At 41.4% G+C, this 70,767-nt stretch overlaps 5 protein-coding genes, 1 long non-coding RNA gene and 1 other non-coding gene across 11 annotated transcripts; 4 read left to right on the top strand and 3 right to left on the bottom strand.

Annotated features, from left to right (window-relative positions):
• Positions 1-8,381: 8,381 nt before the first annotated feature.
• LOC102704014 (disease resistance protein RGA5-like) lies at positions 8,382-20,074 on the bottom strand. Its single transcript, XM_015842190.2, has 8 exons — positions 19,203-20,074; positions 13,688-15,755; positions 13,408-13,608; positions 13,041-13,307; positions 12,763-12,960; positions 9,251-9,523; positions 8,937-9,134; positions 8,382-8,627 (listed from the first exon to the last, which is right to left on the bottom strand). The coding sequence occupies exons 1-8, from the start codon at positions 20,072-20,074 to the stop codon at positions 8,382-8,384; spliced, it is 4,323 nt and encodes a 1,440-aa protein (XP_015697676.2).
• Positions 20,075-28,182: 8,108 nt separating this feature from the next.
• LOC102716753 (obtusifoliol 14-alpha demethylase) lies at positions 28,183-32,151 on the top strand. Of its 2 annotated transcripts, none has more exons than XM_006664963.3 (3): positions 28,183-28,338; positions 28,785-29,261; positions 30,780-32,151. In XM_006664963.3, the coding sequence occupies exons 2-3, from the start codon at positions 28,791-28,793 to the stop codon at positions 31,779-31,781; spliced, it is 1,473 nt and encodes a 490-aa protein (XP_006665026.2). In that variant the 5' UTR covers positions 28,183-28,338; positions 28,785-28,790; the 3' UTR covers positions 31,782-32,151. The 2 variants fall into 2 exon arrangements, with proteins under 2 accessions (XP_006665026.2, XP_015699017.2); XM_015843531.2 differs by lacking the exon at positions 28,183-28,338 and adding an exon at positions 28,680-28,700.
• Positions 32,152-32,411: 260 nt separating this feature from the next.
• On the top strand, positions 32,412-32,483 carry TRNAP-AGG. Its single transcript has one exon. It is a non-coding gene; the product is annotated as a tRNA-Pro (tRNA).
• Positions 32,484-38,669: 6,186 nt separating this feature from the next.
• On the top strand, positions 38,670-48,658 carry LOC102717035 (probable alpha-mannosidase At5g13980). Its single transcript, XM_006664964.2, has 29 exons — positions 38,670-39,005; positions 39,196-39,279; positions 39,611-39,699; positions 39,798-39,972; positions 40,319-40,438; positions 40,536-40,622; positions 40,696-40,767; positions 41,292-41,405; positions 41,517-41,617; positions 41,705-41,798; positions 41,920-42,087; positions 42,172-42,261; positions 42,442-42,507; positions 42,637-42,693; positions 42,875-43,094; positions 43,197-43,333; positions 43,569-43,637; positions 43,718-43,777; positions 43,915-43,986; positions 44,215-44,262; positions 44,427-44,546; positions 44,795-44,860; positions 45,366-45,478; positions 46,537-46,621; positions 46,948-47,058; positions 47,139-47,234; positions 47,919-47,966; positions 48,048-48,116; positions 48,214-48,658. Exons 1-29 carry the CDS (start codon positions 38,793-38,795, stop codon positions 48,430-48,432), a joined length of 3,063 nt encoding a protein of 1,020 aa, XP_006665027.2. The 5' UTR covers positions 38,670-38,792; the 3' UTR covers positions 48,433-48,658.
• Positions 48,659-50,910: 2,252 nt separating this feature from the next.
• Positions 50,911-53,812, top strand: LOC102717312 (B2 protein-like). 3 transcript variants are annotated; one of them, XM_040528844.1, is made up of 2 exons: positions 50,911-51,297; positions 53,779-53,812. In XM_040528844.1, exons 1-2 carry the CDS (start codon positions 50,959-50,961, stop codon positions 53,797-53,799), a joined length of 360 nt encoding a protein of 119 aa, XP_040384778.1. In that variant the 5' UTR covers positions 50,911-50,958; the 3' UTR covers positions 53,800-53,812. The 3 variants fall into 3 exon arrangements, with proteins under 3 accessions (XP_040384778.1, XP_040384777.1, XP_040384776.1); XM_040528843.1 differs by lacking the exon at positions 53,779-53,812 and adding an exon at positions 52,448-52,550; XM_040528842.1 differs by lacking the exon at positions 53,779-53,812 and adding an exon at positions 52,017-52,436.
• Positions 53,813-55,047: 1,235 nt separating this feature from the next.
• Positions 55,048-57,811, bottom strand: LOC102717584 (N-alpha-acetyltransferase MAK3). The gene is made up of 4 exons (XM_015843530.2): positions 57,513-57,811; positions 57,257-57,383; positions 55,657-55,712; positions 55,048-55,431 (listed from the first exon to the last, which is right to left on the bottom strand). The coding sequence occupies exons 1-4, from the start codon at positions 57,711-57,713 to the stop codon at positions 55,219-55,221; spliced, it is 597 nt and encodes a 198-aa protein (XP_015699016.2). The 5' UTR covers positions 57,714-57,811; the 3' UTR covers positions 55,048-55,218.
• An 869-nt stretch (positions 57,812-58,680) lies between these two features.
• Positions 58,681-60,108, bottom strand: LOC121055811. 2 transcript variants are annotated; one of them, XR_005812802.1, is made up of 3 exons: positions 59,833-60,108; positions 59,309-59,396; positions 58,681-59,186 (listed from the first exon to the last, which is right to left on the bottom strand). It is a non-coding gene; the product is annotated as an uncharacterized LOC121055811 (long non-coding RNA). The 2 variants fall into 2 exon arrangements; XR_005812801.1 differs by lacking the exon at positions 59,833-60,108 and adding an exon at positions 59,480-59,687.
• Positions 60,109-70,767: the final 10,659 nt, after the last annotated feature.

The following is a 70,767-nucleotide window of genomic DNA, read 5'->3' on the forward strand; positions in this document are numbered from 1 at the left end:
ACAGATTGGCTGTAGTTTACTTTAGTGTTCTACTAATAGGCTGTAGTTTAAGTGCACTACTAATTTACTTGGATTTTTAGTAAAATATTAATTGGCTATACTTTTTATTTTAGTGCACTACCAATCAGAAGTCATCTAAAGTAGTTCAAATATTCTATCATAGCTAGTCTGATACCACTGATAATTTCACCATTCATTTTTTAATCTTGAATATCATGATCTACAAATATAATAGTCACTTGTCACTAATGTTAATGCTCTGGACATTAATTTTCTAATCTTCTCGCACACAGGCTTATTAAACATGTCTACACATAATTCAGAAAGTTCAAATAACAATAGTTCTTTTCATGAATTGACTTCACAAACACGTAGAAGAGCAAAGGTGTCCCAAAAGCACAGTGCAAATATTGTCGATTACTATTGTCAGCAAGCAGAAAATCTGGAACCAGTCATCTTATAAACTATTGTCAATTGCATAATTACTGTTGCTTAATTACTATTTCCACAAATGCTGTGTGTAGCTCCTTGTCTTGTTTGTTGCTTAATTATTGTTGCTGTTCTTAGATCTTGATAGCCATAGAGATGAATGGTATCTTCTCTAATTTCTATTGATGTAGATCATTCTCCTGTTGCAGTGATAATGCATACATTGTTCCTGTATGATTCATCTTAAATTTCATACTTGATATCCATTAATCAAAATCACCTAATGATTTTTCATGAGCCATGTGCTGATCTATGTCTGCTACACATAATCATAGGCGGGTTGATGGCACTGATGCTTAGGTGGATTGATCACACGAGATGACTAGGCCTCCCCTACTCATGAAGGTCTTGGCTGCTGGCTCTTATATGTATTAATAATGTTATAACATATGTGAGGCCGTGAGCGGTTTTAATTTACCCGTGGTAGGTTTTGTAACTTCTCACATGGTGATGCTGTTGCTAGTAGTAGTAATACCTATAATATTCTTGGCGTGCAATGTAATGGGCATTGAAAAAGCCTTCTTCAACTTGTGCAATGTATTTCCCTGTCAGATTAAGATGCATTTCTGTTATCATTTGGTTTTGTTCGTGCATGTATTTCCCTTGCTGACTGCAGGCGCGCATGCACTAGAGATTGCTTCACTAATGGAACAGAAACTTGTGAAGGGTAGATGTTGGTTTGCTGTGGGTAGGATCCATGGGTTGGCATGTGGGTTTAACTTATGGGTTGGATTGGTATGGGTGGAAGGAGCATGCGGTTTGGGCTGGATTGGGTTTAGAAAATAATTTTATGATTGGTTTGGGTTGGTAAAATAATATGATATGCTTTGGGTTGGAGTGGATGAGGAGTGGACTTCAATCCACTGGCAGGACTAAGTGCCACCTTCTATCGCAAATCACTCCTTCAGCTCTGGAACAACAGACTCGACCTTTTCCACCCCTCAGCCAAACTTGAAGCTTGTTGGAATGCCACCGTCCATGTGGACCCAAAGGCCTCATCACGCTCGAGCTCACCCACAATTTGACCCCATCATTTCTGGGTGCTCACTAGAGACTACTACTCTGTCATGCACCAGTGACCTTTTGAGTATTGACTCCTATGCCATTAGAGCTGGCAATTATCTGTGCTGATATGATCTCCCGTGTGGTGCCTATGTGGCTATGTCAGCACCATGTCGTTTGGTCTAGCCTGTGTGGCAACTACATTTTGTGCACGTGTTTGCTTGTCTAGAGTTTGGTGAGACTCTACTATTAGTGGCTTGCCTCATGTACACCATCTCATCTGGTTGACGTCATAACCTATCCCCTTGTATGCGACGATCGCAGACTTAAGTCTAGCTGGTTACTTATCAACAAGCCAAACGGGCTGATCAGTATGGCTTTTTTTCACCCATTATAATTGGTCAAATATTGTGGATGTGGTCAAAAAATGACACCGTCACAGGAAGCATCTATCCCGGATAAAAGTGGTCCACGGGAACTAATGCTAGCAGCACTCACATCCCCCCACTTATGTAGGGACAAGGGTTGGCCATGTGTGGAGTCCATGTCCTAGCCATTGGAGAGCTGAACCACGTTGCCCGCGCTCTCCCCGCGTGATTCCGCTTTCGTGACCCATGGCCAATGGCGCAACGCGACTGGCTCGGTGATCTCGAGATGTAGCCTTAGTTTTACGGCCCCCTCGTAGAAGCCCAAGTCAGCACAGGCCGAAATTAGATGGGCCATGAATCAAGCCCATCTCAACACAGCAATTTCTCCTTTCTTGCTTCACGCTTATTCTTCCACGTCAAAATCTCCTCTACTATGTCTCTATCTCTATCTTCATCTCTATTATTTTATATCTATAATCCTATAAAAACGAATAATGATTCGTCATCTGGATCTATGATGGTCAAAAGGAGTATCAATATGTATATATGTCAACATAAACTATATATATCAACCCATAAACTAGAGATACGTAGATTGTACAAACAGATCGGAAAAAAAAAACTTTAATTTTGCAGATTGCTGCAGCCAGCTTTGCAACTTTCGTAGGTAAGTTACCCGCGCAGAAAATGTAGTAATAGATTAATACATGATTAATTAATTATTAATTATAAAAATATAAAATAGATTATTATGATTTTTAAAACAACTTTTCTATAGAAAATTTTCGCAAAAAATATGCCGTTTAGTAATTTGGGAAGCGTGTATGTGGAAAACAAGAGAATCTGGACAAGTTAACTGGTTAGCGAACCAGGCCTAGACGAGCTAACAAAGCCCCAAAAGGGTGTTTTTCATGTGCTATTACCCACCGCCGAAAATCTCTGCTTCTTCCGATTGATCGAAAGGAGGCTTTTTCTGTGTCAAGATCAGTGGCATCCAACCCAATCCAAACACCACAATGACCCGTCCATGTCCACGTCCTAATCCGAACACATCAAGTACCCAAACATCAAACCACATCTGATTTGCGCACATGCATAAATCTAATCTCTACTACTTAAAAAGTTTGAAATACTTTCATAGGGAAACACACGTATATACACTTGATGCACATAACTAAGCGTACATGAATATTAGGCCCAAACTACAACCTCCGTCCCAAAATAAACGAATTTCTAAGATTTTGATAGAATTTTTGACTCTTCGTATTATTTGGAATTGTTTTAAGATTAATATTTTTATTGTTATTACATGATAAAACATGAATAATACCTTACGAGTGACTAATTTTTTTAGCTTTTTAATAAAATTTTCAAATAAGACGGATGGTCAAATGCTCAACCTAGGAATCTCAGAAATCTTCTTTTTTTGGACTTTTTTGGGACGGTGTAGTATAAGATCCAACCTAGGATACAAAGTATATGGACAATCCAATTTCTATATGTGCCTTACTCGGCCCGAATCGTTGGAATTGTTCTTAGAAATATATATGTGAGGACGTCCCAAAGCCTAGGTGGTGCAATGCTCTGAGACATGTCAGCGCGAAATATCTGGATGGATGGGGTCTCAGATAAAACCCAAATTGTTACAGTAACCATCCAACCTCATCGCAGACCCCGACATGTCTTGAAGAGGGCACTACAAAGGCTCTAAGCCATTGGATATGAAATAGAAGACATAACCATTGGAATAGACACGCCAGTCATCTACGTCATACGCCGGTCAACCACTCGATGGTGGCAACCGGAAGCGTACCCCAGAGACTCGATCTCAACAAAGGCATATTGCTCGGTTATCTCAACCATTTCAAACCCATCCTCATGTGGGAGGAGTCGCTCAGGAATGCAACATAGTCTCACATAAATCATCTCAAGCATGATATCCGAATCATAAGTGGTTCTAAGCATAAAGCATAAATAGTCTTAATAAGTTCTAAGTAGTACTTGGCGACAAGCCATATATATTGGTTCATGCGGTAAGCGTGCTACCCAAAAGCCCATAGGCAAACCGGCTAGGGTAAATCTCTAGTTAGAAACATCCTGGAAATCACAAGTTGCATCAAACTCCTCATCCAAACTGTCATTACCTACAGCAGGGTCTGAGCCAAAAACAAGTAAAAGAAAGCAAGAAATCAGGACATTAATCAAATTAATGTACTGGCAAGTCGGTGACAACCCTAGCATGCTACATGTTGTCCATATTCAAGGATAAGCTGTGTATAGGTAAATTTTTGCATAAATGCCAATTTTTGTTCACAACATGTTTCGCAACGGAAATTTTATAACAATAGTATAGAGTAAGTAAAGCTTGTTATGTAAATAAATAAATAACACACATCTACCCCTCAAGGTAGATCATTACCACTTACCATCATATCATCACCATTTACCGAACTTTACCCAAGTTCACCAACAAAACATTCCAACCATTTTCCAAGTTCACAAGTGTTTATCAAAATTACAAACTATACTCATGACACTTCACCATGCCGCTCATGACCGTGAGCACGGCTAATCGATTAGTTTTAGACTCTGCAAAGTTTGTACAACTTTTAAGCCCACATGATATGGATCGCTCTAGTTTATCCGATACCCGTCGGTATCACCACACTCTATACATTGAGTGTGACCTAGAGGTCATAACGAAACCGTTACATTGTTTATTGTCTACCCTTGCACCAGCACGATGTGTGTTTTACCCATGCTACTAGCAAAGTAGCGCCACTAGGCAGCGGGCCCACGCTTTAACCTAGCGCCGTAAGGAACCCTACCCGGAATCCCTCACGAGGCACGGCACCGTTGTATTTGACAGACTGCCCGCTCAAATCATCACGTACTACATGTCATTAATCAATTTCAACAAATCACAAACCATAGGAAGTTCCGATAAGTTACCAAAACCCGGTAACCCATACTCTTCGGCCTATCAAGATGCAAGGCTAAACTCTAAACAACTTAATAGGTTAAGGCCAGCCCATACTTAGCACATGTGGTTTGTACTGTTTTCATTAGTTGGTGACATAGAGTGAGGTCCTTAATCGACCCGGGCGAACGCTCCTCCTATCGGTGCACATCTACCACCATATGTACATCACTCGTCGCCCAAGTCTAAAAACAAGTTTTCTCTATTTTCTGTTCACAATACTCACACATTTAAAATTTTGTCCAGCAACATCAAAATAACCATTTTCACATATAACATTTATCAAAATGAGTAATTTGTAAGGCGGTAACCGAATATATAAGCATATAGCGGCAATATAAGCATAGCATAATCCCAAATAACACAATAATTGTATCCAAGAGCACCCTATGGTTACAACCAGCAAGGATTCAATATTTCAAGGTGGGTTATGCAGCAATTAGGTAATATCTACTATTCCCACATTTATATAATTTCTTTTACTAAAATTAATACTAGCTAACGTATGCATGTTTGCAATAGAATCATTTAGCCCAATAAAACATAGAATCAAAGTGGTCAAAGGAGAGGCCGACTTGCCTTCGTCCGCAAACACCTGAGCCTGGTCTTCAACAAACTCACCCTCTTCTTCGACGTATTCTTCCTCTATTCAAAATACGCGTATACGATAAATACAAAAATGCATAAAAACCAAAAATGCATGAAAATGCATGAGACTTATGCAGTGAGTGTGTGCTGGTCTCAGGTGGCCTCTAGTGAAGGAATTTTTATTTTATCATTTTGTTTTACAGAGATATGCATTTAATAATTAAAAAGGTTTAAAAGGGCTAAGTTTTATTAAGCAACATTTTTGTACAGAAGTGAAGAAAATTACTTTTACAAAGTTACAGAGCATGATTTTATAAAATTAACAAAAGTGGTTTCACAATTTTTAGAGCTATTTTCAATTTGTTATGGATTTAACAAGCTCTAGGAGACATTTAGGGTAAAACAAAAATAAAGGAAAAGTTTGTACAAAAATACCAGTTTTATATTTTTCTAAAATAGTTCATAGTTCCACGGATCTAAAAAAACTGGTTTCACAATTTTCGGAGTTAAAATGAATTTTCTACAAAATTTTGAAGTTCTGCTCATTCTCGGCTAAAAAAATAGAAATCAGTTTTCAAAATTTAATTTCAGCCGGGCCCACATGTGAGTGAATGGCGTTTTCGGAAGTGAGGGGCGTTTTGCAGAAAGGCCCTCGGAAGATAGGAAATCAACCCGCACTCCCTTGCTACAGTAATATGTGTCTAGTCAGTTTTCGGATAGGACCCTAGCTTTAGTCCAATTCTTTGAAGGAGGTCCCTGGTCGGGCTCACAGGAGGGGCAGCCATGCCTGGCTCGATCTAGGGGTCACCGGCAGCGAACCGAAGCTCGGATGGAGTCGTGATCAACAAAGAAAATGGAGAGGAGGTCAAGGCGAATCTAATGGTGGTCGTGGCGACGACGACGGTGGCCTGTGCAGCACCGACGACGACGGCGAGCAGTGGTCTTCGGTTGGGCGACGGTGCATGTTGCTATTCTTGATTGATCCGGCTAGAATGAGGCATGAAATGAGTACCTAGAGGTTTCAGGGAACTTACAACACGGCCGGCCGGGAGGAAAAGCATCAACAATGGTGAGGGCAACGACGACGGTGTTGTGCTCGACGCGAAGGACGTCGGAGAGGCGGCGTTGCTCGGTGGTGTTTCGTCTGAGCACAAGGGTAAAATGGGTTCACTGAGGGATGCTAAGAAGGATGACGCGGACGGTTTCTCGTGAGACTCACCAGGGAGAGATTAATGGCGACGTGGGCTCGCCGGCGCCGACATGGGCGCTCGCGTTCCGGCCATCCCAAGGGGTTTCCTTCCCGGAGTTCGCTTGGAACGTGAAGAGGCGAGGTAGGAGAGCCTGCTGGCGCGAGGGCTGGTTTAAAGGTGGAGTTTGGACGAGGTGCCCGTGAGCTCGGTCCATGGCCTAAGCTCTGTCCCTGCGTTCTCGAGCCGTGCGACGATGGAACAGGGCAGCTGGGTGCGTCAGGACGTGTGCAGCGTGCCGTGGAAGAGTAGTGGAGGAGGAGATTTGGTCTGGGTGCGGAGATTTGGTCGGAACGGCCTCGTCTACCTTCAATGGAGTGGTACCCGGGTGGTGATTGGGGAGAATGGCGCGAGGTGGACGATGGGTATGGAGACACGGTGTCTAGACCCACTAGCAGCGTCGGCTAACATCTTAACTTCGTGGAGAAGACCCGGCATGGCATGGTGGGAAGCTAGGGGTGTTGTTTTGTCCACTCCAAGGAAGATGCCCGCCAGGTGTTCGACGAAATGCTTACAAAGACTTAGAGAGGGAGAGAAGGTGGCTGGTGCTATGATGGGGTTTTTTGGGCTTCCATTGGCCATGGGGGGCGGTGGAGGCTGTGAGGAGAGAGTGGGATGCTGCCATGTGGGTCCTAGGGGTGTGGAGCCCACTTGTCATTGAAAGAAATTTGAAATCTGGCTTGGAGGCTAAGTCAAGTAGAGTTGGCTGTAAAGGATATTTGGAGGGTGAGAAGAAATGGTTAAATAGCGATCCAGCGTGTGCCACTCCTCTTGGTGTTAGAAGAAAGTTAGTAGAAGACTTTGGCTGAAACAAAACTTTTAAAAAAGGTTTTTAAATAAATTTTTCAAAGAGAGTAAGTTTGAATCTACTTACAGTTTTTCAGGTTTTTGGAGAGATTAAAATAAATCAAAGAGTTATCAAACCTTAATTAAAAATTATGAAAAGTTGTGGGTTGGTTTCTGACATATCAAGGTATTTTTCAGAATTTTTGCAGAATTTTTTGGAGGCACATAAATACCAAATTAGTTGTTTTTGTGACTCTAGGTCTATTATTGCATGCGATGATGAGATGATTAAGATCCAAAAACAATAAAAATCACTCCCAACCACATGATGCATTTAAGTTAAATTTAGTTCTCGGGTTTACGGGCTTGGGTATGTTACAAAATATATATATATATATATATATATATATTTTAGTAATCTACATAATTTTTTTTTTGTTTCAAGTGTTTTGTCCTTCTAACACCATTGCTTATTTGTTACCCGTTGTAACAGACGGGTATTTTTTTCTAGTTAAATCATAAATGAACAAATCATGGTTGTACGTAGAGTATTTATAACCTAAATGAATTTTCCAATAGTGAAATAACTCATGTTTGTCTACAAGAGACCATTTCAGTAAATTCGAAACATTGTTTTATTGCTCTAATATTTTTTATATTGGATATAAATATTTTTTATGCAATTGATAATTTTTCAAAGTCATTCACTAATGTAAAAACATATGACTTATTTCAGCCTGGGGTCATATTCCCACATCAATGCTGTGTCAGCCAAAACCAATCTTTATCTAGATGGAGGTTGCAGCTGCCAGTGAGGACCAATGTGAATATTCACAGCATAGCAAAAGGCAAAAAGAAACAAAAAAAAACAAAATATACATATATGTTCAAACCTTGATGCATAATATGGAACAAACTGAGTCATGATGTGCGTAAGTAGAAACCAATTGCTTCAATACATGGCCCTTTGCGGCCGAAAAAGCCAACAATGCTGCCATGGCCCGACATTGGACCGTAGAAAGGAGTACCTCCTCCTTGTCCAAAAGGTCCATAGTGATGATCAGTATTGGTGACAAAGGTAAGAGAGGTTATGACATTGGGGAATTCACCAAATGGACCAAATGTTCCCAAAACTTTCACAAGAAATTCTAATGGACCAAGCTGGATCTACAACAAAAAGGAAGGATAAAAAAATATTATCAAGCTAACTGTATGCACAAGGAGATTATTAATCGTCAACAGATATTATTAATGAAAGAAGAAGAAAATGCATGCACCCTAAACATGCTTGATTATCTTTGAGAAGCTTGCTCCCACAACTGAAGGTTGTGTGTGTATAGAACATTTTAATACCTACCACTTTTATGAGTTGAATATAAATATTTTTGAGACACCAATAACTAATTGTTTGACTTATGGATCCTAGCTAGTCAGTAGTCACTCATTTACAACCAGGACGAGTAGTTTTTGACTCACTGTATACTTGTTCCCACCACCACTGCCCCATGGACCTACAATGTGCTGTTGTCTGTCTTGGCTTTTGTATGAAAATTCAAGTGAATTGACTACAAATTCACTGCAAATGGTTATGCTTTCCAACTGGTGTGGTGTGACCTTGATGTCAAAAGGGTTCCCTCCGCGTCGGCCAAATGGTCCAATCTTGGTAATCCCATCCTAAGCACAGATAAACAAAGGAAAGTGAACAAAAAGAAAAAACAATATAATGTAATAAACTTCAACAAAATATAGGAACATAAACAAATTGCTAGTAGCTAGATCAGTAGTGCTACGTTTTCTTCTTCTTCTTCTTTGATTGTTCCCACACAAGGGTTCACATAGACACCTATTGCATCGACATAAAGATCTGCATGTCCAAAGAAGCCAACAATTCTTCCATTGCCCTGGACTGGAAAGTTGAAAGGGATCCCATTTTCTTGACCAAAAGGTCCATAGCAGCCAACATTAGTAACCAACGTAATAGATGTTACAACATCAGATGGTGTATTATATGATCCAATTGTTCCAGAAACTCTAGTAATGAACTCTGAAGAGCCAAACTGAATCTACAAGAAAATGAAAATTACTATAATAAGAGGTTCGGTAAAAAGTGGTGTGTTTTACTTCATAACATGGATTCATGACAAAAAATACTATCACCGTGTGCTTAGATTGAATATTCATATAATCTGAATAAGTTTTGGATACATGGATGAGATATGATCAATGAATTATTGCTATTTTATATGAAAAATAGTTACAACTACATATAATATTATGTTAACATGATGTGTTGAATATTATTATCAATAAACTGATATGAGTTTCATGCATATGCCAAATACTTCATCCATTCTGAAATATAAATACTTTTAGATTTTTTAGCACAGGTTAAGGTTAAAGAATAAAAAGAAAAGACTTTGGTGGAGTGAATGAACGTGAGAGGGTAGATAGGGCTCGGATGATAAGAAATTTCAATTATAAGTGATTGGGGGGCAAGTACTAAAAAATAGTATTAGAAATGCTTATATTATGTAGTAGGAATTAAATACTAGAAATGCTTATAGTTTAGAACAAAGAAAGTAGAATAAATAAGAGTTCTTGTGTAGGTAGTTTAGAGCATGAAAGAGGTTGAAGAATCCATTTTATCTAGTCTATAATGCGTAGACTAATTTTACTCATCATGCGTACTCCATTTATCATTCATCAAACCCGACGGCTAAAATCATCTTCGTAAGATTGGACGGCTCGGACGGACTCCACCTCTCTTTTACATAGACTTTTCGTAGAGTCTCCATGTTAGAAAATATCTTTCCAATCAGAAATACTTTCTATATATTAGACTTTGTATAAACATATATATACAAATTTTTAATGATAAATATATGCAAATACACAATTAATCATACAGTTAGAACACCGATAATGATACCAATACAATGAAGTTTGTGGTCAACGCCATATGACAATTGAGCTAAATATAAGATTGATCAAGGCTCTATACCATTATTACTGGACGCCCAAATAGTCAAATCACAAACAATAATATCAGATATAATCTCTGATAAAATAGAGATGAGTATTTGATGATCTAGAAATATTTTTAGCACAATATTTTTATGTGAAATAAGTAAATTTATTGATATGTCAAATGACGCTTCACTGTAGAATATTTTCTAAATCATGGAAAGATATGTGCACCCAATGATAATAATAAACTGGAAACACAACTAATGAAAAATATCAATAGTAATTTTACTTTCTTAAAAACTATCATATATTTTTTTAAACTACATAGAACTCGTGCGATAAATATTTTCTATGAATTATATGATCACTTAATATTTGATTTAAATATCTTTTCATGTAATATAAGAGGACATGAAGAAATTTGTTTTAAACTCATAATAAATTTAAATATGAGAGTTGCATAGTTATTTTGTACTTTTGATATATACAACATCAACAAATATTATAGTAGGACGGTAAGTTGTATGTGATGCAACTCATGCTTGCATAAAGTGATTTCCATTAAATTTAGCTTTTATAAAGTTTAAATTCTACGTTAATACCAGATAATGTGAATAAATTATTTACCTTGCAATATGTGAATTTGATATTATAGTGATTCTAAAATTAATGTATTAATTTGTTGTTGAAATGTTTCTGAAATTAGCATATAAACATGGCCTTACAAGTTATGCAATTACTGTTCAAACTTCGAAACTCTTATTTTTTTCACAATGTGGTCCAATCTATAGTTAATTATGCAAAACTATAATAGTCACCTTTAAGTGGTAGTTTGTTACTATTTTGTCATAGTTTGTTTAAATAATCAAATTAATAAATGTTTGATAGACAAACAAATTCAAATGTTGAGCTTATATATGATTGCATTAAAAGAATTTATAATATCTTATTTATATTATTAATTAGGTCATAGCGTTAGCACAAGTATATTGCTAGTTTCTACGAGGGCTCAAAACAAATCACTTAAGCTTTTTTTTTGTCTTTTTTACCCCCATATTATAGGGGTAGCTAAATCTATAATTCAAGTAACACACTCTCATAATCCACTTATGTAAATTAACACCAACTATTTGTATTGCACTTGTTTGGATTTAAACAGAAGTATCTAAATGCCATGTCTTATTTTACAATACCTATGCTTATAGCAGCAAAATATCACAACATACCAGATACGATGTATAAGAATTAGAATTTTTCATGATATCCCTTCCCTATAAAGGGTCTGACTACAAAATCTGCGTAAGTCCACTATACAGATTGAGTGGGCTAACATTTATATAGTACCTTATTTTTATTTGACAAAATTTGCTGCAGGGCATCGAAAAAACGTGTAATTAGCCGGTGAACATCGTAAGATCACAAATTTGCTACAAGGCACCAGAAAAATATGGTAATTAGTTGGTAGACACTCCGACCATTATTTTATTAATTTCAGAGTCAAAAATTCTAAAAATAACGAGATTACCCTCGGTGGCCAACCCGTTATGCCGATTGGGTCCGGTCAAACCAGATCTCGTCGGTCTCCGCGCCGCACCACACCCAAACCTAGCCTACAGGGCGACTGAGCAGGCAGCGGCGATGGCGACCCAGCTACGGCGAGGGCGGCGGCAACCCGGCCACCGAGGGCAATCTCGTCATTTTTAAATTTTTTGACTCCGAAATTAATAAAATAATGGCCGGAGTGTCTACCAGCTAATTACCACATTTTTATGGTGGCCTGCAGCAAATTCATGATTTTACGGTGTTCAATGGTTACATTTTTTTTATGCCCTGTAGCAAATTTTGCCTTTTTATTTTAACAACACTTTTTTAAAAAGAGGTAACATAGTATACTATACTATGGTTGAAGCACTAAGACTTGTAAGTTAACCGTCACCCACTCTAGGTGTTAGTGGTATAAAACTACCCCAGTATATACTATATTAGTTTGGGGGTCACTTGGGTTACATGCTGGGGTATTACATAACCATCTCAAAATTTTGTTTAATACAATAGAAATGGTCTATATCAGTAACCTCTGCTGTACAACACATAAACTGTGTCCCAATCTAGCTGCCCCTTTATTATTAAGCTTCCTGCTACGATAAATTATCTATAATTCTCGTTTGGACAACCGCACCATATAATTTTTTTTTCTTCATTCCTATTTCTCACAACAATTCATCATCTAGATATTTTCAAAACAGTGAATACATGAGTTGGATTAACAGAGCAACACATATAAGATCTAGATATATTTTTGAGAACTACCTTTTTTTCTGTAATACAAACATACCTTCTGACAAGTCCCAACAAGGCTGCCCTTCAGACATACCGTGTGATGTTCTCCGTCATGGTCATTGTAAGAAAATGTGAGAGAGTGTATCACAATGTCACTGCAAATTGTCAAATTTTCCAAATGATAGGGTGGCACCTTGATGTCATGAGCATTCCCTGTATTCCCACCACATGGCCCAATCTTGGCAAGCACAACCTATGTGCAAACAACAATTAAATAAAAACATAGTTAGGAGATAATTTATAAAAATTAAATAACCTAGCTTAAATCCGTACTTTTCCCTCGTCTTTATATGTTTGGAGATCAGGGTTCACATAGATACCAATTGCATCAACACACCACCCTGCACGTCCAAAGAATCCAACAATGCAACCACTGCCCTGCACTGGTATGTCAAATGGAGTTCCTTTTCTTTGTCCATAAGGTCCATAGCTACGAGTATTAGTCACAAATGTAAGAGATGTTATGATATTTTGGAATCCAATAAATCGGCCAAATGTTCCAGAAACCTCCACAAGAATTTCTGAAGGTTCAAGTTGAATCTGCATTAACAAGATTAGTCACTTTTTCAAGTACATATGAATAGGAAACATGTAGTGGTAATTAGTAAAAGAAAATATTCTTGATTAGATTCGTGCTCACCGCATTAACGCTACTACCACCATATCCACCCCATGGACCTGCTACGTGTTTCTTTCCATTACGGTCATTATATGAAAATTCAAATGAATGTATTGCCATGTCACTATAAATTCTAATGCTTTCTAGATGGTGAGGTGCCACCTCAATGTCATAACACCTCCCTCTATTTCCACCCCAAGGTCCAATCTTGACAATCCCAACCTAACCACAAATCAATCAACTTTTAACTCTATAGTAAACAAGAAGGAAATATGTTTAAGGGATTTTTTGAACATCTTACATTTTCTTCTTTGAATAGTTTTAGATCTGGGATCTCTTCCATTCCATCCCAATACATCAATCTTTCAAAATGTTTGCTCAAGTCAAATGTTGGGCAGTTGAGATTCAAGTTGATTTCATTCCTTAGTGCAACCTCTGTAGCCTGCACCTCCCAAAGCCTAGCATAACGACAATCAATCATAAAGTTTACAGCCTTAAGGGAGGTGAGATTCTTCAAGCCCATATCAAAATCACCATGAAAAGCTTTTGTAGCCTTCAGTTGAAATAGAAAGGAAAGCAACTGAAGCCTCTGCATGGCTCCATGTTTGAAAACTAGAACCATAGCAGGACTTGTAAACTTGAATTTTGCTAGATATTTGAATGCAATTGCCTGATCATTAGCTCCACTATGACCAATTATCACCAATCTTTCCTCTAGAGAATCTATCACATGCAAATCTAGAGAATAAAGGGAAGGCAAGTCCCCAAGAACTTTAAGATCTTCTTGCCGCAGTGTCTTGACAATGATCGATAGGTATGAGAGTTTCTTGAGTGATAAATTGATCCACCTCGGTAGGTGAGAGAGTGGGCTAAACTTTTCCCACACTGAAGAAGGGCCAAGGTTAAATATATCTTTGCTTTTTCGGTGAACGGAAACTGTAAATTTTTGGAGTTCATGAAGAGCCCAATCTACATTGAACATGAAATCCAGGGATACACCTGGAGCAAAAATACTGAGAGTCTCAAGTTTCTTCATATACCCTAAACAATCAAGAAATGTTGTCTCTTTGCTCTTCTCCCATGTACTTGGTGAAAGTTCTAGAACCCTTAGTTTGTGTAGATTGCTCAGTTCTTTCATAAGACTTGGATACATGCTGATATCAATCTCTGACAGATGATCTAGACATTGCATATTCCCAATCCCATTTGGTAGCCTTGTCTTTGTGTCAATAAGAAGACACATAAGCTCTGTAAGATGGACAACTGTTTCTGGTAGTTCTTTTATTCTGGTTTGCTTTATATCCAATGTTTGCAAAAATCTTAGGTTCCCAATTTCTTTTGGAAGCTTATTACAATGTACACCACACAGTCTTAGATACCTTAGATGAATCAAATTAACTATATCATCGGCAACATTATGGCTATTGCAATCTCCTAAATCCAAGACACGTAAAACTTGAAAACTGGAAATTGGCATCTTCAAATCAATACTTTGCCAAGATATTGCAGTAAGTGACCTCACATTGTAAAAACCATCGATTGCACGAGGTATTGTAATATCATCCTTGCTATTTTGTAGGGATAACCGATAGATCTTTTTTGGTAGATAAGACAACGGATATTGACCATTTAAAATTGTAACAAAATTTTCTTCTTTTGATAAGGAGATGATAAATTCCAGTATGATATCATGCACACGACAAGCTTGTGCCTTACCATGCTCATCAATAAATATTGGTTGGATCAAATTTCTATTAATGAGTTCATCAAAGTACCTCTCTCCTTGTTCATATGGCCTTCTATATTGTTTAGGTTGGATGAAACCTTCAGCTATCCATCTCCATATCACGTCATCTCTCTCAATGCTATAATCCTCAGGAAATATACTTAGATACAAAAAACAAGTCTTCAGAGTAGAAGGCAGATTATAATAACTAAGAGATATTACCCAACGCATGTCCTTCACATCAGTACTACTTTCAAGTCCTGTATGAAAAGAATTGCATATGGTATTCCAGTGGTCCTCTCTTTGTGTCTGCCTATTTGCAAATAAACTAGCTATAGTAACTATAGCTAATGGTACGCCACCACATCGATTCAGAATTTTCTTTGATATGTCCTTAAGCTGAGGAGGGCATTCTTCATCATGAAATACTTTTCGATATAATAATTTTTGCGAGTCAACAATAGAAAGAGGTTGTAGTTCATATGTGTTACAATCAATATAGTCAGAATTGCAACACAATTCAGCAACATCAATGCTACGAGTAGTTGTGATTATTTTACTTCCATGGTTATTGTCAATGAGAACACATCTTATATATTTCCATGATGGTTTATCCCATATATCATCAACAACAATCAAGTACCTACAATTTCAAAATATGTTGGTTGGAGAAGGATTAATATTGTTACATACATACAATATAAATGAAGTTGTAGAGGAGTACAGTATGTATGTATCATTAGTGATATATGATGGCATACTAGTGATAATCTTGGGGATTTTTTAGATTTTTTAAATATGGTTGCACATGACAAACCTACTGTTATCAGTAAAAAAACAAAAATAATATTGCATAAGTATGCAGGATGCATGGACAATTTAGCATTTATGAAGTAATGATCAGAGTTATATGAGAAACCTTGTTTATGGTCCTTGTTGGTTGGAGGGATGAACATGGACGTCCATCGCATTTTCGTATGTGTTTGTTTCATGGGCAAGTGTGGATTGGGTGATTACTGAAAAGAAGAATGTCCTAAGATTATAGATGAGACCATCAGCAAAATTGGTTTGACGAGATATTAACCTCGATCGTTACTTAGTTACTGGCTAGTGGTAATTAATCTATTTTATCATTAATTAGTAAATCAGACTGTCAACCCTAAGATGAGTTGACCCATTGAAAAGGTCATATGACGTTTTTTGAGAGGGTACGGCTACATGCTAGTTTGTTGGGGGGAATCAGACTGTCGAGGGAACAATAGGACGCACACAGACACATACTTGTCACACATACTTGTCAACTCATGAACCATGATCAGTCAGTGTATGGGAAACACAAAATTTGTAGGCGTGGAACCGAGGAAAAAATGAGAACAAAATAATGGAGCAAGGACTTGGTCATATGGCATTTTGATTGGACTGATTATCACATCCAAGAAACAAACCAAATATATGTTTTTATAATAATGCATTGAAAAGATTTGGATTTAGAATTAGATAGTAAATTTATGATCCTACAAAGTCATATGGGGTTGTATGATGACAACAACCTTAGGATGAGGGTTAGGCAAACACAGGCTTCAAGTAAAAAAATGAGGGCAAAATCATATTAGACAAAATCACAATTGAAATTCAAAGCAGGTAAAATGCAATTACCCCAACTATTATATGTATATATATACACGTGAAGGCATAAAACCCTACTCTTATATGGATGTTCCTTTTTTTTCTTTAGAGGAATACAAGTTGCTAGAGTCGATCTCTTGTTCACTAGGTCTAGTACTCCTTTTATAGTGTCAAGAGAGGATACCACAATAGCCAAGTGCTAGCTAGAAAATGTGCTACTACATGAGCCCATTAACTTTGCATTATGTCTTCCGGGAGAGCCATTCAATGAACACTCCCCTTCCCTACCAATGGGATGTGAGATGGGACTAGCGGTGCTGGAGGCTGGTGGGAACCCCATAGGCCGGGGCATGTTGGCCTCTAGTGGTGCCACATACTTGGTTGAAGACAACATTGGTAGTCTCTTGCGGTGCCGTTGGACCTTTGACAGGTGGTCCCAAATAATTTGTAAGGGTGGTAGACAACAGGTGGTTGCTAACCTGAGTTGACATCATCCTTCAGTCACCATGAGCTCAGGTGACGATGTTGATGGGACTGATGAAATCTTAACAGGGGTGCCCATATTTTCCACACCTACTAAGGAAAATATGTGTCTTTCTCATCACATCCACTACTGTTGGGTCTTGCTAGGCCTAGCATTAAATATGATTGATAAGAGCTTCTATGCCTTGTAGCTTTCCCTAGGTGGGCCCTTCATCGTGTTCTAGAGGTGCGGCATGCTTAAGGGCATCGGGCTGCCCTAACACCCGCTTGCTCTCTCTGGGAAGGGGTCAAGACAACATGACCCCGCCCAAAGGCGGCACGTCAGAAACCAATGGTAAGAGAACATTGGCTTCCATATCACTGTTAGTTGGAAAATAAACTACTTTAAATGATCTAAATCAACTCTAAATTCAAATTATTGGTAATAAGCATAAACATAGTGGAAAGATAGGAGGCTAAGAGTCTGTTTGGGAGAGCTTCTAGTGGATAGTTTCTCACGGAATCTTCAGAAGTCAGAACCTCTCGCAAACAACACTCAACTTCTGAGAATCTGAAGTTGTAATCCAAAAAATAAACTAAAAGCCAGAAGATGGATTTTCTAGCTTTTTCAGATTCTGAGAAGATGGCTAATCACCGGCTGCTTCTTAGAATCTTAAACTTTCCCAAACAGGCCCTAAGTCTCTGCAGCCATTTCTCAAGAATGCAAACTAGAATGAACATAAAATGAAAGTAGACAATATTAAATCTCTACTTTGGCCCAAACATAAGGTAGTTTTGGGGGCGAGTACATGTTATCGACGTGGCGATATGGGGCACAATTTGAACCATATTTGAACTTATTACTCCCTCCGTTTTTTTTATTTGACGCCGTTAACTTTTTTATCTACGTTTGACCCTTCGTCTTATCTAAAAAATTTATATAATTATTGACTATTTTGTTATGATTTGATTTATTATTAAAGTAACTTTAAGTATAATTTATAATTTTGTATATTTGGACAAAATTTTTGAATAAGACGAATGGTCAAACGTAAATCAAAAAGTCAACGGTGTCAAACAAAAAAACGGAGGGAGTACATATCAGTGACTAAATTAAGAATATTATGATAATTCTATTTGCACTACTAAACACACACACATATATATAAGGATCTAATTTTCGTGTGTGTATATAAATATAAAAAGTACTTAACACGTACTTTTAGTAAAAAATAACTTATAAAGTATTGATCTAGACCAAAAAACTCACAAATAATTTACAAAGCGGAGAAGGGTCAAGAGGCAAGTTTTAGCTATACTACACCTAGGTGTAATATAGAATATCTCCATATGCATATATACAGATTCACTAAAGCACGCCTTACGCATGTTTTTAATTGAGGGTGTGTGTGTGTGTCTCACGAGTGTGTCTTAGAGCTAAAATATAGCTAAGCTAGCCAATGAAAAGTAGTAGTGTTTAAAATGATACAATTTTTAGAATGTAAATACTGCATAGCGCAATTTGGAAAATTTCAAGTTCACGGAGTATCAGGACATACAGTAGCTGGTTGGTGTTGCGAATAGCCACGTACATTATACACCATCTGTCGCTAAATATTTAACGTTGTTGACTTTTTATACACGTTTGACTATTCGTCATATTCAAAAAATTACATAATTATTAATTATTTTATATTATTTTATTTATTGTTAAATATACTTTTATGCATATATATAGCTTTACATATTTTATAAAAAATTGAATAAAGCAAACGGTCAAATATGTGTCAATTCAAAATGAACGATCAATCATGTGTCGAAAAATCAACGGTGTCAAATATTTAAGGAAGGAGAGAGTAATTATGCTACATCAGGGATAAGCATTCGCAATTGGTGTCTAGAGGATTAGGTTATGGCTATACTACCTTTGTTTCATATAGTAAAACTTTGTAGCCTTGCCTAACGTTTAAGGACACACAAATAAGTGATGATTTATATATACCTGTTATCCTGGAGGACATCCCTGATTTTGTCGATGACTTCCTTCTCGCTCCAAGAACTGAAATTTTCATGGTTCAAATGGCTCACTTGGCAAAGTATGCTGCTGAGAACAGCCTTGATGTTTGGATTGAGGGAAACCGAGACGAAAGCTCGGCATTCGAACTGCCCATGGAGCTTCTGATAAACAAGATTCGCGAGCGTCGTCTTGCCGATTCCTCCCGGCCCAACGATGGCCACGAGCTTAAGCTTTCGCCTCGCCGGTGCATCCTCCCCTTCCATGGCTAGAAGTTTGATCACCTGCTCCACTGAACCGTCCACACCGACGAGGCTGGCCGCGTTAGCGTAGAGCGCCGGCAGCCGGCGGTCGACCTGCTGGGCCGAGGTGGCGGCGGCGTCGACGACCACGCGGTCGATCTCGTACCTTGCCCGGCGCCGGCTCACCTCCTCCACCTCCTTCCTGATGCGCTCGATCTCGGCGGCGATGGCGCGGCGGTGGCTGCGGCCACGGGTGAGGCCGCCGACGCAGGAGCACGACGCTGTCGGTGGTCGCGAGGCTTCACGTAGGGCGACGTAGGCGTCGATGGCGTCCTCGGCGTCGTAGGACATGTCTCTGACGTCCCTCGCCCAGAGCCTGACCTGTCCGTCGAGCTGCTCGGGCGGCGCCTCCGACAGCCTCTCCAGGGCGGCGCGCATGCTCGTCAGCTCCCTCTCGAGGTACTCGATGCCGTCCTTGACGGCGCGCCTGCTGCTGCGCAGCCTGCGCTGCTGCCCGCCGCCGCCGCCGGCGACGAGGAGCAGGTCGGCAAGCTTGGGGAGGAGGGTGTTGAGCGCCCCCGTGGACGCGCTCACCACCGCCGCCGCCGCCGTCTCCATCCTGAGCTTAGCTTTCTTGTTTGTCACTGGTAATTCTCTGTCCGTGTGCTTGTTTTCGTAAGAACATGATGTACAGCTGCTTGCCTCTTAAACCTGCTCTTGCTTATTTAGGTGTTGTTAAGATGGGGCTAAAAAATTTAGCCTCATGTCATATCAGATGTTTAAAACATAGACTAATAAAAAACTAATTTTATAAATGAGTGGTAATTTGCGAGATGAATTTTTTAAGCCTAATTAATCCATAATTAGAGCATGTTTACTGTAGCATCACATAGGCTAATCATGGATTAAATTAGGCTCAATAAATTTGTCTCGCGAATTAGTCCAAGATTATGGATGAGTTTTATTAATAGTCTATATTTATTATTTATAATAAGCGTCCAAACATAAGATGGGACAAGTGACAAAAATAAGTCCCTTGTCCCAAACACCACCTTAGATTCATTAAATTTTTGAAACGTAAAAATTTCTAAATTATCTAAATTTATATCGATGTTAGAAGATAATGTATAAATTTAGTTAATAATAATAAATCAGACAATATAAGATGGTTGGAGTAGTTAATTTTTTTGACATGATCACAACGAATATTTTTAGCTTGGGTTCATAAGTGAAGTCGACGGAACCGATCGTTTATTTTTTTTTCTGATTTTGTTAGGAGGATGCTACGCTGTTATTGTGGTGAGGTGTGGGCGGATGGACTTCAATGACTCATGACATGCACATATCTCTTTCTAAAATACCATTTGTTTAGCAAATCAAATGATTGTCAAATCTACTTTGCCTATGAAACGTAACTATGGGCCTGTTCTAGGGAGCTTTTGTGAGAAGCAACCGGTAAAAAGTCAATATTTTAGAATTTAGAAAAGCTGCTTGTAGCTTCTAGTTCACTTTCTAGATTCTGCAACGCTAGATTCTCAAAAGTTAAGTGTTATATGGAAGAGTTTCTGACTTTTAGAGATTATGTTAGAATGAAGTTTCATCACCCAAAAGCTTTGTTAATTAAACAGACCCTATAGATCACTCGATTATCTACTTAATTGACACAGCTATTTTTTTCTCCTTTCGCTTTCTTTGTGGCTTGAATTGCTATGCGTGTTGTGTGCTTAGGCCAGTCTCAGTGAGAGTTTTATGGGAAATAAATAGGATGCCACGTAGATAATTTTGATGATGTGACAACGTATTAATGAAGAAAGAGATGAAATGAGTTTTATGGAGATAAAATCTTGTATGCACAGTTATATAGATAGTTTACGTCTTACCTGTAACCTATGAAATAACAATAGATAAAACTATGCATTGGGAGAGAAGTGTTTTATTCTATTTTTAAATATTTTTAGATGATATGTCAATATAGGTAATCGTGTTTATAAAACTTACATTGAGAATGGTCTTATACGCTAACCTATGCACACACTCTCTCTCATTACTCCACTCTCTAGACATTCTTCCTCCAGAACCTGTGTGCTGCCTCCCATCAAACAAAAAGCTACAGGCCAAATAATGGGTAATAGAGAATGGCGTGTAGCTTCAAGCCACTTAATATGTAGTTCTATAGCTTTATTAATACTAGGGCTAGTAGTAGTTAGATCATGTTAAAAAAATCAACACGAGTCCACTGTTATCTGCCCTCATCTCCGCTGTTTTCTTGAAGACGCATGAGCTGAATTCAGGAAATTAAGCTGATCCGAGCTTGAGCCTGTCTCTCTAAACTCGCAGTAGGAACTAGGCTAGCTTGGCTGGAGCTCGACCCGAGTTTGTATGGAGCTCGAGCCTAGATGGGTAAGCTCACTCAAGCTTAGCTCATTGACTGCATTCTAATTCATAGGTAAGGATTCATTTTAAAGTTTTTCTTCGTATAGAAATTAACTCTAATATTTTTTTGTTGATTAATCATACTTAGAATGCTCAGAAAATTTAAGTAAAAGTTAATTAACAGGTTTAGAGCATGGGAAATTTAAGAAAAATATTCTAAAATATATTGAATTTCTTCTTAGATGTATTTTATGGTTTGATCAACTTTCTTTTAAGTTTTTTTAATAGTTTCCAGGATTCCATTTTAAAATTTTAAATGATTTTTATTTGTTGTGAATTTCTAGGTGCTACAAATCCACCCCTTATAAGAATCTCATCCCAAGATTTCAGAACGGATAGAAGAAAAATGGATGGGAGTGTGGTCTTCAATTCACCTTCTCAGCATTTTATGTTGCTTCCACTTCTAGTTCGCAAAACTATATTGCATGGCTTCAATCAAAATAGGAGTAACTGTAGTGGCTGCACTTCCTCCATGGCATTTAGGGCCAGCTATTAAACTACTGTCTCCGTCCCTAAATGTTTGACGCCGTTGACTTTCTTATGAACGTTTGACTATTTGTCTTATTCAAATTTTTTTATCAATATGTAAAGCTATTTATATACATAAAAGTATATTTAACAATAAATAAAATGATATAAAAATAATTAATAATTATGTAATTTTTTAATAAGACGAATAGTCAAACATATATAAAAAAGTCAACGGCGTCAAACATTTAAAGAAAGAGGGAGTACTTGGCGTCAATCCCCTCCACCTCGCTCTAAAAGGATCCTTCATCCTCTTCTTCCTATCCTTTGTCCAAGCCCAAGCTCCCTCACCCTATGTCATATCTCCTCACCATATATTACCTCTCTCCTAGAGAAACCGGTCCCTGTTTACTCAACTTCCAAGTGCTACCTTCCATAACGAATCACTCATTCAACTCTAAAACAACATGCTTGACCTTTTCCAAGCCTTTGCCAAACTTTAAGTTTGCTGGAACACCACCTTCCATGTGGACCCAAAGGCCTCGATCCTCATGCTCGAGCTCACCATTACATAGTAAATTTGATAAGATATAAATGTGATTATATACAGAGCTAAGCCTATGGCTTAAGCCCTAGCTGCCCCACCCTTTATTCTACACCTGAGTATGTGCGCTAAATTAAATTTTATTTTTTACATCTGATAAGATATAAATGTGATTATATACAGAGCTAAGCCTATGGCTTAAGCCCTAGCTGTCCCACCCTATATTCTACACCTGAGTATGTGCGCTAAATTAAATTTTATTTTTTACGTCTCGTATCTATATGGGTACATGTTTATCTTGTATTTCAACTTTTAGGCCATTAACAATCTGATATTGATGCTAATGGGTTGTATGTGGAGTTGACTCTTTCATTGAAAAAGAAAGAAAAATTAGCATCAGTCTTACTTATAGCCAAAATTTAAAATTTAACCTTTAATTTAGAGTAGGTTTTAAGAATTTTTTATTATAGTTTATTTTCTAGACTTGGCTTTTAAATCGTTAATAAATTATTCATAAATAAAAGTTTTATTAATAAATTGTTTTTCAATTTCATTAAAAAAGAAATAATCACCCCCAATAAGTTCCATTGTAATTTTGAAGTTATTGTAGCGGCATGGTTGTGTTTTCGAATGCAACTATTGCTTAAAGATTTTTGTTGACCATTCCTATGACTGTTGCATCAGCGGAACAGGGACCTTGATAACAGCTTCACCTCAAAAAATGAAAAAAAAAGGCTGCGAGATGCTACTCCAATGCGGCCGATCCATATAGCACACACATTGCAAGTTGCAAGTGTTAAACCACTCACATGTTCTTGTCACGAAAGCTACTTTGTCTCTTTGGCCTCCTTTTTGCCCTGTACAGCTTCTGATCTGCTCTCTTCTGCTGATTCAACAGCTAATTACCTTAGCTTAGGGCCTGTTTGGCAAGCTTTAGATTCTGAGAAGCAGCTGTTTGGTAGCCAACTTTTGAGAATCTGAAAAAGCTCTTAAACCTAGCTTCCGGCTTCTCGATTTTTAGTTCATTTTTCAGAACCTGTAACTACATATTCTCAGAAGCTATGAACCGTTTGGGGCAGCTTCTGACAGAAGCAGCTTTTTCCAAAAGCTACAGCTAGAAAAAGCTCCCCAAACAGGCTCTTAATCAGCTTTCAGAACATATATATGATCCAGTTCATCAAAGCACTATACTGTTGGCCCCTGCGGTATTGTGGTTTACAGCTTCTCAGCCTTCTTGTATTTTACCTGCACTACTCATCTGTAAAACTTGTTTTTGAGTAGCCACTGGATGATCAATAATCAATCCATTGATAAGAAAATGCATTACTTATGTGTCTAGGTTTTGGATTATCCTGGATAGATCATGAGAATATATCGAAATCAAGTCATGTGACTGTCACTTGAGTTAATTTAGGAGTGGCTTGGAATTAGGTCAGTTCATCTGATTTTTTTATAAAGGATGTGCACATGGAAGGTGATAACTACCAAAGGCATATGATGGTAACAAAACAAAAATGAAACTACTGACACGTTGAGTTGGAGGTGGTCCGGCTTGATTTATTAAAAAGACGGGCATTAATTTGGTCTTGACTATTTTTGACGACACAATGTGATCTTTGAAAGCATGTAGATGAGATGTAAAATATGCAAATTAAGTACCATTACCATGGCAATTTCTTTCTAGTTCTAGCTAGCTACATGACTTACCTTCTACTATGGCCAGTTTGAGATAGCTTATAGTGAAGGATTCTCTTGTTTTTGTGATATCTATTAGAGGATATAAATGAATGATTTAGCTAATATGAAGTTGAAAAATTGCTCCACAAAGATGATATTATTTGTATAGAAAATGTTTGCACACAAAACATTGTTTATAAGTTTGGGATGTGTGCCTACAAAAATCCAAAATCCATAATAGATATCTAACATGGGCCTACAAACAGAGTCAGGTAGTACTGGGATTTAAATACAAACATAATTTTATTTAAAACTTTGCTAAAGTAGTTTTAACTGTTCATTTATTTTAGCATGATATATGAAACATAAATTTATTATAACGTTTTTTTTGTTTTTCACCGTTTGAATTTATTTAATTCTGAGAAAATTGCAGACCCTCCTCCAAATTTTATTTTAGTTTGACATTCCTCTATAATTAATTTGGTGTAATACCCCTCCTAATTCACTTAGGTTTGAAGATTGCTCTATATTGCTGTGACTCACGTATTCTCGTGGCCAATGACCCTCACACGCACATATGAATACGAATAGACTGAGAGGAGTTGTGGTTGTCATGCATGCCAGTTAGGCCTGATCAAGATCACTAGATGATGGCTTGTTGTGTTTTCCTTATTAGGTTTTATATGGCAAATATAAGGTGGAGAAGATGAGCTGGACGTGACATTATGTCATTGGGGAAGGATATCTGCTTGAGGCCATACTTACGGAGTGTGTCCAACTTAAATATATACTTAATTAACTGTCTATGTTCCCATCAGGCCAGAGTTAACTGATATAGTAGGCTTCATAATCACATTGAACATTGAAACATGACATGCAATAGGTCATATAGAATGTGCAGAAAAGAACTACAAGAACGTATGAGCAATGATGAAGGGGGTAATTTTAAGCCAAGCTGAATTAGAAGGAGGCTATTTGCCAAAAAAAAGAAAACATCTTACAGAGACAATCTCAAACACAATGCTCACAGCACTTCAAAAAATACACCTAAACTCATATTTACTACACACACTAACATTGGTTAAGATTATAAGATTTCAAATAAATAGAACAAAAGAGAAGAGAAAAGGTAATTAGGTGTTTTTGGAACATTATCGGTCGAAGGAGGAACTAATGATGATAGTGTATGGAAAAGGTAAAGTCATTAGGTTTAACAGTTTCACATAATTGTAGAGAAAGTAAAATAATGAGTTTATACATTAATTATATTACACCTTTGTACATGTTTAGGAGATAGACAAAAGAAATAGAGAGTTGGCTCTTGAAATACATATGAAATGAACAGAACGGTTCGTTAGAACCTAATGAAACTTCCGTTAATTTTCTAAACAGAACCCAATAGAATGGCTTTGAGCCATAATGAAACATTCGTTAATTTTCTCAACAGAACTGAACAGAACCGTTTTGAGCCACAACAGAAGTTCCGTTAGAACCTTGAACTTTTGTTAATTTTCTCGATATAAACAAACAGAACGGTTTTGGCCTAGAACGGAGCTTCCGTTACTACTCAACGGAACTTCCGTTAAACTGTGAAAAAATAGTTCGTTTAGAAATCAAATGAAGAGCTCACACACCCCAAATAGAGCACTTGCATTCTTTCTAGGCTTTAGTGTAACATCCATTTTCATAGTATGACATTTTCTAAGATTCAAAGACAAGAAAAAAATAATAATCTAGAGAGATCTCCATGGCCCATCTTGTCTTGAGTCTTGGAGAACATTTTGTGCAATTTTGCAAACATCTCATCTTGAAGGACCAAAGCTTATACTACTACCAAACTCTTAAAACATGTTAGTCCATCCTAGTTAATTGTTATTAATCACCAAAATAAACACCGAGGATACTAGATGCACTTTCATATGGCAGTTACGATGTCGTATCCTCCTTGGATATGTCACTTTAAAGATTTTGTTTCTTACCTTTTCAACCTCTAGATAGTTGAAATGGCGCTTCTCTGTATGCGAGATGCATGAATCTTCTCAATTCACATCCTGTACTTTTGCAACCCTTCTTGCTAGTGATGATGCCCAGAAGACCGCAAGTTTCGTCAATTGTTTGGAGGTGTTGGGTAGGGGTGAGCATTCGGTTACTTCGGTCACTGGGAAAAAACGTTTATAACAAATCCAGGACGGAAATTAGTTGGGAAAATGTCAGGATCCACCAATTCGGTTTCAGTTTCGGTCATGGCCGAGATTTGATAAACTTAGGTTGCAAACAAGAAAAGATTGGAATTGAAAAAAAAATTGACAATACCTCCCCTCTTTTATGTCTTTTTTTATAGATCAATAAATGAATATGACAGCATATCACAATACGCACATATAATTGATATATATATTATATGGGCTATTGGGCTTTGCTGCACTGTTGTTTATATTAGTTCGTTTTTTCGCTTAGTCCGAACTAGTGACCATATTTTTTGTTTTGGTCAGTTCGATTCAGTCTTTTTAGTTTTGGTTTTTTTACAATAGCTTTTTTTACTGTGATGTATGGGTTTTGATAGTGCCACCGAAGTGTGGTGGTTTATCTTAATTTTTTTGTTATAGCCTTCTAGGCTTATTTTACAATAGTTTTTTTCTATTGTGGCGTATGGGCTTTGATAGTGCCACCGAAGTGGTTTATCTTAATTTTTTGGAAAAATTACAAAGATGTCATTATAATTGTGCGAAATCGTACATATGCTATCTTTTTTTATAACCTTCTAGGCCTATTTTACAATAGCATTTTTCTATTATGGTGTATCGGCTTTGATAGTGCCACCGAAGTGGTTTACTTTTATTTATTTATTTTTGTTATAGCCTTCTAGGCCTATAGTATTGTATTTGTTTTTACTATATTTCATTGAATTTGGCACGACTGTGCGTTGGTTTGTTTAGAAAAAAAATAAATCACATTATGGATATCATGGAACCAAGGAAAAACAACGTTTGCCTGTACTCCAACACACTGTTTCATTATGCACGATAATAACGTGTGAGACTGCTGTCTTTATCTTTTTATTTCTAGTTATGTTTATAATGTAACGTTTATAGGTCAAAATTTAAATTTTTAACCTAAAATTTAGAGTTGATTTTTGAAATTTTTTTACCACAGCTTGTTTTTTTATTTTGATTTCTAAATCACTAAGAATATATATAAACGTTTTATTTATAAATTAACGTTTACAAAGATATCGTTTAAATTTGTCCATAAAAAGCAAAAGATCGGTAAGAACATGCAAGGTGCATGCCCGACTGACGTGCGCGGCAGCACGGTCACCTGCAGCCGTCGTCGCCTTCACCGTCGCCGGCGAGCGAGAGGGACCTCCACCACCCACCCACCCCACCCGCAGACGATCCCGCATTTCACCACGCCACGCTTGCCGTGGAGATGCTCGTGCACCCCACATCACATGCGGTCGTGCGTGCGCGCGCGCGGGGTACTACTGACAGCCAGCGAGACACTGAGCAGCCTAGGCGGGCCCCACCCCACCCCCAGCCATCCTCCGCTCCGCTCCTCCTTCCCCGGCGAATCCTCCCCTCCTCCTCCTCCTCCCCATCCTCCCCTGCCCCGGTTTCCGCCCCCCGTAAAACCTCCCCACCACCCTCGCCTCTCGCTGGAATCTTCGCGCTTATATAAACCGCCCGCACTCCCCCTCCACTCTCTCACTCCCACGCCCCACACCGGAGGAGGAGAAGCGGACGAGGAGGAGGAGGAAGAGGTGTACTGTCTCTCTCTCTCTCGATCTCGTCTCGATCCGAGATCGGATCTGGCCGTTTCTTGATTTCTTCCCCTCTGTGCTAATACGATCCTGCCCCGAGACGCGCCCGGGATCCTTCTGCCCCGCACGCAGCTCGCAGGAATTTCCGGGCCTTCTCTCCGATCTGGAATTTTTTTTATTTTTTATAGAAGTAGCGAACTTTTTTTTTCTGTGATGGAAGATGGCCAGCATTTGTGCCGGCCGCATTGTCGATTGAGCAGAGGAGGAGAAATGTGTTTTTTTCCCCTTTTTTTGATGTTGTTGATGCTGCATTCGTGTTCTTCTCTACCGTCTTCGATGCGAACGAGGCTGGGAGAATCTTGGTTTTTTTTTTCTTTTTCTTTTCTGTACTTTCGTTTTTGTGATGATCTAATCGATTGGGATGGGTGTTGTCATTGGTGGAGCAGACGACGATGATGGATCTCGCGGACAGCCAGCAGAGGCTCATCGCCGGCGCGGCGCTGGTGGTGGCGACCGCCGTCTTCATCCGGCTGCTGCTGCGGTCCTTCGGCGGCGGCGGCAAGCGCGTGCCGCCGACCATCCCGGCGGCGCCGTTCGTCGGCGGCCTGCTCCGGTTCATGCGCGGGCCCATCCCGATGATCCGGCAGGAGTACGCCCGCCTCGGCAGCGTCTTCACCGTCCCCATCATCAACCGCAAGATCACCTTCCTCATCGGCCCCGAGGTGTCGGCGCAGTTCTTCAAGGGGAACGAGTCGGAGATGAGCCAGCAGGAGGTCTACAAGTTCAACGTCCCCACCTTCGGCCCCGGCGTCGTCTTCGACGTCGACTACTCCGTCCGGCAGGAGCAGTTCAGGTTCTTCACCGAGGCGCTCCGTGCAAACAAGCTCCGCAGCTATGTCGATCAGATGGTTGCCGAGGCTGAGGTGAGAATTCTTGCCACTCTCAGCTTCAGTAAGAGCTATCAGGATGGATTGCTAGTGGCTTGAGATGAGATGCATGTTCTTGGATATATGAAACATGAATGTGTAGGCTAATGTGTGCTAAATTTGTTTTGAATACCAATTTTGTGATCATTTTGCATTAATTAAACTTGTGGTTAGCCCTTAGACGAAGGATGAAGAATCTTGGTATGTCTGAATGTGCTGGTATGCCAATTTTTGCTAGGATTTTTTGTCTAATATTCAGCTTCATTTAGTTAACCAAAGCTAATGCCTAGTATACGTAGTTGTCACTTGTCGATCAATCCCATTTGGTTACTCAACATGTTGGTGTCATGGTCTGTATTAAACCACCTATAGTTGACCAGTTGCGTGTGTGAAGAGCACACTGGATGGATGAATCTAATCCCTTCTGAATGTTTCTGTATGACTGTTGTGCAACTTTCTTGGAAGTAGTACGTGGCTGCCTTCATCACCTTTTTGTCTTTTTTTCTCTCAAATCTAAAAATATTGGTATATGCGCTATGCTGTCACCAGTTTTTCTAGTGGCATACGTGCTATGCTGTTATCGATTTCTCCAGAGAGACAACTTTGTCCTTGTTTTATGCATTTTGCTGCCGCCCTTTTGTTTAGTGAATTTGTTCTTTAGAATAAAGCTTAGACATCTTTTTTGTTCTATTTCTAATTTCATCGATTAAAGCTGCCTTTTGCTGTTCTGACTTTTTTTTTTGGCTTTCCTTATTTGTACTGTTTTTATGTGATTTTTTCTTCTCTTTAAATATTTTTATGAAATTCTTTAAGTTATTAATGTCCACACCAGCAACATAATTTGTTAGTCACAACAGCACTATATTTACCAAACTGATGCCCAAAGACCTTCAATTTTTGGTTGACTGTAGATAAGCTAGACCTTGCTGTGTCAAGTTAAATTTGGATGCCATTAATAAAATGTTTGCATTCTTTTCCAACTAACATTCTTGTATCTGACTAAAGTATGTCATTTCTATTGTGCAGCATTTCATTTCTTTCAATTGGTGTTGCATTCTTTTGTTAAATACAGTCTACTGCTAGATGCATGCTGCAGGACATGTGCATTGTGTGGCATTTCGTTTCCTTTGTCATTACAATTTCATCACGCTGACTTAATCTCATTCATACTTGTTCAAAAAAACATGGTTTGGTCTAATTATTTTTGCACCATTGCAGAAAGCTTGCACAATTTATTCATATAAATTATTTTCCTGCTTACTTTTCACATAATAATAAATACTCAAAAGTCTTTATGAATAAATGGCACAGAACATGTTTATGTAAGTTGCTCGACATTAGGGTTGATGAACACTCAGCATCATGACAGTGATATGTTCGTGTTTACATAGCGTGTTAGGATAAATATTGTTTACTCAGCCTTTTTCACTATGTTGTGTCTGTTTCCATCAATCATCATACCTTACCATACTTCTGGGATAATTAATCTTATCTGCATTGCAATGTTGCCTACAGGAGTACTTCTCTAAGTGGGGAGAAAGTGGAACTGTGGATTTGAAGTATGAGCTGGAGCATCTTATCATACTGACTGCTAGTCGGTGCTTGCTCGGGAGGGAGGTGCGAGAAAAGCTCTTTGATGATGTCTCGGCTCTCTTCCATGATCTGGACAATGGGATGCAGCCAGTCAGTGTCATCTTCCCCTACCTTCCAATTCCTGCACACCGCCGCCGTGACCGGGCACGGCAGCGGTTGAAGGACATCTTCGCCACCATCATCAAGTCCCGCAAGGCCTCTGGACATACTGAGGAAGACATGCTGCAATGCTTCATTGATTCGAAGTACAAGAATGGCCGCTCAACAACAGAAGGTGAAATAACTGGGCTACTTATTGCAGCTCTATTTGCTGGACAGCACACTAGCTCAATCACCTCAACCTGGACTGGAGCATATATGCTTCGGTTCAAGCAGTACTTCGCGGCGGCTGTAGAGGAGCAGAAGGAGGTCATGAAGAGGCACGGAGACAAGATTGACCATGACATCTTGGCTGAGATGGATGTCCTCTACAGGTGCATCAAGGAGGCGCTCCGGCTTCACCCGCCTCTAATCATGTTGCTTCGCCAGTCACACTTTGACTTCTCCGTGACAACAAGGGAGGGCAAAGAGTTTGACATCCCAAAGGGCCACATCGTCGCAACATCTCCGGCCTTTGCCAACAGGCTTCCTCACATCTACAAGAACCCCGACTCATATGACCCTGACCGCTTCGCACTAGGCAGGGAAGAGGACAAGGCTGCAGGCGCCTTCTCATACATCTCCTTTGGTGGCGGCAGGCACGGTTGCCTCGGTGAGCCCTTCGCCTACCTACAGATCAAGGCGATATGGACTCACCTTCTTAGGAACTTCGAGTTCGAGCTGGTCTCCCCGTTCCCGGAGACCAACTGGAACGCCATGGTCGTGGGCATCAAGAATGAGGTGATGGTCAACTTCAAGCGGAGGAAGCTCGTCGTCGACAACTAGGCGCCACCTTCAATCTTAGGATTCCGTAATCCTTCTCGCGTTTTTCGTTTTTTTTTCCTTCTCCATTTCTGTCAGTACTTGATCAGTGTAAGTTTCTGCTATCTGTCTGCTCCAGCTTGTAGTAGGGTGTTTTCAGTCGTTTAGCATCCTGTGGTTTGCTTCCTGCCATGAAAATCAAGCTTGATCTGCAACCATTGTGCGTCTGGGCTTCTTGGCAAAGATTTGTGTTATTAGACTTGTACCATCCTGGCTTGTACCTCTGCTACTGAATCTTTGCCTTCGTCCGTTCAGTCGGATTTTGGACATAAGGTTTGAAGTCTGAACTAATAATACCCTGTAATGGACATGACAATAAGAACTGTGGCAATTATGTTTCTCTGTGGCTGAGAGCTCTGCACTGGCAAGATTATCTGGACTGCACTGGTAGCTGCCGTCTTGAGAAAATGTTGAATGGAGACAGCATCCAGCTGTTGTAGGGCATAATCCGAGCTCGCCGGAGAAGACAGGAGCTTCTTCTGCCGGCGGTTCGCCGGTGAACACCAACACATCACGAGAGCACAGCGTGGTGACGGCATTCTAAAAATGAGCCATTGTTCTTATTGTAAATTTGGATTTTGAGCTAACATAGAAGGGCATTTGGTCTAGTGGTATGATTCTCGCTTAGGGTGCGAGAGGTCCCGAGTTCAATTCTCGGAATGCCCCCTCATTTTTGCCAACTCCATTTTTTTCAGTTTTTATTCAACTTTATATGTCTGTCTCACATTAGTTTTTATTCAAATATATATGTCTGTCTCACATTTTCTGAACATTTTTTAGAGAAAAATTGGAGACCAAATCAAATATTCAACTATATGTGTCATTATGTCTGTCTCACATTAGTTTTTATTCAACTATATATGTCTGTCTCACATTTTCTAAGCATTTTTTAGAGAAACTTGGAGACCAAATCAAACAAATGGCTAAGCTTTTGGAGTGCAAGTTTTTATTCAACTACATACTTCTATCTCACATTTTTTGAACCCTTTTTAGATAAAAATTTGAGACCAATTCAAACAAACGATGAAGCGTTTGGAATGGAGAGCTCTGCCAAAGCTAATTGCTAATGGCAATATTATGAAGAAATCGCTGCGATAAACAAAAAAGTGTACTATCCTGCAACACTTCGAAGAAATTTACTGCAAACAAGCTAAATGTATAATACAACAAATTTGGAAAAAAAAAAGTTTGCAATAATATATCACCCCATCACCAACATATAGGACTAAATTTTACTTCCTCATAATAGAGTATTATTGTACCGTTAACTTTTTCGGAAAGGTGAATTATTATTAAACTACAATTAGTAGAAAATTCAACCACAATAAAAAAATAAGTGATAATTACATAATTTTTTAAATAAGACAAACGGTCAAACATATGCCAAAAAAGTCAACAGTGTAACCTTATAAAATAGATAAAGTAGACGGTTAGACACGGCTTTATATTAAAATATATAGGGAGTTTATAATTAGACGCTGGTCCTCCAACATTGGGTTTGGCTCACTATAAGATCCAACTGCTCCCACATGTGTGAGCTTTGGTTGCACTAGCCAGATGGTCATGTGGGTTGTGGTCATGCTCAAAGCACAAACACAAGGTAACCATTTGGGCTAGTGGTGGAGATTTTCTTGCCTAAGATTAGTAGAGGATATATTGAATTATTGATCAAACGATGGGAATTAAGATGATCAAAGAAACTACTGCTGCCAGTGATTTAGTTAGTTAAATGGGCGATGGGGAGTTGGACCCACACATATCATATCTAACATGTGATACCTTACTTATATATACTTGTTTTATTATTTTCTTAACAGAAAGGATAGGTTATAACTTATAAACACTCCTTTCGAAGAAGATAGAAGCAGTAATGGTGAATTTGCCACTCTAATTACTCTTATTATGAATTTCGTAAATCATCAGTTGAGCTTCATAATATTTAAAAACAATTAAATTTATATAAATAGCCACATATGGCATCAAATAAAATTAAGATAAATATTCCTTAAAAAGAATAGCTAACACATTTCATGATAATTATATTTTTATTTGTTTTCTATAATATACCTTTTATCTGCAGCTCTGTAGACTAATTTTTTTTGGAACTTTTATTTTAAAAATAATAATCAAAACTAAACCACTCCTAATCAGGGGTGCAAAGGGATCGGATTCTGACAAACCGTGATCATATGGTAACCTAAACAATAATTTTTAAGTGAATTTAGAGTCAGTGTAGATGATGTATGGATGCAGATACGAAGCGGATTATTTTGCATGGCAGATGCCATGAGGAACCAGTTCAGAAGCATATTAAAATTATTGGATTTGATGTGTCTGTATGTGTGTGTGGGGGCACGCGTGCGTGCACGCATATGCAATCAATACAATTTTAAGTCATCACTATGGTAGGCAACAATGCAACGACAAATATCCCGAACACTACATGGTAAATAAATTAGTACTACATGATGCCCAATTATCCACAAACCATAGTCCATACAAATACAACAAATTAGTATGATGCAAATTGTTACTATGGACGATATATAGCATAGGACACACAAGTTATGGTCTTCAATTATAACGTTGAGCGTTTATCGGACTTAGGCTGAAGTGGTTGCATGGGCTAAAAGTCAAATTAGCCACAAAATAACTACCAGTATAAGATAATCCGCATAAAGTATCATATAATCCACAACTATAAGATATTACTGATACCACATTTGCATTCGTATCTACTAAATATATTGAAAACATTTACCTTATCCTCACCTCGGACAGATTCGAAGCGAATCGAATATTATCTGATCTGTTTGCACCCCTAGTCATAATCTTATTTCTAAATCTAGCACAACAACACTGACACACCATAAGACGACATAAGGGGTGCATTGTTATTGTGCCACACCAGTATAACTGGTATAGCCACATAATGCAATCATGTTGCCACGACTATTTTTTTCTTTCGAAAATATGTGAATAGAAATTTATTGGACTTTAGTTTTAAAATTAGAATCAGGTCGTGTTCGGCAATGGTTTACTTATCCAACGTAAAAACATAGTAATATATGACTACATTATTAATTAATTATTATATATAAAATTTAAAAATAGATTAATATGATTTTTTAAAGAAACTTACCTATAATTTTTTTCAAAAAATCGTACCGTTTAGCCATTCAAAAAGTATACGGACGAAAAACGAGAAAATCTAAGGTAAGTAAGGGCATGCACAATCTATGAAGCCCTAACAAGGATCTTCACCTTACAAATAGGATGAAACCCCTCACAGGCAACTTTATCCATAGCGCACGTAGCTTTGAGTGAGGCATTAATTAGTGGGACCGAATTCCTTTTTACTCCTCTCTCTCCGTCCTTTCCCCTCCTCTCTCCCTGTCGCTCTCCCCTCTCTCCCTCCTCTCATCCTCTCGACGGCGGCCGATGCTCAAAGACGAAGCAGCGGCGGGCGACAGACCAAGCTCAGCGGCAGCGAATCGAGCGAGGTGGGCGCGGACCGAGCCAGCGGGTGGTGGATCGAGCGTGGAGGTGGCAGATCGAGCCCGGCGTGCCGGACCGACCCCGGTGGCAGCGGACCGACTCGAGGGGCGGCATTTTCACTGGTGAACTTTTTCTTCTCCCTCTATTTTCGTCGCCTTTTTTTCTTCTCCCTCCTACTTTCTCTGACAAAGCACCGATGTCTTCTACAGAGTGCGGGCATCTTGGTGGGGGATGGTCTATGGTCGTCCATGACCATCTGACAAGCTTACTTCGACATGGCGGGCTAGAGCAGCGTACCATGTCGGATCACTATGCATGGCCTAAGAGGGGGAGAAGGACGCGGACACGATCTTATCAGAATTAGTCCACGAGTCATGACAAGGACGATCGTGCACAAAGCCGATGGGATTTGATCGGGACAGACGTCACGGACATGGCGTGGCGTGACAGTGATTCCTCTAATCATCCAATATTCCAATGTGGAAGGAAGCAGCATGAGCTTAATTAACAACACATCGTGTAGATCAGCTGTGCGTGCGCCGGTGAGCCACCGACCCGTGACGTCGCGTATGCGTCCGCTGGTTCTGAGGCGTTTGCTGTTTGGTAGGGCGCAGCGGATCCGGACGGTTCTTTAAAAAGGATCCTGTGTGGGGACCGACATGTGGGGCCCGCTCTGGCGGCTCCTTATCCGGAAGAAGCCCCACCGTGGCACGGGGCTGATATTCTTATGTTGATTTTGCGGCTGAGACCTTGCGATCGTACTAAAATTCATGTGATGCCCCCATGGTAATCAGAGAGTAATTAAGACGGCAAACCAAACGAAGAAACTGGCAACGTCCATAAATGTTACGGATAATAGGTTTTCGAAAGTATAAGATTGAAAAGTTCTCTTTTAGTTACTTCAATGATTAACTTTTGAATTTTGAATTGATTAAATTCTCTTTCTAAATGCCCTCTTCATGTTTTTTGGCGCCATTGACTTTTATGCTTATATTTGATTATTCGTCTTATTCAAAAATATTATTCAAATATATAAAATTATAATTCATACTTAAAGTTCTCATAATAATAAATTAAATTATAACAAGTAATTAATAATTATATAATTTTTTTTTGAAAAAGACGAATAGTGAAACGTAAACATAAAATTTAACGGCGTCACACGAAAAACATGGAGGGAGTATATGATTAGCTCTAAAATTATTGGAATGATTGGAATCATATGAATAAATGCATAAATGCTTATAATATGACTTCAAATTTGAACACAGGAAATGTTTACATCTTAGAAAAGAGAGAGTAGCCAACTAGCTGGCATGGCATTTCACAAGAAATTGGTTTAGGTATAATGTCTTTATTAAATGGTAGTGCCCGTACCTCACTAGAAAAGAAACACTCACGTTCTGACAATGACTTTGCCTGATGATTGATCAACAGTGTAGGCAACGTTCATATTAGGAAAAAGTACGAATTACCTCTGAACCATCGTGGTCAGCTGAATTACCCCCCTAAACCCGAAAACTAGACATTGTTCACCCTGAACTTTCAATACCAAACAAATTACCCCTCTCAACACAATCCAGAGCGGTTTTGTCACACGTGACGTACATGTGGCAGTCCGGTCAGCATTTTATTTTTTTTAAATGGTGGGGTCCACATGTCATAGCCCTAAACACACACACTCTCTCTCAGGCTAGAGGGCGAAGGGGGCGAGGGCGGCGGGCACTCGACGTGCAGGCGGCGGCGGGCGGGCGCGCAAGGGCGGAGGCCGTGCGAACGAGGGGCTGGCGAGGGCGGCGGCCATGCTCACGGGCAGGCAGGCATGCAAGGCGAACGACGGCAAGGACGGTGGGCGGGCGCGGAAGGGCGGAGCCCGTGCGGACGACGGGCTGGCAAGGACGGCGGCCGTGCGCACGGGGCTGAGAATGGCGGCGGCGGGCGGGCGCGCAAGTACGGACAGCGAGCAGGTGAGGGCGGCGGCCGTGCGAACGGCGTCGTGATTGGCGCCGGGTGGAGGCCATGCGGATGGGCAACAATGAGCGGGGGTGAGGGAAACGGCGCCGAGCTCGTTGACCCGCCGTTGTCGCCCACCACCCGTCCCTACGCGGCGCCGTGTCGACGGTGGAGAAGGAGGTCATCACCGCCGCCGCTACGACTGGAGCCGGCCGAGCTCATCGACCCGCCGTCGTCGCCCACCAACCGCCCCCACTCGTTGACCCTCCGCCCTCGCCTGCCCGCTGTCCGTGCCGAGCGCCCGCCGCCATCGCCCTCCAGCCCGAGAGAGAGAAAGAGAGAGTTTAGGGCTATGACATGTGGGCCCACCATTAAAAAAAATGAAATGCTGACTGGACTGTCACGTGTACGCCACGTGTGACAAAACCGCTCTGAATTGTGTTGAGGGGGGTAATTTGCTCGGTATTGAAAGTTCAGGGTGAACAATGTCTGGTTTTCGGGTTTAGGGGGGTAATCCGGCCGACCCCGATAGTTCAGGGGTAATTCGTACTTTTTCCTTCATAGATTTTGTTGTTATGCTTATCTTCTTCTTTGTAATTATTTCATTGGAGTGTTGTCACAAGCTATGCATATTGAGGTGTTATACTATTATTAGCATGGCTATTTTGTGACACCATAGTATTACAACCATTTTAATTAGCATCACAACCAACTCGATAATGTTGATATAGCGGTACTTGTAGGCCTCTCACCTCTAGGCGAATGACGTCTAAAGATGACATAAAATATGTGCAAATGATACACACCAATGATCATACGCCTTGACTCTCTCAAGATAACAGGGTCATATTACATATTTTTCTCCAATTTGTTTTAATTGACGCTATGTACTTTTGCATCTATATTTAAATGATTGTCTTATTTAAAATTTTAACACAAATATGTAAATTATAAGTAAAATATCTTTAGTAATAAATCAAACCGTAAAAAAATATTAATAATTATATTTTTTAATAAGACAGATAACCAAACATAAACCCAAAAGATAAACAGTGCCAAATATGAAAACACAAACTTACCTTTTACTTTAAAAAGGGTCGAATGGCACATATCCCAGGACATAATTTGGGTTCCATTTGGCCAAACTGAAGAACAAGTTCATGGTCAAGTACCCAAATTCCAGCCAAAGTGAGCAAACTTTTTTTTTTAAAAAAAAGAAATAAAGTAAAATTGAGCAAACTTGGATGGCCACACTGAAAAACTAGAATAACCGCAGTAGAAGCCGACGTGGCACGGCGAGCTTCCCAACGACCCGCCCGGCACGCCGCGGCCACGGGCGGCTGAGCCTCCGTATCACCGACAGGTCGGCCCCTCCAACCCGGTCCCCTCCTTCATTAGTACTAGCTCACTCCACCCCCTCTCCTCCTCTCGCCGGCCGACGACCTCCGCCTCCGCCTCTCTCTCTCTCTCTCTCTCTCTCTCTCCCCTTCCCCGCCATTCTAGAAGCTTCCGGAGGGCGCCGCCATGATGGGCGCCGCCGCCGCCGCAGCCCGCCTCGCGGCGCTCCTCCTTGTCGCGGCGGCCGCCGTCGGGGAGTGCGTGTACGTCCCGTACAACACGTCGGCCGGGGTGGTGAAAGGGAAGCTCAACGTGCACGTGGTGCCCCACACCCACGACGACGTCGGCTGGCTCAAGACCGTCGACCAGTACTACGTCGGATCCAACAACTCCATCCAGGTTGGTTTCGGGCGAGCTGAGCGGGCTGCGGCTGCCCCCGCGGTCCGTGGAATTTCAGCGAATTCCGCCCCGTTTTGTGTGTGTGTGTGTGGGGGGGGGGGGGGGGGATCAGACGAATGGCCCGGTTCTCGTCAGAATCGCGTTGCTTGTTTCTGAGAAGAAAATTTTGGGGTTGTGTTTTTGGTTGCAGGGAGCGTGCGTGCAGAACGTGCTGGACTCGCTCGTGCCGGCGCTGCTCAAGGACGAGAACCGCAAGTTCATCTATGTTGAGCAGGTAAAATTTTAAAAAAAGGGGGGGTGAATCCCGTCTTTGGATGTTTTGGGCTTGTGATGTCAGCAGTTGAATTTTGAGCCGGTTGGAGTTGAAGGTGAGGAATTGGAGCTGCTGGTAGGAAGCAATGTAGGACTATCTGTAACCATATTGATGTTTCCAAAAGCATTTTCTAGCTGAATTCTACGAGTTGAAGTTATAGAAGCTATTTTATATCCAAAAATGGTTAATGCTGCACTGTGAGGATTTTTTTTTTGTTTGGGTAGGAAGCAATGTGTAATGTAACTACTTGTTATATTTGATTTTCTTGACCAATAGCTTCTTTGGTTTTTAGGCATTCTTCCAGAGATGGTGGAGGCAGCAGAATGACATGATTAAGGATATAGTGAAGGGGCTCATCAGCACTGGACGGTTGGAATTAATGTACGGTCTTTCATGTCCTAGTGGTCACTCTATATGTTGCATTGGCATCATGCCTGTATTCTATACTGAATGACACAATATTTCTTGTGATATTGAAGAAATGGGGGAATGTGCATGCATGATGAGGCGGCTGTGCACTACATTGACATGATAGACCAGACTACGCTTGGGCACAGGTTCATCAAGGAGGAGTTTGGTCAGGTTCCAAGGATTGGTTGGCAGATTGATCCATTTGGGCACTCTGCAGTTCAGGCTTACCTCCTAGGCACAGAAGTAATCCACTGAACCCACGGTGACATGCTTCCAGACTCCAGAGTTTAATGTGACTTAAGTGCTTTCTTGGGCAGAAACTAACTCAATTTCCTACATCGTGCACTGCTACTTTCCCATATATCCAGTATGCATGATAATGAACTCTGCTCTACCATTATAATAGTAATTAGTTCTCACCCATCATAGATAATTATGTGTCAATAATGTCAATATGTATACCTTGCTATCCCCCAAAGTGTGATGTCACATAGAGTTTTTCTTGACCATACAAAGTAGCTACTGAATCTACACAAATTAGATTTACCAGAAAAGGAATGGCTCAGCTAGAATTTTATTTATGTTTCAGGTAGGTTTCGATGCTTTTTATTTTTTCCGGATTGATTACCAAGACCGTGACACACGAAAGGGAACAAAAGAACTTGAGGTTGTGTGGAGGGGCTCCAAGACCTTTGGCTCATCAGCTGACGTAAGTGACCTCTTTTTTCACGGTAAATGTTACACCTCAAATTGATGTTTACTCTGGGAAATACATATTTTTTATGAATACACACATTTTTTTACAGATCTTTGCTGGCATCTTCCCAAAAAATTATGAACCACCTCCTGGTGAGTTTTACTTCGAAGTCGATGATACTTCCCCAATCGTCCAGGTAAACTAGTACCCTACTAATGCATATCGTTCAACACCATGCACAAACTTCTACATTCCTTTCCTCTATGCAGGATGATCCCCTTCTTTTTGATTATAATGTTGAGCAACGGGTGAATGACTTTGTTGCTGCAGCTATAGCACAGGTAAATTAAACTCTATGTACACATTTTTTTCATGCTGATTTAGACTCTCCATGGAGCCCTGCGCATTGCATGGAAACCCATTAGTCTCATGTTGATTGATGCTACTGCAAAGCACAAACATCGTATCAATTTAGACTCTCCTATGGTTTGACAGGCTCGTAACTTACAAATGGCACTTGCTGCTAGCAGGCCTGCTCTTTCTATTATGATTTCTATGTCTATGAAAGCTCCTTTGGCTCCAGCCCCATAAGCTATTCTTTCACCAGCACTGCACCTACGAGACGACTATTGCTATTATTTTTCATTGCCATTCTTCTTCCTACTTCTAGGGGATCTGTAAAGAGAAGGGACAAAAAAATGAGCTAAAGCAGGATGCAGTTTTGGTGTTCTGTATTTCATGATAGTCGATCATCCTGCTCTTAATATTCAAAGATATAAATGGCAATGTTTTAACTTGAAGTTATTGTTCTACTCAATAATAAGATGTTCATCCTAATTCATGCTCCTTCCTTTCTTTTCTCTAGGCAAATATTACAAGGACAAACCATGTTATGTTTACAATGGGCACAGACTTCAAATATCAATATGCAGAAAGTTGGTTCAGACAGATGGACAAATTAATTCACTACGTTAACAAGGTTAAGATGAGTATGAATATTACAAGTGCTGACTATTGTTTAGCTACTTTTAGCTTCACCATGAACTTGAAGTTGTAATGATGATGTTTTTAACATGTTCAATTACCACAGGATGGCCGTGTCAATGCTCTGTATTCAACACCTTCCATTTATACTGATGCAAAACATGCTGAAAATGTGCCATGGCCTCTCAAGACTAATGATTTTTTCCCGTATGTTCTAACTTTATATTCATAATTGGTATGATCAACTTCATTTTTGTTGCTTTCACAAGCATATGACTGTATTTCTTCCACCAGGTATGCAGATGACCCAAATGCATACTGGACTGGTTACTTCACAAGCAGACCTGCCTTAAAACGATATGTTCGTGTTATGAGTGGATATTACCTGGTAATGTGACCATCTTTATTCTGGCATTCAGATGTGCAATTTCAGTATGATATATTTTCTTGGTCACTTGTTAGTTTGTAGTGTTCATATATATAATATTTTATTTGTTGTCACTTTTCAGGCAGCTAGGCAGTTGGAATTGTTTAAAGGGAGGAGTAACTCCGATCTCACAACAGATAGCTTAGCTGATGCTTTAGCTCTTGCTCAGCATCATGATGCTGTTACAGGAACAGAGAAGCAACATGTCGCAAATGACTATGCAAAGAGATTGGCAATTGGCTATACAAAAGTGAGTTCCCAAGAATATTGCTGATACATAGCTAATGTTTTCTTTTGGGGTTTGATTGCTTCAATGAGTTTGATCCGTTTACAGGCTGAGAAGCTGGTTTCATCTTCTCTCTCTTGCTTGAGTCAGTCAGGTTCAAAATCACATTGTCCGGCCCATACAACGAATTTTGGACAGGTTGGTGTGCCTCTTTGTGTGTGTGTGTGTCAACCCTGAAACTGATTGGAGCCAGCTCCCTTCCCCTGTAATGCATGTGGACCACTTTCCCAACTTCCATTGTAATAAGAGATGCTCTAGTTTTTTACTTTTATCATTATTTTTACATTTTTAAACTTTTATATTATATCTCCTTTTCAGTGTCCGCTCCTAAATATTACATATTGCCCCCCTTCTGAGATAGACCTTTCTCAAGGGAAGAGTTTGGTGAGTTCTGTTCTTAACATGCACATTCATGACTCTTTTCAAGATAAACTACTAGTGTTCAATTAATGATTGCTATTCTTAAGGAAAAAAAAATGTAGCTTTATCTTTTCCCTGCCTTTTCTGTTACAGGTTGTGCTTGTGTACAACTCTCTTGGGTGGAAACGAGAGGATGTCCTTCGCTTACCGGTATGCAATTGTAATTCCCAGAAAAGCAAGACACTTTGTTGTTTCTCATAGCTCGCCATATATCAATCCGAATTTTCTGCTTACGGCATTATGCCTAAGATGTGTGATGCATTGTGCTACTACCATGAAACTGCTTTTACTATAGATGGAGAATTAATATGCCAATTCATGGAATCAACAGGTCGTCAGTGATTCAATTGTTGTTCATGATTCTGAGGGAAGAGAAGTGGAATCACAACTTATACCTATAGCAAATGCATCTTTGCACATGCGGGAGAAACATGTCAAGGCTTACCTAGGCATGTTACCATCTGCAAAGCCGAAGTTTTGGCTTGCTTTTCCAGTTTCTGTGCCACCTCTTGGTTTCAATACTTACTTTATATCAAGTGGGAAGAAATCAGGTTAATTGAAATATTTCTTTTGATTATTCTTCTTGCCAACATTAATTAAAGTTACTCCTAAGTTTGACATTTTTTTTTCTTAATTCACGGTATATATTGCAGCATCAGTCTCTTTGATGTCCACTCTGTACCCATCTCACGGAAGTGAGAATAGTAATATGCAAATTGGGCAAGGACAGTTGAAACTTCAATATAATACAGCTGGAGTATTGTCTCTGTACTCCGACAGTAAAACCCAGGTAATATGCCAAAGCTTAATCATTCTCTTCAATCAGGAACCTTTACATTTCATTATGTTCTTGCATTTTCTTTCATCATAAATATATGAAGTTGTACTCATAAGATTACCTATGTTGTAGCTACTAGCTGTTAAGAATAAATAAATTATTTTCCCTAGCAGCTCAAATGTCCATTGCTTCTTGCTTGCATATGATCTGAACTCACTTGTACTAACCATCATTAATGCACTGCAAGGTTGAAGCTAATTTGGAGCAGAAGTACAAGTATTACATAGGACAGGATGGAAATGGAAGTGATCCTCAGGTGCAGTACAGATTATATAAATAATCTATTCAGCAAAATTGACTATAATTGATGTTTATTTTCTCTTTCCTGTATTGTAGGCTTCTGGAGCATACATATTTCGCCCTAATGGCACAGTTCCTATCATGACTAATGGACAGGTATGAAGAAGGGATCCTTTGCCTTGGGATTCCCATAAAGTTATTTTCAAGTATAACATTTACACTACAGCATCTATTGAGAGATTTTAAAAATATACATGCCAGTCTTACTTGAATATATGTTGCCCACTTCAAAGGTTCCTCTCACAGTTTTCCGTGGGCCCATATTGGATGAAGTGCATCGGCAGATTAATTCATGGATATATCAGGTTATTTCCATGAGAGAATTAATTGTCTGAATCATCATTCATATACTTTTATTTATTTCCTTTTTGTTCTACACCTGAAGTTTTTCTGGCAAATCTTACCCATTGGTGATATATAGAATACTTGAAACATAGATTTTATTCTATGCTCTTAATCTTTGTTAATGAATGATAAAGTATTGTTTTGTTGTTGCTGTTTTCCTTATGCTTGTTTTTCTATTCTTTGTACAGATCAACAGAGTTTACAAAGGAAAGGACTATGTGGAGACTGAATTTATAGTGAGTGCTGTATCAATAAGATGTACCTTACCTTGCATTGCCAAAGATGATTTCTTTAAAGGCTGTACGATTTTTCAATTTGCATGATGATTTGTTTATACCCTGTTTATTTATCTACTTGCTGAGATTTCTTACAGCTGAGTAATTAATATTTTTATGGATAGGTTGGACCTATACCAGTGGATGATGGAAATGGAAAAGAAGTAGCTACTGAAATTGTTACAAACATGGCAACAAACAAAACATTTTATACTGATTCCAGTGGACGTGATTTCATCAAAAGGGTATGATGTGTCCTCACTCTTTTCTCTCGTAAAGAATATCTACAGTTCATTCTTTACATCAGTTATTAACATAATCGTGGTACTGGGAAATAAACCAGAAAAAAATTATGTGAATGCCCTCCTATTTATAGTTTTGGAAGGGACGAGAACTAAAGAATACACAGGGGATGACTGCAATGAAAAATGCATAGCATGATTGTACAGGGCAATCCCACTTTGTGTTAATATCTAAGGTGCTTTTATTACAGATACGAGATTACCGGTCAGAGTGGAAGATTGAAGTTCACCAGCCTATTGCTGGAAACTATTATCCTGTGAGCTTTTTTTTTTCTCCAACCTCTTTATATATTTTTCATTAAGTGTACTAACATTGAGAATTTGGTTTCTTCCTAATCATTTTTATCATTAAATCTGTATCTGAAAGCAGCCATGCGTAAAATTTGTGTTATCCACACAGTTTATTTATGTATGGCTTGATTCTTTTCAAAGAACCTTTCGGTCTTTTGGTTATTTATTCCACTAAAATATGATAACAACAACATATAGTGATAACCTAACAAGTCCAGTGATCTTTACATAACTTTTAGTTATTCCACTAAAAGGGTTACTGATCATTACAGAAAATGAGAAATTGACATGCACAAGCTAGATGGTCTTATAGTTCACTCAAGCCTCAATGTTTGAAGAAATTACAAATGTTGTTCTTACTTATGGTGTGATATAATTTAAAGAATCTAGCCATTGTTTGCTGTGTAGCTCCGCAGGTAGTTTTATTTTGGGGGAAATTTATGCCCTTGATGATGTTATATTTACTTTCAGGTTAACCTTGGCATTTATGTGGAAGATGGCAGTAGAGAGTTATCTATTCTTGTTGACAGGTCTGTTGGAGGTGCCAGCATAAAGGATGGACAGATAGAGCTAATGTTACACAGGTATATCCTCAACTCAAACAACGCACTAAACAATACTTTGTTGCTTCTTTCATATTTTTGTTTGGGAACATATCAGGTGATAATGTAGAAAACTCCACTAAAATCAAATGTGACCTGTCTAAGATGGTGCATATGTATCTTTTTTGTATCTCACAAAAGAGATGTGTTTATTCTTCAACTTTTCCATGAATGCATATCATGCCACTGCTGACAAACTTTGAGAATTTTTTTGGCATTTGGGAAAATTTTCTTTTTGCCACTTGACAAATCTGTACTCTCTCTTACGCCATCAAAATTTTGCATTTCTATCTTTTACCACCATTCTGTGTATTTGTTGCTCTTTTGCCACTATTATTAGTCCAGATCAGTTGACCATCATATTTATCTCTAAATGACCATTATACCCTTAAGAAACTTAAAAGGGCATAAGAAAATCTAAAAAACAAGGGAAATACAATTTATATTTTTAGTTTTTAAAGACTGTATGGAAACTTTATGGTACAATAATTTTCATTTAATCCCGAAATGTTTCCACATATAGCTTAAAAATGAAACGTTTATTTTTATATCCACATTAAGAAAATAAATGCACATACTTATGTGGTTTAAATTGTTTCATGAAACATTTAAGAGCCACATCATTACAATAGAGAATTTAATAATAATAATAATAATTCGCTGTTTTATATGAATCTACTATTGGTAATATTATGGCAATTGTTAAAATTCCAAGTGGGTGCAATATTTTGGAACATCTAAAGGGCATAATGGTCTTTTCAGTTCAAACTTAGCGGTCAACTGACGTTGACTGGATGCTGATGGCAAAACAAAAATGTGCACTGACAGAAAAGTGGTAGAAAGGAGAAATGCACTTTTTCGATGGCGGAAGAGAGAATACACTTGTAACGAGTAATAAAAGGAAAATTGTCCCGTGTAATTTTTATTTAGTGGAACTTACACCATTTTTGCAAAATTCCTCGTTTACATGTAATATTCCCTATTTAAGTATTTGCTTTTTGTCTACCTCTGAATGGTTAAATCATGGTCACTCTTTGTAGGAGACTACTTCATGATGATGGTCGTGGTGTTGCAGAGGCATTAAATGAAACAACATGTTTTGATAATCGGTGTGAAGGACTAGTTGTAAGGAAAAGAAACTTACTCTTGCATCCCTGTTTAGGATAGAAGACAAAATAAGATGTTAGGAACTGATATTTATCCACAAAACAAGATTTTAGGCACTGATATTTATCCACAAAAGGATAGTTAAAATAAGTTAAAGTAATATTAATATTTCCACCATCTTGAATTATTTTCGTACCTATACCAAAGTCCTCATGGAATATAAAGTGAAGATATATTTGTTGTGCCAACTGACACTAGAGGTGGTTTTTTCTTCTATAATGTTCTAAAAAACATTTATTGTGTGAAAAATACAATGGGAAACATCTTACTATGGTAATTCACAGATTGAAGGAAAGTATTATCTCAAAATTGATCCACAAGGAGAAGGAGCTAGGTGGCGCCGGACATTTGGCCAGGAAATATACTCCCCTCTTCTTCTTGCTTTTGCAGAACAGGTATAAAATGGAACTTGTATATATAAATAATTGATCAAAAGGTTATGTTAGTTTTGAGCATTTCCTCACTGTTTACTCAGGATGGAGGCAATTGGGTGAATTCACATGTTACGAAATTCTCTGCAATGGACCCAACCTACAGCTTGCCTGATAATGTTGCACTGCTTACCCTTCAGGTATTTGCTGTGCTATGGGCCACTGTTGTCATACTAAGTAAAAGTAAAAATGTCTATGCTTACTCTCAATACCATAATAATTAATAGGAAATGCTTGTCTTTTCACCAAGGACTACATTGAAAGCTTTCTTTCTTCTCTAGCCTGAGTGCCAGATGGAGTACTTGATAAGAACTAGAGTTTGTGGGAGCCAGAATTATTCCCATCTTTGGTTATGGACTACCCAACTCTCTCTAATGTGGTCCCTTGTGTAGTACTTCCTCCGTTTCATAATATAAGATGTTTGACTTTTTTGCTTATAATGTTTAAGCATTTGTCTTATTCGAAAAATTATAGAAATATTATTTATTTTGCTTGTGAGTTACTTTATTATCAAAAGAACTTTAAGCATGACTTGTTATTTTTTATATTTATACTAAATTTTTGAATAAGACGAATGACCAAACGTTGCAACCAAAAAAGTCAAACATCTTACATTATGAAACGGAGGTAGTATAATATTTTATATTTATTCTTGACCATTTGCAATGGTGCAAGCTAGTCTTTATGTTGGCCCCCAATCCTGCTTGATTTCATTGGTTGCAAACTATAATTAGCCAGTTTTTTTAGAGAGAAATAATTAGCTAGTTAGCTACACGATAAATGTGCCTGTGTACAAGTGTGTCAAATGCTTGTGTGTTGGACAGGAACTTCAAGATGGAAGTGTTCTTCTGCGGTTGGCTCACCTATATGAGGTCTCACTCTATCATCCTTACTTTTCCTTGAAATACCTTAATTGTTGTTTATTTTCTGAGTCTTGTCCTGTGCAATTATAGGCTGGAGAGCATAAGGATCTTTCAGCTCTGGCTAGCGTCGACCTGAAGAGAGTGTTTCCAGACAAGAAGGTTATTGCCATCACATTTTCTGATTTACACCCAAGTTGAACTGTTGATACTCAACCATTGTCAACCTTATTCGGTTATTCCATCCCCACCGCTCCAGATTGGCAAGATTGTGGAGACCAGCCTATCAGTGAACCAAGAGCGTGCTGCCATGGAGAAAAGGAGGCTGAAATGGAAGGTAGAAGGGCCTCCTGCTGATGAAAAGATCATCCGGGGAGGCCCTGTGGATCCTTCTAAGCTCGTGGTCGATCTTGGCCCCATGGAGATACGCACATTCCTCATCAATTTCTCCCAGCAGTCCGGCAAACAGTTGATGTGAGCATTTGGAAGGGGAGGGGTGATGGCGCCAATGTTGTATTTTTAGGCTGAGTTGTCTTGGTGATGAGCAATAAGAAATAATTTGGCCATGATGACCAAAGGCGGAAATGCAGTGGTTGCATGATTCCAGCCACTGAACCTGCTTGTATCTTGTAAATGAATTTGGCTTCGCCTTAAGCTGAGCTCGGTTTCAGTGAAAAGAGGAAATGAGGTGAACTTTTCGTCTCCATTTGGTTCTGGACAGCTGTCGTCCTGTGGAATTTGGGGCATGTGCAAAATAATCTCCTATTCAAATTTCTTTCCATCCATCCTACCCTCATCTGCCCTTTTGTCTCCGCTCATTCTAAATTCATTGAGAGGCACCAAACTCTCTTCTTAACCTTTAGTCCGTGCTAAACACCATAGAAATATTTATATTTTGGAATAAAGAGTATTTCATAGCAATATGAAATAGAACATTGTGAAATGCATCATTTTTAGTGTTTCTTGAAATATAATAGTCATAATCAATATTCCTACGAAGGCCTTAGCTAAGTTGGGTAGGTGGCGCTAGTAGCAGTTAGTCCTGAGTTTGACTCCTCGTGGTACGGTATCGATGTGAAGTTCTTCTACGCTTAATGCCCAAGGGTTGTCTTACCCCCGTAGGTTAAGTTTTCATTTTATAATCAACATTCCCAAGCATGTTAATCTCGAGTGCTATGGATGCAAAGCATTAACTCTATCTTGTAACATGGGTACCATGGTAGAATGCAAGTATGACTTCAATAGCTTTAATTTAGAAAAACTCTGTTCTGCCGATGCAAGTCACACGAATGGTCAACAAAAATCTATATGCAATAGTTGCATTGGAAAGAATAACCATGCCGCTTCGATAACTTTAAAATTTTAATGAAACTTAGTTACCTACCAGGGTGATTTAGCTTTTCTAGAGAAAAAAAGGGTATATTTGTAACTAAATTTTTTTATAAATAAAACTTGTATATATGTGTACTTAATGATCTATGCCAAGTCTGAAAATAACCTATAAGGAAAACCCCAAGATCTACTCTAAATTCAAAGTAAAAAAATTAAAATTTGGTTTATAAGTATAAGTAAAAGTGAAAAGATAAGACTGATTTTCTTTCTTTCTGAATAAATGAAATAGTCAACTCTACGTGCAACCCATTAGTATCCATATTAGATTGTTGATGGCCTAAAAGTTAAAATACAATATAAACATGTCAACATCGGCTTTATCCACATGGCAGGAGTAAGTGTAGAGACACCAGAACATCTGCACGTGCGGAAGACGTGACAGTTTCTGCTGGTAACATCTGACAGGCAAGTGTCACGTCTCTGGGAGCTAAGACGATGGACAAGACCGATCGATGGACATGGGTTTCTAGGACATGTGTCAGCTGCACCTCTAACTTACCTGTCCCGAGTCCCTACACCAGCGCGCCCGGATACCATGCGCTGGCAAGAAGACGCTAGTCCTAGGTGTTAAAGGCCTAGAGGTAGGGCTAACATAACTAGCCCTCCCCCAAGGCTATAAAAAGAGAAGATAAGCTCTGTAGGCAAGGGCAAGCAAAAACAAGAACCAGAAGAGCACACTTTGTAATCACAATCTTCAAATAGTAAGAAAATAGGAGTACAGTATTACACCTTCGAGTGATCTGAACCTATATAAATCCCTTGTGCATTTTCTCATCTTGGGCAGGGCATTAAACTTTAGTCTTCTGCTACCTTGCATTTGCTTCCTGAGTCTTCTCGGAGCTAATCCTTGAAGATCATATGAGGGATTAGCTTAAGTAGCACTCAACCGCGCCTTGACTCACTGGCTCTTAGATGAACCTCAAACGGGGGCTCAAGCTTCCCTGCCACAGGAGACCGCTTCCTCCACACTTATAGATACGAGATGTAAAAATATAATATTTCGGTACACCACATTCCATTATGTTTGGACTTGATTTGTGTAAGACGTTTAATAAAATGAAATTTTATTTTCTCTTGAAATCTCTAGTTGCCAAACAATCCAAATCCTCACTCATATTCTAAGAATCAAATAACCATAGAATCCACAAATGTACCAATAGATGGGAAAATTAGCTTTGTTAGATTTTTATGAGTTAGGTAACCCTGTCTAATTTCTTATAATCTTAACCATAATGGTAACTTATTTAGCCTATGGTTTTTTTACGAAAGATAAATAAAAGATTATCTGATTTTTCTATAATTATTTAATGGTATAAATGATAAAATTAACCCTAATAAATCTAGGAATATACTTAACATGATGAGATAATGAATTTTTGTATTCAAATTTTATGAAAAAAATCATATCATTTAGTAGTTTAAAAATATATACGTAAAAGTCGAGAAAGAAATGATAATAAATAGAGGGTATAAGATAGCCTGAGCCCTCTCATGCGTTGACAGTGACCCGCACGGATGAAATCATGCGTTGACAGCCGTCAACAGTCAACCATTCCAAGAAGACGAAGAGAAGGCAACCCAAAGCTCTAACCCTCCCTCTCTCATCCCATCCATGGCGGAGCAGCCTTCCTCCTCCCCTGCTACGGCCAAGCCTCCGCCGCGCAAGAGGCCGCGGTACCCGGATGAGGCGGAGGAGGAGGAGGAGGAGAACGGCCTCACCGGCGGAAGCTCGTCCCCCGGGTCGCCGGCGGGGTACATCTTCATGTGCAGTGGCGCCACGAAGCCCGAGTGCTACGCGCGCGGGGTGATGGGCCTGCCGCGGGGAAGGCTGGACGCCGTCTCCCGGATCAGGCGCGGCGCCGCGCTCTTCCTCTACGACTTCGACGCCAGGCACCTCCACGGGCCCTACCGCGCCGCCTCCGACGGCGGGCTCGACCTCGTCCCCGCCCAGGTAACTTAACTCGCTGCCCCTGCGCCCCACCCCACCCCCCCCCCCCCCCCCCCGTGTCCTTCGTCTGCAGCGGGAATGCTGAATGCTGTTGGGTTGTCCCGCGACTGTGATAATTCCGTTATTGCATTCATTGAGAATTTTGTAGAATTGGAATTGGTAATCGTTTTGTACAGCTGTGGTTCTCACGGAATAGGGATGGATGAGCTGTGATGGTACGTTCGGCTTGTCACTTGGTAGTAGTCTAGTAATATAAAAATAATAACAATAATGTACGATTGAAGAGAATAAAAATTCATTTTTTTTATTTGCAGGAGTGCAAAACTGTGCCCCTTTGTTCTATTTCGCACACCATTCATTTTCTGTTTGCTCTTATATTTGTGAATTTCTTCTGTAATGCCAAACATAGCAAAGGAAATATGGACAAACATTCATGCATCTTCTTGGTTTTGGTGTTCCTTGAATTCTAGAATGTATTTTTGTGCTACGTTATTCATTTCTTTGAAATAAGGGAAGGAACTGGGAATTCAAATGACCTGCTATAATGGTATTCGACTTTTTTGTTGTATATAGCATTCATAAGTGAGCATCTATTGATATCTTATTGCAAATATGGCGATTTGTAATGTTTTAGTTATAGCATCTATTGCGTAGAAGCACATTTCAAGCACATTGGATCAGATCAGGTGACAGTCAGTCATGTTCATTTTACTGGTTGGTAGTTTTGCAGAATGTTTTCGTCACTTCTTTCATGAGTTAACCAACAGCCTATGGCTTGAAGAACCTTTGCTGTGGTATGTGATTTAGTCTAACACTGGCCTACTGGGGTGTCGGCCTGCTATGGACCATGCAATTGGGCTGCAACACCTTGCTGGTGTAATTCAGCAAAATTGTGGAGAGCTTTTGTGGTCTAGGACTGCTGGATCTAAGGTTAAAGATGAAAGGAAGTTTTTGTGTTAGCCAAATACCCAAATGTTGTAGTGTGTTTGTAATAAAATATCGTAAGTTGTAAAATTGCAATGATTGCATACATACCACGGAATAATCTTGTTACTATCATTATTTGCGATGTTTCTAAAATATGAAAGAATAACAATTGCATTTACTTGAAAATCTTTTTCTCCTTGCTTCTGTCTTCATCTCTTCTATTCAGAACTATGTACAGTACAGTGAATGAGGTGACCAAGACAAACTTGCAACTTATTAGCCATTATGGGTCCGATCCAAGCAGTGCGACTTCAGCACCTGAAGCAGCTCCGACAAACTCAGAACTAGTTTGTAATTCCGGGGCAGTTTTGACAAACTTGCAACATGTTAGGAGTTATGGGTCTATGCCAAGCAGTCTGATTGGAGCTGCTGCACATTCATCCGAGGGAATCCAATTCTATCAGTCAGCTACTTACATCACTCATACACCTGGAACCTACGCTTATGGAGCTTCCTCTGCGATCTACTCCTATCCGGGGAACACAGCAACCTGTCAGGGAAACAATGTGGCTGCTCCATCAGTATATGCTGTCGCTGCACCACCAGCATACCACTGATTACTCTCTATCCAATTGATGTTTCTGCTAACATGACGTCCCCAGACCAAGTGCTGCTGCTTCATCCTCTTCACATGCCACACGCCACTTGATAAACAGCCGATTCAGACCATTGATGGTGACCATCACCTTGCCATATAATTTTGTGCCTGAGTTATAGACAGATTTGTCTCTTACCTGTATCTTGGGTTGATTGATGGCATCCCCTGTTAGCTACTAGTGTATCTGTGAAGAGGACAAGCTTATATGTAAATAAGTTTTAGGCTCTACTTGGCTCCTAATGAACATGAAGAATCTTTATTTATACGTTAACAAGTTTTTGATATGCTTGGCTCTTGATGAAGATGAAGAGCCTTTACTTATATGTAAATAAGTTTTACACTGCAGTTGGCTCCTGATGAACATGATGAATCTTAAGTTTTGCAATGTATGGAACATGATGAATCTTAAGTTTTGCACTGTATGGCGACTGCGGAGCCTGCCTTCAACTGAAAAAAAATTATTCTTGTTCCCAAGTTTACAAGAAATGGAAATATTGGACTGCACCAAGTTGAGGTTGAAGTTATGGCACCTAGAGCTCGTCCATAGGGTATCTAGAGGGTCTTAATGATTAATTAGAGAATCTTATAATTATGAAACTTGTAGAAAATGTTGTTTATCTAGCTATGTCTAAAAATAGTTAGCTTTTCTTTTAGGGGTTGTCACTTGTAGAAGATGTTATCTAGCTCTATATTTACCTGTCTCCTATGGTTCGACGTTAGTGCTCTTTTGATTTGTTACTTAAATTCCTGGTAGATGAAGTTCTAAGTTTTGTATTATGTTTTAGGCCCATCTAAATAAAATAATAAAATTTTAGTGTATAAGCGAAAGATGTAACTCTCTCTGTAGATTTCATCATGGTTTCCTATCTAATTTAGACAATAATATGGGTTAAATTTAGTGTTGTAGGGTAACTGCATAAGCTACTACAAGCATGGAGGAGGGTTTAGCCGTTTAGCACGATGACATGGAATCACTTGCACGCTATCAGATTAGCGTCGGCGCTGGCGTGCCGCCAAGGTCACCGGGCTCATCGCCAACGCGTCATGGGCGCATGCAGAATCGTGCATGTATGGTTGTCCACTCCTCGTATCTATACTATTTTAAATATTATATTTTATATCTATACTACTTTAAACGTGGTGGAGAGTGATAGTAAATCTGCTATCACATTGTTTTTTATAACATTTTTACAAACTAATCCCTGCCTTTTTCTAATATTATGTAATAATCTAGATTTGATTTAAACAAGTGATATTAGCATAATTGATAAAAAAATATTATGTTTTGTAATATATTTTCATAGCAAAGATGGGTATTTTGCTAGTACATAGGTATGTTTTCAACATGAATTTAGTAAAAGTATGATGTTGATTTTCGTCTCTCGGAGGTTAGGTTAGGGAGTATTTGTGTGTGCATGTGGTGTTGCATGTATATCGGTGTAATCTAAAAAAAGAACAGCTAAGTTTTACACGTAAACACCTACTAACCATTGATACCTTAGATTATCACCTCTTATCCTAAGTGGCAAGATTAAACGGATGTTTCTTGATAAGTATCTAGTAATGGCGAACAATAGTGATACATGCCCACATAAAAAAAAAACAAATAATTGCAATCCTGAACAACTACATGGCATGCAACCACTGCATTTGCTGATAAAGTTGTCCGGTGGCGACGCTAGCAGCAGCAGCAGCGTCGCATCGGTAGAAGTACAGTCCGAGTGTGGCCTCTGATTGATAGGACGATGTCGACGTATACAAAATTCAGATCCAACTATGCTTCATCGACATGCTTTTTCAAAGGATCGAAAGAAACTGCAATTAACATTTTAGTCTTTTTAAAAACTTATTTTATAAATAGATCTCTTGAAAAACTTATTGCACACGGATTGAAACAAACTGCAATTGACATTTTGGTTCTTTTTAAAAACTTATCTTATAAATAGATCCCTGGAAAAACTTTTTGACCACGCCAACGTTACTGACGCCGATGTCGCCGATGTTGAATAGGACGACGCTATCCTCCGTCCACGTGAGCATAAACTACTTGGAATTGGCGTCATCCTATTCAATATCAGAGCGGTAAAAAAGGTTCATTCATACAATAAGTTTTTATATAGATCTATTTGTAAAAGTAAGTTTATAAGAAAGAACAAAATATCAAAATTTCATTTGAAAGAAACATGTATGCCATGTTACAAGAGCAACAATGTTCTCTTTAAACTCAGCAAGGTTACAAGAGTCAGCAAAAGCTACCAAAAGCATCAAACTCAAGTAAAACAGCAAAACAAACCTTTGGATCCTAAACTCATCCTAGCCATCGATCAGACTGGGATCGATCACAAGTAGGGAGAATCCATGTGCTGGTCATCTCTCTCGTTGCCTAGCATCATCGGATGCAGACCAGGATCAGGGCGAGGGAACAGCAGTTTCAGGCGAAATGCGTCCACGCCATTCAGATAGTATCTGTACAGCCTCTTTGCTCGGATGAAACCCAAACGGCTGTATAGCGCGAGGGCGCCCTTGTTTGTAACTTCTGCTTCAAGTGTCACCTGGTTGGAGAGAGTGGGTCAGATATCAAGCAGTTCAAAGTTTTCACACTGATTTTACGAAAGGTATTTATTCTTATTACGGAGACTGCAGATTGGTCTAGGGCACAATTTAATAATCTACAAACCAATTTTACATCAAGAAAGTTAAATGGGTACCAAATGTACATCAAGTGAAAGTTTTTTCTTAATTGAAGGAAGAGAAGATAACAATGCAGGGGTGATTACCTCCTCACAGCCCGATTCCATCATTACCTGAATGGATCTTTTAACCAATTCAGTTGCTGTACCATGAATGAAAAGATGGTCAGCTGATAAAAGCCAACATACTATCCATTCTAAATGCATGTTTAGAGATAAGACAGGGAAAATAACAAATGGGAACCATTTCCGAAAGCAAAGCACTGGTATACTTCAGGAAAGCTATTCAAACTAGCAATACTCTAATAGATTACAAAGTTAACATATATCTGTATTCGTACATCAAGAAAAACCATTCATGTCTGGCAGGATCTGTACCATTGTACCAAGATAAGCATTTAAATATTAATATGCATTTCATGATCCAAGTATTCTGAACAATGTGCTCTCCGCACAGGATATATGAATTAGTAACAGCATTGCATAGATTGAGTCATCAATTCGCGCTGCAGCTAGTTATTGCTACATGTTTTACAGAATTTCCTGAGACTATTTTTGACAAATATATACGTGCTAACACACAATTATTATCAGCTCATGCTGAACTGTGCAGAGTACTGACAACAACACCACTACTGACAAATCAACTCACGCAAGAAGTTGACATAAGGTTAGTCCTGTGCGCCACAATACACCATATAGTGTTAAATTTCTCCAACTATACTAACGAAGCAACCATACAATGCTCTTACATGCCAGACTGATTCACTGAAGCATCCAACATGAGACATCTATTACAGACAGGGCAAGCTAAACATATGAAAAACATAGTATATATGAAAAACTGAAAGTCACTTAAGTTGGCTTTTTACAGAAAAAAAATAGCACAATCTCAATTGCATCTGACAAGAGAAGACTACATGGTTAAGAAAAAGGGAACAGTGGAAGGCTGCAGATTGCCAAGAAATGAATCTAAGTAACTGAAGTAGAAGAAATGAGCAAAAATGCATTTTATTTCTGCAAATCAAGCAAGGGACAAAGAAATCTGACTAAAATACTTAAAACAAAGTAGTATCATGTTTTCCAGAAGACACTTAGAAAGTCAGCATTCCTTCCACTCAGGTACACAAACATATTTCGCTGCTAATGTTAACAGAAACCTAATAACCTACCAATGCAAGGCAAATATTGCAGAGAACAACAAAAGAACTGGTAATGTGAAAGGGATAAGACTTATAAGAGCTCCTGCAAGTAGTCAATTGAGTTGCACAAGCACAGGAAGAGAAGAAAACCTGTTTAATACATGCGTGAAAGTAATGAAACAACCACCAAGAACATCATATGGAAATCGTCGGAAGATTGTAAGCTCTACTACTAAATCGCCAGCCATCCCAGGTCAAACTGGGACAAAAAAACCTTTGCTTTCTTCCAAATCTGTATGATTGTTACGTTTTTGTTTAGTTTCATCTGTAGGTGCTGATGGTCAGCAAACACTGAAAATAACCCAACAAATCGGTAGTGGTGCATGTTTCCTTTCAGGACAAACATAAGCAGATAATTTCGAACATCAAGTGCCAAGGGGAAGAAAATTCTCCCTTTTGAAACAATAATTCAATCCATCTATCAATCAGCCAATCAATCAATCAAACGAAAAGATGAACTCTTCCAGGAACAGAAGGAGGCTCACCAATTCCCCTGCCACGGTAGGGCTTGAGCACGACGAGCATGGCGATGTACCCCCTGAACGCGCCCCTGTGCTCCCCCATCTTGCACACCACCGTTCCGACGCACTTGCCATCCTTGGGATCAAACGCCTTTGGGATTCCCAGATCCACCCCCCGGAACAAATTAAACCAGCCAAGAACGCATCAAATCAAATCCTCACGAACCGTGGGAGACACGAGAAGAGAAGAGGGGGGAGAGGCGAGGAGGGGAGGGCGTACGAGGAAGGTGAGCTGGGGCCAGAGGTAGACGAAGTAGCGGTAGGTGAAGATGGAGTAGGGCTCGCTGAGCTCCTCGTCCACCAGCGACATCACCAGAGGCAGGTGGTGCTCACCGCCGTAGCTGACGTACGTGATCCCGCCGTCCCCAACCCCGTCCCTTTCGCCGGAGGGCTCGCCACGCTCGATGGCCTCCGCCGACATCGCCGCCGCCGCGAAGTCGCCGACGAGCTCCTTGACCACTCTGCGGAGGGAGAAGCCCTCGAGCCCCAGGCGGCGAGGCCCATTGTAGGATTTCGCCACGTGGCACCAATCGTAAAGTAAAATGGCATACCATACCTCTTCCTAGGTACAAATGGCCCATAAAATTCGAAATATGTGGCAGTGAAATAAGAAAAAAAAGGGGGAAATCAAATAAATAAATGGGAAATTGCCAAAAAAAGGAAAATAGAAAATACGTGCGGGAAACAATAAGAAACATAAGGGAAAATAGAAAAAAATTGAGGAAAATGGGCGTGCAGGATGGGCCATACTCGTGCTTCGGCTTTGCCGTGCCAGCACTGCACCATACCCTCACGGCCTCACCCAAGCACAACACAGCTTACTGGGCTGTGCCAGCATGGCCCACGACTACCAAATAGCGGCGGTGACAGTCATTATGGGTGTGTTTGGTTGTTAGTTTGGCCCATCTCTGTAATTCAGGCTAAGTTTGATCTGTTTCTGGATATACAGATGCACTTGTTTGATTGCCTGTTTTGAATGAGCCTGGATATGATTAGATGGTATTTGGTTGCCTGCAGTAAAAGGTTGCATGGAGAAGATGCTGTTTGGTTGGATTAGACATGTTTCTGAGTATAAATATCTTCTCTTGTATATTGAGATTTATCCTATACAGTACAATAAAAATCATGTGTACATGTCTAAATTGAAATTGTTTTTTCATGAACGTTCATCACCCACGTGAGAACGTGCGTGAATTAAATTTGATTCTGGCTTGACACAGATTTTGGCTTGAATTAAATCTAATTGTGACTTGTGTGACATCTGGATGAACTAATTACGTGTTGTTTCACAACAAGCAGCACTAATTTATTAATCAAAGATTAACCAATATTTTTGCACGTTGAAGGATGAGTGCAAAATCATATAACGGAAATAAATACAAGCGACATCATTAACCACCAGTAAAACAACAATAGTAAATACAAGCAACATCATTAACCACCATTGGTTCAAATACGCATAGTCCAAAACGTATGGCATCCATTACCACCTTAGCCAGCATGTAACCATGTTTCTTACAAAAAAAAATTCCTGGTGTCCACTGCTACCCATGAAGTTTAGCCATGTATTCCTAAAAAAATAATTTGGTGTCACTACCACCTTAACCAATAACCAGTAGTGCTATAAGACTATCTAATATTGTGTCCCGCACTCCCACTACCACCTCTCCATGATAGTTAGATCATATCAGGGTGGTGTTGCTCCGAGAACTTCCTGCACGCCTTTTATTCTTCACAACACCAACTGGGAGCTCAAGAAACCAGGGAACATCAAGAAAGCAGCAGTTTCTTTGAGACTTTCAAATAGCAGAAACCATGTCAGATTGTGCAACAAAGCATAGATGAGGGGGTCAAAATGAAGCATCATCATCAGTTCATCTGATCATACTGGGAGCTGCCATAAGGAGGGCAGTAAATGGTTAGAAGAATAAAACAAGGCTGGGATCATATCTCAAATAATAAAACAAGGCTGAAATCAAATAAGCATAATCTGAATAGTATGGCATCCATTTTCACCTTAGCCAACATATGACCATGTTCACTATGAAATGATGTTTGCACTCTTCAGAATCTTCAGCAAATCGACGTTGCTCTCCTCCACTATCTGTAAAAGTTACTCCAAGCTATAAATCAAACACCATCAAACTGTCGAAGTGAATACAAGTAGTTAACAACTACAAAGCTCACTTAATAGAGACTAAAAAACATCATCAGAATGGCACATGCGACGAAGCTAACACATCGTCATCTCCACCAGTGCGATCTATCTCAAATGAACCACTCACACTCGCCTAAACTCGTCCCCTCGCAGCCACTCCAGATCCCTACTCTGTTCGTTTGAATAAATTAATCATGAGAACCACTGAGATTGTGCTATCTTTTGAGCCTCAAAACTCAAATCTTTTAACCAAAGCAGTAAGCATTTTTATGCAAAGACAGGGCACTAAATTTATAAAAGAACAAAAATAATCCAAACTTTTAGTTCCACCAGCGAATTGAATCAGATGAGTAAGTGTTACTTAAGGCTAAACACCCCCGACCTCCACGCTCGCTATAGAGGCCGCCGACAGCCGACGACCCCGGCGGAGGAGGCGACCATGGAGGAGGAGCTTGGCGGAGGAGGATCTGGGCGAAGGACGAGGACGGCGACCACGAGCTTGGTTGAGGACGACAGGGGCGGTGGACGGCGGAGGAGGATGGCGACCACCGGACTGGCGACCAAAAGTGGGTGGAGAACGAGCGCGGGGGAGGACGGTGACCGACGCGGGCACTGGCGGTGGAATGGCATCGGACCGGCGGTGAATGGGCTCCCCAAACCCTAGTTTTTGGCTGTGGGGAGGAAAATGAGAGGGAGAAAAATGAGAGGGTGGAGGAGGCGTCACCGAGTCCTGCACGCGCGGGTACGGCTGCACAGGCGGGTGCAGCCCGCATGCATGCCTTCGGCCAGGCCAAGCAGATATGCTCGATTCCACCGTTTCTGGAGAGCCTGGCCACGGAACCCATTTTGCATTTGTTAGGCCTGGCTCTCGTTCTCGTCTGGTCTACCAAACATGCGTCTCCCTGCATGACAGATGCGAGCCAAACCTAATACAGGCAACCAAACAACCCCTATAGCGGTGCAATTGCGGTATCAATGTACTTTCGTTAGTGACATGAGGTAATAGGTAAGATGTAGTGACCCGGAACTTAGCGGCTGGAATTACAGTCCGTAGGTCACAATAGTAGTACGCAAAATGACTAGCAAATCATAATCACAGTGGAAAATATGGTTGACAAGATGGAATCATGCTTGGTCTCCGATCAAAAAACCCAACCTTAAGTCCTCGGGAATTATCAACAACATGAGACTGAGGGGAGGTGGCCGACGGTATAAGCCAAAGTTAAAAATCTTGTTCATTAGAGTATATATACATCGACTTGGTCTTAAACGCATAGTTAAAGAGAAAAACTTGATATAAAAAATTATTTTAAAATCTCAAGAATATCCCTCGTTCTTTACATGTCACCTAAATAGCTATAAAATTTAAAATATAATATATCACTTTACAAATATGCAAGATCAAATTCAGCTTATACAAATTACAAAAAAAAAGATATGATTGTTAATATGTGTATGCTTCTCAGAGTTTAACTTATTCTTTTTGTTACAATTTACAAAAGTTGAATTTGAATTTATATGTTTGTGTGAAATATTATCATATATTAGTCTATATTAAAGAATTTTTAATTTTTTTATGACCATTTAAATGCCATGCAAAAATAAAGGGACATCCCCACGAGGGACTAAAATCCATCTCGGCATAGTCACAGTCGCATAGAAGGCTCACGGACCGTTCTCGTTTAACGACCCTTTATTCGTTGAAAAAATATAAAATTTTGTACAAGTTGGATTGTATAGGAATATTTCATATTTGATCCATTGTTTAGGATTGAGACAGTAACAATCCTATCAAATTCCTATGGAGAAACTGTCATACCCTGAGTATTTCCCTAGTTAAAATGAATTAAATAAATCACCGAAAATAATCTGTTTAATTAAGTTCAGGAGAAAACTCGGTGCAATTAATTAAATTAATTAAAAGCTCTTCAGAATATTTTAAAATATCTCGAAAGCATTTTAAATGATTAATGAGATTTATATTTAAATTTCAGTGAATACAATTTGCTTAAATAAACTTAATAAAAATCGGCACTTTTGAAGACAATTTTTTCTTTCTCTTTTCCCTTTTTTCTTTTCCTTTTTCCTTCCTCCTCAGTCTATTTCTCTTCTTTTTCTAGCCAGTCTATTTCTCTTCTTTTTCCAGCCAGTGGACTCGTGGCCCACTCTCTCTTTTCCTCCTCTCTCCAGCTGGACTCCTCCTCTCGCCTCCCTTTCTGGGCCGGCCCAGCTCTCCTCTTGGCCCACATCGCCCTCCCGCTCTCCCCTTCCTCTCTCCTTTCTCGCCTAGGCCAAACAGGGAGCGGCCCAACCCACTCGAAGTTCACCCCGCCTCCCTCTCTCTCCTCGGTCGTGGACAGGTGGACCTCACCTGTTAGAATCATCTCCCTCCTTCGGCGCCAGCTCGCCAGCGCCATGTCGCCGCCTCGCCGTGCCGTGCTGCCCGCCCGCAAGCACCGCGTCGCCACCGCTCTCCTCCACGTCGCCTGCGCCACTGCCTCGTTGTGCCCGTGCCGCCGCCTCGCCTCTACATCTCGCCCCCGCGCGCACATCCCGTAGCCCGCTGGCAACCTCCACGCGCACCGACCGCCGCCCGCAACTGTCACCGCTTCTCCTGGCCGCATCGCCAACCGCCTTCCCGCCTTCATCATACCGTGTCCGCCCCGCGCCGCTAACCGTCGGCTACATCCTACGCGCTCGTCACCACTCTCTCCCTATAAAATTTCCCTTGGTAGTTGCCGCTCCCCCTCGTGCTCGCCCTCCCCTCCTCTCTACCTCGTCACCGCACGCCGCCCTCTGTCGGCCCTGCACCGTCGTTGTCGGTCTCCCGCCATTGCTGCTCTCGCCCTTGCGCCGGTGAGCACCCTTCCCCCCTCTCTCTCAATTTGTCCTCTCCCCTCTCCGCTGTCGTCGCGAGTGCATCACTCGGTGTCACCGTCGCCGCCTCGAGTCCTGGCCACCACGCCTATCGTGCGCACATGCACGCCGTCGCCGCGCGCCGTCTGCGGTTGTCACCTCCGTGTGCACGCCGCTGGCCGCTAGCCTAGCCGCGTCGCTTCTCCTCACCGCGTCGCTCCTCCCCTCCGTCGGATCTCTGCCACACGCTGTTGGCAACCGGTGCTCACCGTCGCCGATCGAGATCGCCGCCACACAAGACCTACCGCCCTCTCGGACGAGCCGGCCTCGCTTCTCCCCTCCCCTATTGTTAACACCAAAATTTGATAAATTTTCGTATTAGATTCAGATAAGGAAAAGTGCAATTGCTGATAGAAATTTTATCCGGAAGAGTTTGAATCCGACAGGGAATCGTGAAGACCAAGGCTTGGCGGTGTAAATTTATCTGTTAATTAGATTTAGTTAGGATTTTATTTTATCTCTAAGAGATTAGGGTCCGATCGGGACTTGTGGGTGTTTTATCTTGTAGGAGTTAGAGATAGAGTCCGTATAGAACTAGTTTGTTATTTCTTTCTATCTATTAGGAGTTATATGTCGTGTCCAACACGGCCTATCCTCAACCCGAGGATATAAATATGTATGCCCAGGGTCATTATTTATCATCTACAAATCAATTAGATCAACTTCTTTCGGCGCATCGCCACCCTCCTAATCGAGGTTTCAACTCCAACAGAACTTGGCACCTGACGTGGGGCTGCATCGTCTCGATTGCTAGTTATCGTATCAGTTTTAACTTAGATCACTTTCGTGTTTTGAGTTGATCTGGTCAACCACTTTGGACGATCTATATTGGTTTGATATTCGCTATTTGACATATTCAATCTATTACTGTCTCGGTTAGGTCCGATCTAATAGATTACGTTTGTCATATGGTTTATATCAGATCAATGTATTTTACTCATTGTTTTATCGGAGTACCGGCCGATAAGTCATCAGTCATCGGCTCATTGGCTTGATAACAATCTAGATCTGTTTAGTATATATCTTGACATTGCTGGGTTTAATCTAGAACTGTCTCGGTTGGGTCCGATCTTCTATGACTATCCTTAGCAATCTAGGCTAGGTATTTTATAGATCTTGGTTGTTTGTCCGTCGTCTATAGCCTATGATTTGTGCCGATCTACATGCTTGTCATATTTACACCAATAGAGTAGCCGATTGCCTTACTGCATAATTTCTATACCAATCGGCTTGATTTACTTAGATCGGTAATTATTTATGTTACATCGGCTTATGAGGATCACATGTTAATTGGTTTTGGTCGATCGTAACACATGATTCATTGTTTATTCCAAGTAATTCGTCAGTTTACTTATTAGCCTTATCGATCTTCATATTTCCTATAATCATATTGGGCTCGACCGCATACTGTCTTGGTTAAGTCCAATCTCTGCACGTCTAGTTCGATCTGGTTGTAGGAGCCCATTCGATCGACTAGGATTAATAATTAACTTGGCGGATTACGCTGGTCTAATATTTATCGAGTTTCTAGCCGATCCAAGCTTTTTACAGCCGATTGCCCTGCATATTGGCTAATCGTCGCAGCATCAACATCCGATCGACTGGATTATTAGTTACCTATCGGCTCGATAGCCAACCGACTTGTTTTACTGTTTATCTTGTCAGTTGCAGGATCAAACTGACTGGCACGCCCACACATCATTCTAAGAATTTAGGTCCTATACTGGAGCTGTCTAAGATTGACTCCTAGGCCTTCGTGTGTGACACGTCAAATCACATTTTTGACGTCAACACCTATTTTGGTGCCACCGGCCGATGGGGCCCACCTGTCGGTGCACCGCTCCACTGACCGGTGGGGCCATGCTATCAGGCCACCTTCCCTCCTTGGCACACTAGCCCGTGGGCCCCTCCGTCAATCTCGCTCTCTCTCTCTCTTTTTCTCTCTCCGACCCGTGGGGCCCACGCTTCAGTGACACTCTCTCCCTTCCCCTCAGCTTTGTGCCACTGACAGCTAGGGCCCGCATGTTAGCCTTGTCTCCTCTCTCCACCGTTGACGTCAGCCTCTAGTTTAGTTGCACCATAAATAATTAAGGACTTTTCTATTAGCTTAAAAACACAATTAACTTCTAAAATTCATAACTAATTCATCCGGTCTCCGTTTTAGTCCATTCAAATTTCATTAAATCCAGAAAAATATCAAGAATCCATTAAAAATATTTTCTTCTCTGCTGGCAGAGCTTGAATCTTTGGTCTTGACTCTTGATCTAAAGGGAGTTGCTAACACTGCTGCGATGAGGTTACGAGTTGCGTTGATTGGATGTCACACATCTAGAGAGATCAAGGTTAGGGAAGCAAGTATGCTCGACTAATTTTGAAAACCAAAAGACAACACTTTTTTTTAAAACGACTCAAGTTTTGCAAAACCTAATGCATATGACAAAGGGCTTCTAGGGTTTCCATTTGGCTCATCCTATGGTCAAGATTGGCTCTGATACCAACTTGTCATGTCCAGAAATTTACACCAATTTCTGAACAATAGCATGTATTAAATCTCGGTCCAGGAATCAACCCGAGTACACACTATGCCAAATTAATACACAGTTCCACAGACTTAAAAACAAATAAAAACAATTATCTATCGAAATGCAGCGGAAAAACAAACTAAAACTCCAACTAATCTTCAATAGGCGAAGACAGCTCCACACCATAGGCATTCTCGACGGCGGACTGAACCTCACTTCGCCCTTGCGAACAACCTTCTAACCAAAGCTCTAGCACTTGCTCTGGCAGGGGAAAAATTAAGCAAGGCTAAGTACAAACCACCGTACTCAACAAGTAACACCTAGGAAAAGAAGAATAATGAATGCAATTGGATATCAAGGATAGGCTAAGGTTAGTTTGCACAAACCGACGACATTTAGCAAAACAGTAGATTAAAATAGAATGAATAAAAAGTAAAGTAATATTTAAAATAATCATCCACTATCCAATGTTACACCATGTTGCAACATGCCTAAACCATTGTTCAACGTTACACCACGTAGCGACAGAGCCAACCATCTGCCTAACGTTACACCACGTTGCGACAAACTTGAACCACTGCCCAACGTTACACCACATTGTGGCAGGGTCCAACAAATTCCAAACTCATCAAGTTATTAAAGGTTCGACTAATCCTAGTGAATCTATCTGTTCGCCCCATAACACCGGGTATAGCTATTCGAATAGTTTTACTCTGGTCAGAGGTGTACAACTTTACCCACAAGACATGCCTCCACAGCATGTTACCATGCCCCAACGTGTTAGTAAGAAAACTAGATAATACTTTTTACCTAACCCTCCCTAGACAATCGCACCACACTGTAGGTTTCGCCCCCTTCCTTACTCCAAGTCGGACAACCTTCTCTTGTGCCTAGGCAAATTAGGAAGCAGCATAGACCGTCGCAAGGTCCATCCATACTCCATCACGCTCACCTTAGCCTGGGTACATCGAATAGGGACAAGTTAGACTATAAGTCTCACCGTTGCCCACTCTGGCTTGTGGTTAGTACATGTAAGACTTCTAGGGTTTTCTGAGAACCGGTCCTTAATCGTCATGGGCACGGCTCTCAAAACCATACACTCACAGTCCACCATAAGCAATATTTTAGCTGACATTAACCCTCACCAGGTAATATTTTAGCGACGAGGTTAAAACCTATGACAAACAAAGCAAAACAAACAAAAACAGACTATAAAACTACTGAAATAGAGAACTATTTTAGTGGATTCATGGTATTTTTTTGGATTTAATAAAATTTGAATAGACTGAAACGGAGACCGGATGAATTAGTTATGAATTTTAGAAGTTTAACTATGTTTTTAAACTAAACAGAAAAGCTAAATGAACTACTGCGCAGCAGAGGCGATGACGTCAGCATAAGAGAGAGATAATGTTGATAGGTGGGACCTACTTGGCAGTGGGGCCGAGAGGCTGACGAAAAGGGCCCCGGATGTTGGTGGCAGGGAGGAGAGGGAGAGGCTGACACCTGGGGCCCAAGGGGAGAGAGAAAATAAAGGAAAAGGGAGAGTGACAGGTCGGTCCCTTGGTTCGGGTGAGAGAGAGTATGACGGACAGGGCCCATAAGACATTGAGGGGAGGGACACACATGTAGGGCCCATGGCCCAAAGAGAGGTGGTGACCGGCGAGTAAGCGCCACCGGTCATTGATAGGAAAACACACACAGAGAGAGGGGGATGGCGCCAGCGGCTAGTAGTGCGCGGCGGTGTGAGAGAGCAGAGATGATGAGCATTTATGGAAGGGGCGCCGACCGAGTGGGACGGCGGCACGGCGACGAGCATCGATGGCGATGGCGGTGCTAGCGCACGGTAGGGGAGGCGACGACCAGCAAGCAGCGCCTCAGCGACGCGCAGGAGGCGACGGCGGGGAAGAGAGAAGGGGAGGGCGAGGCAGAGGGAGGCGAGCGACTCACGACCGACGGCGTGACACGCACACAGAGGAGGTGTTAGAGAGGAGGAAGGGGAAGGGGGAGAGGGGGCGCGAGGACGGCAACGCGAGGAAGGGAGAGGTGGCGGCCTCGGCCGAGAGGGACGGCGGCGCAACGCATCTAGCGGCAACAGCGTGACAGAGCAGTGGTGATATCAAGTGGCCCAGCACGCTCGTGGCGGTAGCGGAGGGCAGAGGACGGGGAAGGAGCAAGAGGCGGCGGCGTCGGCCAAGCGGTGCAACGACGGCCGAGGAGACCCGAGGCGGGGACTGTGTCGGGAAGATGACGACGAACGCGCGCGGTGGAAGTTGAAAAACGAGGAAAGGAGAGGAGGGCGGCGCTCACCGGCAGCGGAGGATGATGATGTGTGGCGTGTGGCAACGATGCACACGTGGCAACGGCGATGTCCCGAGACGACGATCCAGCGGTCCGAGGCGGCGGCGTCGAGGCACGAGCGACGATGGCATCATGACAGTGGTGACGGCGCGGGATTGAGGAGGGCGAGAGAGAGGGCAAGGCGAAGGGGGCAGCGGTGGTGGCCGAGGGGGAATTTATAGGGAGGTGGGCGCGGCAGCGACGTGATTTGCGGCCAAAGATTGTGGAGAGGTGGTTGGCGACGACGGCGCGCGGGATTGGCGACGGGGCTGGGGAATCCGACAGCGTTTGCGGGCCGGCGGGAACGTGGTGGCGTCGCGGCGCGGAGGGCGGCGAACATGCGCGGACGCAGCGCTAGGAGAGTGGTTGTCACGCCCTGAGTTTACCCAAGCCAACAATTAATTAAATAATATATTAAAAATAATTTGTTAATTAAAGTTCAGGAGAAAAGCAGTGTAAATTAATTTAATTTAATTGGAAGCTTTTGGATATTCTAAAATGTCCCAAAAGCATTTTAAATTATTAACGGGATTTAAACTTGAATTGGAATCAATAAAATTTGCTCAAATAAACTTAATAAAAATCGGCAAAATTAGAGGCAATTTCTTTTTTTCCTCCTTCCTTTTTCTTTTCCTTTTTCTCTTCTTTCTTTCTCCATTTTTTCCCTTTTCTTTTTATCTTTTCCTTTTTTTCCTCCTGGTCGCACCTCCCCTCTCCCTGCGATCTCTCCACCCCAACTCCCTCCCTGCCACGTGCGATCCTCCTCCTGCCCCTAGGATCGCACATCTCTCCCTCTCCCCCCTTGTGCGCCACCTCCAGCCCACCCTCACAGCCATGCAGCCCCACCACCTCCTCACGGTAAATCAATTCCAAGCAATTAGGACTCCAATCTTTATCTCTTTGAAACCTTATCTATTCCCTTTTTATAGGAGATGGATAACTAGATTTATCTCTAGCTCCCCCTATAAATACCCCCTGCACCCTTGCCTCTTTTCCCCGTCTCCCTCTCCCGTGCACCTCCTGCCACCTCCTGTCCAGCAGCAGTGCGGCCGTCCGCCGGTTTCCTTCCCCCGATCTTCAGGTTCACATATATTTTATTCTTGCGAATCAATCTAAATTCATCCGTTTAATTGTTTAGGTTTACTAGCCAAACAGCGAGGAACAACAGCAATCCGTCGCTGATCTCTCCACCAAATCTCAGGTTCGCATACGTTTTACTCATGCTAATCAATCTATTTTTGATCTACTGTTTAATTGCTTAGAATTCCTAATCTAATTAGCTAGCGTGAAATTGATCTACAGTATGAAATTCAATTTCGTAATTGTAGATTGATTTTACGTTAAAGTCGTCTAATTCTAGTTTAGCGAGTCGTTAAATCTCAATTTAACGGGTCGTTAATTCCTGTCGTTGTTTCGCTAACAGTTCACGGTTTCGCGTTTTGGATCTAATTCATCGTGCAAATCTCTGATTCGTGCACGTTTTGGTTCTGTCATGCAAATACACGTCATGTTCGCAATTTTCCGAGCCGTGGCCCAACCCGCGCTCGAAGTCTCCATCGCCTCCTTCGGCCCACTCCTTTTCCTTCTCCTCCCGGCCAGCAGACCACCGGCTCAGCCAGCCGGCCCAATCCCCTTCGGCCCGTCTCCCTTTCTCCTCTCTCCCTCTAGGCCGGTCAAAGGCCACGGCCCAGACTCCACCTCACTCGCGCGAAGTCTGGCTCGCCTCCCTCTCCTCCTCCGAGCCACTAACAGATGGGGATCACATGTCAGCCCCATCTTCCAAATCTAGCCGCCGCTCATGCCCGCGCCCGTCGCGCTCGCGTCTGCACCGCCGCATCATGCCGCCGTGGTTGCTCGCCGCCCGCCGCTGCTTGCCTCCACCTTCCCCTACCGCTTGGCTATACCGCCGCGCCGCCACCCTCGAACGCGTGCACGCTGTGCCGGTCGCGCCGCTCGCTTCGCGCGCTAGCCAGCAGCCGCCGCCACCTGAGCACCAACGCACAACGTCCGCGCCGCGCCGCTAACCATCGCCCGCTCGCCCGCGCAATGCGCGCCGCCTCCTGCCACCCACCGCCCGCGCCGGTGCAACGGCCGACACCGTTTTTCCCGCACCGGCCACCGCCGAATACGTCGCCCGGCGTAACCACCTCCCCTCTTCTCCCGGCACCGTCCCCTTTCCCACGCCCGCCGCCAACAACCTCCCCGTCCTTCCTGCGAGCGCCACCTCGTGCTCCTACTTAACCTCCCCATCGGCCATGCCGCCTCCCTCTCCTCCTCTGGGCCACTGACAGGCGGTCCCCACCTCTCAGCCCCGTCGTCTTCCTTTGGCCGCACGCCCGCGTCGCGCCGCGACGTCGCCTCGCCGTGCCGGCGCGCCACCTCATTGCCAGCCGCACTCCGCCCCGCCATGCCTCGCGCCGCTGCGCTAGCCACGCCTCGCCACCTCGGCCTTGTGTCGTCATCACCATCGCATCCCGACCGCCCCTCCGCCCCCTCTCGGCCGCATCGTCATGCGCCGTCGCGTGCCCATCGGCCGCGCCGCGCCGCGCCGGCGCCGTTGCACTGCTGCTCTTCCTCGCCTCGCCGTGCACCGTGCCGTCGAGTCGTCGGCCGCACGCCACTCCGTTCTCTACGCCACGCCGTGTCCCGGCCATCCTCTCACCGCCGGCCGCTCTCCATCCGTGTGCGCGTGCTGCTCGCGCCGACGCAACCACCTTCCGCTTCCCTGGGCGCCGCCAACCACCGCCCGCACATCCCGGCCCCGCATCCGTGCCGGCGCTAACAACCTCCCCGCCTCCTCTGCGCCGGCCGCCACTAACCACCTCCCGCACGCGCCGGCCGCCACTATAAATCCCCACCGCCCCGCACCGCCGCCCTCTTTCCCTTCCCGCACCTGAGCTCCATCGCCTCTTGCCGCCGATCGATCTCGCTGTCCGCCGCCGGGATCGCTTGCCACCAGTCGTCATCTCGCATCCCGCCACCTCACCGAGTCAACGCCGCCCTCAACGCCGCTGGTGAGCCGCTCCACGCTCCTCCCCCTCTTTTCCTCTTTCCGTCGCTGCCACCGAGCTCCCCTCGCAGTCACCGGCCGTCGTGGGCCTACGGTCGTCGTGGCCGAGCCGCCGCCGGCCTCCGCCGTTGTCGCGCCACTCCCGCCATCCCGCGTGGCCGCTTTCCGTCATCGGGCACTGTTGCCGTGCCGGTCACCGTCGTGCGTCGCCACCTACCGCCTCGCGCTGCCTCCGCTCGGCCGCACGCCATTGCCGGCCGCATCGCCTCCGCGCCGCCGCGCCGACGCCCTCGCCCGCACTACCTCCCCTCCGTGCGTGCGCCGTTGGTCGTCGTCACCGGCGGGCATTCCCAGCGTCGTCTCCGCCTCCTTCGTCCCTCCCGGCGTTGTCTCCATCGCCTTGCTGTCGCCGCCGCGGAACCGCCATTCGCCGCCGTGTCGCCGCACCGTCGTGCCCAAGCGCCGTCATGCCGCCTCGCCGCGACCATCCTCCACCGCTGCCGTTGTACCGCGTCACCCGCTCCATGCC

The sequence above is a fragment of the Oryza brachyantha genome, chromosome 11 (genome assembly GCF_000231095.2).
Source record: "Oryza brachyantha chromosome 11, ObraRS2, whole genome shotgun sequence".
Lineage (NCBI taxonomy): Eukaryota > Viridiplantae > Streptophyta > Magnoliopsida > Poales > Poaceae > Oryza > Oryza brachyantha.

Coding starts and splice junctions, on each gene's coding strand:
- LOC102704014 (XM_015842190.2), bottom strand. CDS start 20,074: ATGGAGACGGCGGCGGCGGCGGTGGTGAGCGCGTCCACGGGGGCGCTC. Junction 13,308..13,407: donor GTGGTAGTAGCGTTAATGCG/GTGAGCACGAAT, acceptor TTGTTAATGCAG/ATTCAACTTGAACCTTCAGA. Junction 8,628..8,936: donor GTGGTGGGAACAAGTATACA/GTGAGTCAAAAA, acceptor TTTTTGTTGTAG/ATCCAGCTTGGTCCATTAGA.
- LOC102716753 (XM_006664963.3), top strand. CDS start 28,791: ATGATGGATCTCGCGGACAGCCAGCAGAGGCTCATCGCCGGCGCGGCG. Junction 29,262..30,779: donor AGATGGTTGCCGAGGCTGAG/GTGAGAATTCTT, acceptor TGTTGCCTACAG/GAGTACTTCTCTAAGTGGGG.
- LOC102717035 (XM_006664964.2), top strand. CDS start 38,793: ATGATGGGCGCCGCCGCCGCCGCAGCCCGCCTCGCGGCGCTCCTCCTT. Junction 42,262..42,441: donor ATACAACGAATTTTGGACAG/GTTGGTGTGCCT, acceptor TCTCCTTTTCAG/TGTCCGCTCCTAAATATTAC. Junction 43,334..43,568: donor ACTCCGACAGTAAAACCCAG/GTAATATGCCAA, acceptor ATGCACTGCAAG/GTTGAAGCTAATTTGGAGCA.
- LOC102717312 (XM_040528842.1), top strand. CDS start 50,959: ATGGCGGAGCAGCCTTCCTCCTCCCCTGCTACGGCCAAGCCTCCGCCG. Junction 51,298..52,016: donor TCGACCTCGTCCCCGCCCAG/GTAACTTAACTC, acceptor ACTGGTTGGTAG/TTTTGCAGAATGTTTTCGTC.
- LOC102717584 (XM_015843530.2), bottom strand. CDS start 57,713: ATGTCGGCGGAGGCCATCGAGCGTGGCGAGCCCTCCGGCGAAAGGGAC. Junction 57,384..57,512: donor GGCCCCAGCTCACCTTCCTC/GTACGCCCTCCC, acceptor GGAATCCCAAAG/GCGTTTGATCCCAAGGATGG. Junction 55,432..55,656: donor TGGAATCGGGCTGTGAGGAG/GTAATCACCCCT, acceptor CTCTCCAACCAG/GTGACACTTGAAGCAGAAGT.